Genomic DNA, 60,948 nt, shown 5'->3' with positions numbered 1-60,948 from the left:
ACTTTTTGGTTTTGTGCTACTGTAGGGTTCATGGCACTGCTTACTCTCCCCAGCCTCCTACTTCTGGCCCACTGGACTAGCAGGACAGGCTCAGGCAACGGCACTGCATCAGCAAACCTGGCTTGACATACCTATACAGAGAGAGCGCTAGGCAGGGAGGGTGCTAAACTTCTCTCCAAATAGAATTCATCTTCTGCCTGCATCTGCTTTGGAACCATAGAGCATTTCTGAGCTGGAGAAAAAGCCAAACACCTCATGTAGAAGCACCTTTCCCTTGGATTTTTATTATCATCATCATCATTTTTAAGAATATATTTTGTACCGAAACACTGTCAGCGTTCTTTGTACAATGGAAAATGATACAGTCATCATGTATCACGTAAAAGAGTAAAAACAGAGCAAGACAGGAACATTTCATATCAAGATTCAATCTGGAGTACAAATAGAATCTGATGTACAACTTAAAATCCATACACCAGACAAAAAGATCATCTGGAAAATAACAGGTTCTCTTTTAATTTGGAAAAAGGAGGAAAAGTCAGGGAATGTTAAGGCTAAAAATTCCATTTTTAACTTGTATTTTATAGGTGGCAGCCTGATTCTTAACTCGTCTGCAGCAGCAGCAAGACCCCCGTGGATTTCCAAAGAGATTTGCACTTGCATGAAATAAGAATCAGGCTTCTATGCTTGGAGGACTCTGATTGACCTCAGTAGGTTTTGGACTACAGCCACAGCTGGAATTTCAGCTTGCAGTTTAAGGCTTCTTAACTGCAGGCCAACTTAGCGCAAAATGAGGCTTTGCAACTGGCATTCTACCCCTAACTTTGGATATTTCAGTTCTGGTTGCTTTAAACCACAGCTTTATTGCAGATTTAACATAGTTCTGTTTGTGAAACTTTTTTTTTTTTTAAATACTGTACTACAAAGGATGTTCTTGTATTCTGTGTCTTACAAAGTCCCTATATTACATGTTTTCAAAATTGCCTAAATGTATGTTTATATCATGATTATAACTACTCAGAAAGACTTGCTACAGTCTATTGTGAGCAGCCAAGGAAAAAAGTGTATTTAGTCCTAAAGAAGTCAAGAAAAGTGGCTGTGTTCATTTATAGTGTAGCGCAATGACTGTGTTTATACAGCTATACTTACTATTTAAAAAGCTACTTGGAAAGTTATTATTCATGTGCAGTAGCTGATTTTCAAGCATTAATAACTTGGCTGTCTAGACAAGTTTTAATTGTCATATCAAAGGCTGAATATGTTCTCAAGTGCAAAAAATCTCCCATCTCCCCTGGAAGGAGGCTGGTTCTCTTTCTGAACGAAGAGACTGCCAAATTTAACTTTTTCTCAGGTTATAAAAGCACAGTTAAACCTACAAATTTGCTGTTTAAGTTTTCAAAACGGATCGACTTTAACTCAAACCTATCCCGCGCAGCAAAGTTAGTAAGCCCTGAAAAACAGTTTCTAGTGACTATGCAAAGAGTTCCCCCACCCACTACCATGCCCACATTTTCCCAGGGCCTAGAGGGCTCCATTCAAATGTAACTAAATTTTTGATAGGAAACATGATTTTTCAAGAATGTGTAAAGTTTACCCAAAGAACCTAAGACATTTTGTACATTCAGAATGTTTACACTTTGCTGTTCTTTAACCATCAGTAAGATTGTTCGTTTTTACTAATAATACATACAATGAGTATAAATAAATAAACTACAGATATGCTTTAAAAATTGTATTAACAATACACTGTGCAAAAACTTGTAACGATCTACATTCTATGCAAATACCCTGACTAAAATATACAGGCTGTGTCCTCACACCATCATTCAGTTTTTGCACAGTCCCTGGGCTGTATCAGTGGCTGGGAGCAATCAGCAAAATTCCGTTGCAAGCCATGGGAGTACTGCTGATTTACCCCAGCAGAAGAGCTGGCCCCCAGGCACGTGCAAAAAATCCCATAGAAATCAGTGGGGATTGTGCTTGACTAAGGACTAGACAGTTTGATTGTACCCCGTTAAAGTGAGTGGGAGTTTTGCCATTGATTTCCATGGAACCAGGCTCAGGCCCTGGGTAAGGACGTCAGCACGTGGCCCTATGTTGTGCTACACTACTCCACTTCAGTGCAGAAACAATATTTGCAAAAGAAAAACTTTTTTTTTTGTTGTTGTTGTCACTGGTGTTCAGTTTTAGTGCTGTATTTCAGAAACTGCCTTTCGGTGGGATTTGAAACAAGACTGCAAGTCTTTCTGAATCCATTCCAATTTGATTATCCAGCACAGGTGGGCTATTTTGATCCAAGAAAAATGGCTCAATGTCTATTAACCAGCAGTGTTCTTCATTAGGGTAAACAACAGCCCTGTTCATCGGCACAGGAGTGAAGAACTGCATGCGGAAAAGGAACGAGGCAGCCTTCCTACCATAGCTGTGTCCAGAGCCGGCTGTCACTTCTCCAAACAGACGATGGCACCTGAGCCGGTTTGGAATTTGCAGTCCTAACAAGCTCAGCCAAGTTTTGTAAGCTGAAGATCTCCATTTATCTTTATTGTGTCAATCGCTGACAGTGTTTCAATACGGTGGTAAAAATCAAAGAGCTGATGTCCATCCACAAATATTCTAAAACGGGGGTGCTCGCAAAGTATCTCAACCTGTAAAAAATAAAATGATGAAGCTTGTTGTTCACATTGTAACTGGGAGGTTATTTCACAGAATACAGAGAGCACAGCACCCCACTAGCATTGAAGTAGTGTCGGTGTGGTTACACATTTTGCTACTTGGGTGCCCTGTAACAGCCAGGGCTGAGCCCAGTTTGCCCCCATGACACCAGTTATGCGGTGATGGATCCGCTCTTACTTCGCAGGGATGTTAATCCAATCTCCCCCGCTGTGGTGGGAAAGACTCTGGAACCCAAGTCCCACTGGCATCAAGGAGGTTTTGCCTCTTGGAATAATGCCAGAAATAGACTCAAACTGGTCATTACAGGGGGGAAGAAATTCTGTCTCCAACCCAAATCTTGCATTCCTTGCTACAGAATTTTTTTTGCTGCAGAATGAGGGGGCAGTTCCCTCTTCATTGCCTTCCACGCTTCCGTTAATTTACTGGAAGGGATTGAACAAGAGAGGAGGGATAGGTTTGCCCTCCCCTCCCACACATACTCACAGAGCTGCTGCAAAATTAAAAAGCCTTTGCTACTGTGGCTGCAGACAGCCCAGGACTCCTCGTTGGACTAGACTCCATACCGGGGCTGCAGCGAGGGAAATGTGGTGCAGGATGGCTTGAATTCAGCTAGACAGTTCGCGCGAGGCACAAACAGGATCAGGGAGGGACACAGCTCATCCCTCCCCCTTACAGCCCTGCAGAAATGCTCTGGAAAAGTAACAAAGCCTGGAGCTGAACAAGCTTGGGCAGGTTGGGAGATTCCTGATGTTAGGGCTGGCTCAAGAGAGTGCCCTGTAGTTAAGCTTCACCTCACCGGAGCTGCCCCGGCAGGAAGCAGGGAAGTGAGGGCACAGAACGTGCGCTTCTCCACAGGCCCTCAGAGACCTCCAGGTCCAGACAGGCTAAGAAGAAAATCTGCAGGGAAGCCACATGTAAATCCTGGGTCATTTCAAGAGGCTGGTAGTCTGGAGGGAAGTGCTGCTTCTAGGCACTTGACTCGGCTGCTATTACAACGTATAAAAATGGGAACGGGGCCAGTGACAAACTGACTGAGCCAAAACCTGACTGACCTGGGGACTAGGAGAAGTGGCAGCAGCCAGTCCAGGAGAGCTGAAGCTCCTGGGGACCTGGCAGTGCACCACGTAACAGGGAAGCGCCCGTGCTGCCACGTAGCTCCTGTGTCACTGCGGCAGGTGCATCCAGCCTTAGGCCTTGTTATGTAAAAGATATGGTTAGCCTCAACACTGCTTACAATCCATTTTTTTCAGATCACCCTGGGCCACGCCAAAACGATAATTGGACTGGATCACAAGTAATTGGCAAAAACAGTTAATAACCGGATCTATTCACTGAGACCATCAAAGGTACAAAGTCAACTGGGAGCCTAAATTCCATTTGTGTGTTTGGGGAAAAAAAAAAAAAAAAAAGAACAACTCCCTTTCTACAGTACCTCATGCCAAACTTGTAATATTGGTGTCCTTTAACGTCAGCTGTCATTAGTGGGACATCCACAAAACATGCTCTGGGTAATTTGTCTGGCTTGTCTGAGGGCCCAGGCACCACCCACTGCAGCAGGTAGTAAAACCCTCTCGGGCAGAGCAGGACCAAGCCTCCAAGCCCTTTCAAGTGCATTTCCCACATGCACCAAAGGGTGTTGCCAGTTCCGATGGGAGAGTTTGCAGAAGCAAGTAGAGCGCAACCAATTCACAACAAACCCAATCATGAACACCCTCTCTCAAAGCCCAAGCAGCTGGGGAGAGGGTGAGCTTTTGGGGCTGGGGGAGATTATCTTGGGGGCAAGGAGGACTAAGAGAGTTTGGCAGCTGGTCAGAGCACTGGTGCTTAGCAGAGCGGCCAGCAAGGTTTCAGAAGGGGGGCAGGGAGGAGCAGGAGGAGGGTTTTTCTGGGTCAGCCGCATGGAGAAGGCATGCAGCCTTTTTTCCCCTCAACGTTGTGAAGCCGCCAGGAGAGATGCAGCCCTCTGCAGCTGCATACTTTGTTAGTCCTGATTTGCAAAGACATCTTCACATAACCATGAACACTACAGATGGGCATCTGCTTCTAGGTCAACCCAGTCCATCCGTTGCACTACAGCATTTCCACGTACACCACTTTTGAGTGACTGGACAGGGGATTTAATCCCAGGGTTCAGAGAAGAATACCCCTATTGCTTAGCTGTTTAATCTGCTAACATGAAGGGCTACGGTCAACCTCAGCATAACATCCCTGGAGACAAAGGATGAACAAGATCCTTATTAGCTGCACTAAATTGCGAACAGTGTGTCCATTAAAAAACCCATCAAAACACATGGCAGTCCCACAGAGTATTTACATTCTCCAGTAATAACTTGTAATGCACTAATAACATAGAGGTCCTTTTTAATTTATAGCTATAAAACTAAGCTCAGGAAATGCACTTCATCACACACTATTACAACCTCCGATTTGTCATAGCACCCTGGTGAGGTGTTCACAGCCCCATCTGAACTGCCTGCAGTTGCATGCTGCAGCGGCATCTCCACACAACTTCTGATCCATACAAACAATCCAGCAACCGGTGTCTCAAGCAGAGAAGCGCGGGCTACACTGTGATTTCCCGAGAGGCAAGTCGGGTCCTGCTGTGAACTCTGATCATATTATACTTTATCAGATACGGCGCATGCTGCTGTCATCCTGGTACTCACCCTAAAAGGCTGGTCTGGTATAAATGGAAAGTAAGGAATAGATGATTGCTCTTCCCCCCATTCTCCGGCTACACAAGAGTTTCTGACAAACTGTCTGTCTGTAAACACGGCTTTCAGTTCAATAGCTACATCCGCAGGAGGATCTTCCGACTCCCCGCAAGTCAGACTGATGCCAAAGCTGCAACACAAACAGAACGGCTCTCGTTCAGCAAGAAAATAAGCCCCAAATGCCACCAGTCTCATTTCTTGGCTTATTAAAACCACTGATGGTATAGCGGCACGGGGGGGGAATGACAGCTCATTCAGGGAATGCTCCGAAAGCTCAGCAGGGACAAGAACATGGTTACAGCATATATATATATATTTATATGTGTGTGTGTGTATGTGCGTTGTGCGTGTATGTGTATATATATGCTCTATAGGCTCTTTTACTCCCAAGTGAAATGTTGGGAAACAGGATCCCTTAAAGAAATGCCCCCTCTATGGGTCAAAGGAGAAATCAGCACGCTATATTTAAAAAGATAAAAATAATCCCTCTCCAGAAAGGAGGGATCCGTGTGTACGTGTGTGTGTGTGTGTGTGTGTGCGTGTGCGTGTGGCCTCCCCCCCTCGCCCCCTCCCCGGGCCCAGCGCCCTCGGGGCGGGCAGCCCTGCCCGGCTGTTACCTCTCGGGGTTGAGGTCCACTATGCCCATAACTAAGATCTTCTTTCCCGGCCTCATTCCTCCTTTGATGTGCCCACAGAAGGGGACGATCTGGAAAGGACAGGGGGGAGGGTGGCGAGGGTCAACTCGGCATCAGCAGCGGCCGCCGTAGTGCAGCCGGGGGGGGCGGGGGGGGGGGGGGGGGAATGATGCGGGGAAAGGGTTTTGAAATAATCCAACCCCACCACCCCCCGCCCACTAAACCCCAAATAAAGGTGATTTACCAGGCGAGGGAAGTACACATCTGCTTGCACCGGGGATCCCAGAGAGTTGTTTAAATGCCCGTCCTCTATTTTCTGCAGGTAAAAAGAAGCGCTGAGGCGGGGGGGGGGGGGGGGCAGGCGGAGCCCCTCCCGCTTCCGCAGGTGCCCACCGTGGGGGGGGGGGGGGAGCCCTGCCCGCCCGCCGCCCCCCCAGCTCCATCCCGGTACCCCGTCCCGGAGCCCCGGGGAAGGGGCCAAGCCGCACTCACCAGCGCGTCCCGCTCGGCCACGGTCCCCGCCATCTTGTGGAAGCGGCGGCGGCCTCGGGGGACGGGGCGGAGGGGGCCCGGCGGGGGCGGGGGAGAGGGAGGGAGGGAGGGATGGAGCGGGGGCGGGGGGGGCCGTGCGGCAGCCGCGGTGGCAGAGGGGCAGCGGTGGAGCCGCAGTGGGAGCGAAGCCGGTGCAGAAGTAGGAAGGCGAGGAGGAGGAGGAGGAGGGAAAAGGGGGAGGAGGAGGAGGAGGAGGAGGAGGAGGAGGTGGCCGGCTGTGGCTCGCCCGGCGGGGAGCCCAGCCCCTGACCCGGGGGGGGGGGAGCTGGGCAGGGCGGGGGCTGCCGCCGCTTCCTCCCCTCCGCTGCCTGCCCCGCGGCGGGGACCGGCTGGAGCGGGGAGACCCCCCCCGGGCTGGCCGCGCTCCGGCCGCGGCAGCGCTGAGGGGTGTTTGGGGGGGGGGCGGTGGTGGGCCCGGGGTGAGGCCCTGGCATGGCCCGGCGCCCCCTCCCCTGGGGCCTGCGGGGTGCTTGGAGAGGAGCCACAACAGCCCCTTGCTCCTTATCTCGGGGAGCGCCTTTATTGCTGCTGAGCTTGGACACCCCCGGCGAGGAGGCCGAGCTGGGCATCTTGTGTAACTCCCCTTCTCCAGAGGTGGAGAGGTGGCTCACCACCCCCCCCACCACCACCACCCCAAAAAAATGAGCTGTCACCCTGTTCCCCTCAGTGCCGGGACCCTCGGCGGGTCGGGTCCCCAGGCGTCTGCTCTGGGACACACACCCCCCCACACACATATCTCCCGCCCCAGGGTGGCCGCTGAGCACGCCGCTGGGTGAACCGCGGCCTCTCGGCCAAGTCAGGCAGCAGGTCCTTTGAAATCCTCCCCGCCAACCTCCTTAATGAGGCACGGTAATTGCATAGGTCGCTGGGCTGTTGGTGGCTCGTTACGGAGCGGGAGCTCCCGTGGTTAGGCAACGTGGCCGGTGTCCGTGGGTGTCCCGCGCTGCCGAGCGCGTGGCGAAGCTCCGACCCGGGCCGCCACCAGCCCTGCTCGCGGCGGCCGTGCAATGCCAGGGGTCCCTCGCCTTCACCACAGCACGAGTGACTTGCCCTGGCAAGCACGCTGTAACCATCCTGTTGACAACTTTAGAGTCCGGGGGGGGGGGGTGTGGGGGGACGCACCGAGGAAGGCTTTCTTCTCACTTCCTCACCGCTGGGATCTGGTGGCGTGAAACATCTCTTTTGCGCCGTGACACAGCGACTGCGCTTGGCCTGCTTTCTGCATGGGTTGCTTGGCTTTTCGTGCCCTTTATCTGCGCATTGGGCTGGTGAATGTTGTTGTCCTTCCTCCTCTGAGGCGCTGTGAGGATTAATTACTCATGTTGAGTAAAGTGGAATGGAAGAAGCTAAGTCACTGCAATATTTAGGGTTTCAGTATGATGGTGCGTGTCCATTGGGAAACACTTGCAATCAGTAGGTGATGCTGTTTGAGAAATCAAGAGCTACCAAGAGTATGTCTAGATTGTGCAAGTGTTTAGACGCTTGGTTACTTTTTCAGTAGTGCCCACTAATTTGGGGATATTTTCCTCTCTGGATGCCCAGCTGGAGATGGCTCATAGAAGCTTATGTCTGTGCATACAGGTCTGCTGGAAGTCACGTACTGAAGACATGGCTTCTTTAGTTGTACCAGCACAGCTGGACACAAAGGCAGCGGGCATCCCTGTGGCCCAGGTCTCACCATGGGAAAACCACTAGACTGTTTTCTTCATGCCAAAACACTGGGTGTCAGTCATCACCACGTGGAAAAGCACCTTCCTCAGATACTGCCGGGAGACTGAACTCATAAACAGTGCAATAACATGAAACCATCACACATTAGAAACAGTTGGCTTTTGAGTGGTGAGTTCAGTGCGTTCACAAGTTCACCACAAAATGGAACTGGAGTTAGCTTGATGGTTTTGTCAGCTCCTGTGTGCTGCTCACCTCACCAATGCTGATGCCAGCTGCATCGTGCCTTTTTTTTTTTTTTTTTTCTCTTGGCCTACGAGAAGAGGAATCACCCTAAGCTTTTTATTTAGTGGTACAGTGTTACATGATGCCCAGAGAGCTCTTTTTGGAACACCTTGTCTTTTCCTCTGCTGTACAGGGAGCCACGTTATTGGATAAGATTAAATTTATTGGACATAAAATCAGGCCAGCCAGTTGTTTGTGCCAAAGCATGAATTCTTGTGAGGAGAGAGGTCATCATTATGTCTTTGTTTTGTAGCTGGTTTTAATTGAACTTTTTCATTTCAAATAGCAAGACTTGGCCATTCGGCTAGCTGCTTTGCCTTGTGTTTGTCTTTTTTGGCATGTTTGCCAAAAACTAGCACAAATGTGACATTTGTTTTGTTGGCCATGGAAAGATTGACTGGAACAACATGCAGTATGAAGTGATGATGGGGGAAGGGATTCCCGTGTTTTTAGGCACTGGTGGTGTGTGCCTTTCTGTTTCTGTGCTATGTTCTCCTCTCGCCCTGAACAGTGCAGGAGGATAGTGAAAATCCTGTCTGCACCACAAACAAGGTGAGGCAGCCAGAGCAGGAGCTTTGCCTCTGTGTGCTGCTGTCCTGCCTGTGTGATGGCTGCTCCCGTGGTTTCTCCGAGGGAGGTGTTCCCCAGCAGAAGAGGACTACTTACCTCTGCACTGCCCATCAGTCTGTGGAGCAGGATTGCATTTCTGGGCAGCACTGTGCCTTCCACCCATGGACGAGCTTCCTCGAGACCCAGCTTCCCAGCAGGTTCCCCTCTGCAAAGGGCTGCAGGGTGAGTGCTGCCATCTAAGCTCCAGCACTTGTTCTTCTGAAAAAGGGAGAGGTCTGAGCCAAATCTGTTCCCTCACCCATGCAGTCCTTGTTAAATCACCTGCACAAAATGGGCCCCGTTCAGTTTTCGCACCGTCCTTCTTGACAGGGAAGCTCTTGAGGTTTCATGCTTCGGGGCCTGAGCTTGCAGACCTTGTGGTAGTGGCTGGAGCAACATGATAAATATTTGTGCTCCACTGAAGTAATGCTGAGGTACAAGTTACTGAACTTGACTGGTTGACCAAGTACAAAAAATGTTGTGGATAGATATTGACCTCCGTTCCTGCGTTTGTACAGCCCTCTGCTCAGTGGGAGCCTAGGACTCTGGAAATACTGAGAATTGTATAAAGATTAAAAGGAAGTGGCACGGTGTGAACACCATTTGGGAACAGTTAATGATGTGCCCAGCCCAGCCACCAAAGCCATTGCTGAGAACTGGCAAACCCAGAACTTCATCTTAATCCCAGCACCCTGTATCTTGCAGCCACTCCCTTTGATGATTTAAAAAGGTGTATCTAATTCTTAGCCGGCCTTCACCGGAAAGGAATGCAGCGTGATCACAATTTTGGTGTGGTATAATTACCCTGCCTTTCTTGCCCCATTACCACTGACATTGCTCTCCTCACGCCTCGGTTTATGGGCTGACTTGTACAACCTCTCTGGTTTGTTTTGCTTTTTTAATGACATTGGGGAGAAGATGGGAGGTGTTTGCTGGTTTCATGGAAGCTTCCTTTGGTTTCTGGGTGGCAAGGCACTGAAGTCCTGTTTTTTGTAAGACTCAGAAAAAGCTGAGTAATACAGTAAAGGAGAAAGTCTGGGAATAAGTTTGGTTCGGTGGTTGGAGCCAAGTGTATAATAGTTCAGAGGAATTCCTCTTCAGAATTACGGCAGTAAAACTGCAGTGCTGATAAACAATTATTTGGGTTGGGTGGGTTTTTTTGACCTTTGTAGCTTTGCCACTGCAAATGCTCAGGCAGAGGTCTGGAAAACCAAACCCAACCTTACATAAATTTGCCCAGGGCAGGTGCCTGAAGCAGGGCTTGGGAGAGGACAGAGCTGATGGTGTGTCGCAAGGGGCTGGAGAGCAGAGTGGGAGATGTTGTACTTGCCCTCTTGCTGCGGGGCTTCAAAGTGTCCTGAGGATAAATTCCCCTGGCACTGCGTACCGAGTCTAAAGTGTGGGGTGCCATGTACCCGTGGAAATGTTCGTACGCCCGCCCTCCCATGCTCTCCTGTGGGAAAGACAAATGGCAGTTATCGGTACGGACAGAGCGGGGACAGTGTTCAGCACGCCTGTGTGCTTTCAGGGGCTAGTTCTGTCACATCTTCGTGGACAGAGCGGGGAAGCCAGGGCCAGGAGCAGCACCCCAAGTCTTGACATTTATTTCACGTGGCTTCCTTGTTGCCCTCTGATTTATTCTGGTCTGAGCCTTGCCCTTAGGGGTTTGAGCTCTGGCTGTGCGTGAATCCAGTGGAGAAGTCAGTTTTCTGGGGCTCTCGGTAACAGAGGTTGTGCAAACTGGTGTTTAAGGAGATGGTCCTGGTGAGCGAGCCAGTTGGTCACACGCAGAACTGCTGCCTGTCTGGGGCAGAGCACGTGCGTATCGGAAATATTTATCTTGCAGATTGTTTACTGGAGTCTGCACCAGGAACCAAGGGCATGTACATAAAGTCATGTCAGATAAGGCATTACTTGCTGGTTGAAGGCTGTTCACGTACAGGATCTTCCAGCTCTTTCAGTCCTTTCTACAGAGAATCGATGTCCACATGTATCACAGGCTGGTATTTCCTGCTGTGTCTTACTTGGGACTTCTTTGGTATTATCATATCTCAACAATTTCATCGTGAATCTCATAAAGTTGGTTCTCTTGTCTTTCTGTTTCAGTTTTGAGGTCTTTGACATTTCATGAATACCTGGCTTTTTATTCAAGCTTTTTTTTTTTTTTTTATAAAAAAAAAGATGGTTTCTAGCGATTTGAGAATTTGGCTACTTTTCTAACAACTAAATCTAGCAGAAAATTAAAAGGAACATTATATACATAGATTTTAAAATCTTGTGATTCTCAGTTCAACCTCATGGCTTTAAAGATGGAGATTCATGACTGTGATGCAGCATGCCTACATTGCATCCACCAGAAGATGTGGAAGAAGACTGCTAAAGGGCTTTTACCCATAAGTGTCAGCAAGTAAAAAGGTCTTCCTTCTATGTACATTTTAAATTATTAGTGACTGCTGTTTATCCTCCTGCTCCCGGTCCTCTAACATGAGGTGGCCTTCCCATTTTGGAAAGAGCAAAGATGCACTTGTAATCCTCATAGCAGTGGCCGAGGAAGACCTGCAGATATAGGGAGGGGCTGACTGAGAATGCCCCAGCCGTGGGCACAGGGAGTATATGGAAAGCCACAAACAGCCCCGAACAAGGCAGCGAGATGTAGGGACCTCCTTGCTAAGCAAGTGGAAATACCACATTGCTGCTGCTGGAAATCCCGGCCACCGCATCCACACTGAAGTGCTGAAAGAGATGCGAAAACCATAGGTGTTGAAAACGTAAGGCCCAGGACAAGGAAGTGAAAATGGTTGCGATGCCCAGTTGTGCCCCATTGCAACACGAAATGATCATGTGGTCACATTTTACAAGAAATTATTTTGCTCCCACTTAAAACTCCAACGAATTTCAGCAGGCTAATGGCTGTGCGTCAGGCTGGTCTCGGTTGTGCCAGTCCAGCTGGGGCATGACGGTCCGAGCAGGAGCAGCCTTCAGCCCGGCCGGGCCCCGGAGAGCCGGGGGAAAGGCTGGAGCAAAGCAGAGGGAGCCTGAGCGCGAGCGGATGGAGCGGGCTCGGGTGGAAGAGGAGGAGCGTGAGGAAGGCTTGAGCAAAGCGGAGCCGCCCAAGTCCCCGCTGGGGAGCACCTGGAGTGCTGGGGGAGCCGGCGGATGGTCTTGCGAGGCCGCTGCGAGAGGGAGATGCGCCCGAGGACTGGAAGGAAGCAAAACCCCCCCCTGGGCTGAGGAGCAGGGCGTGCACTGGCGGGAGAAGTGGCCGAGCGGCCGGGCCCAGGGGCTGGCGTCCGCCAAGGGCCACCGAGCCGAGCTGGAGGCCCGGGAGCAGCGGGGAGGGCCGAGGCAAGGGGCAGTGGCGGCAGGCGGAATTTTAAATCCAGCCAGAACCCCAATACCATGCTGCTAGTCAGCCACTCTCCCTGCCCAGTCAATGGTGGAGAGAGTTGGAGGGGTAAAGATAAGGAGAGTCATAGGTTATGACAAAAACAATTTAAGAATTGAAAAAAAAAAAAGTAATAGTAGTAGTATCAGTAGTATTACTACTACCACTTTTTCTTTTACTAATAATAGAAAATGCAAACAGGAAATGCACTATATGATTGATCATCACCATCCTACCGATACTCAGGCCTTTCCTGTCTATCAATCCCAGAGAAGCCAAGATCCCGAAACTACAGTCCTGAAAGCAACAGCCCTCACTTCTCTGCCGACCCTCCTCTATATTCTAAGCATGTCGTTAGATGATATGGACTATTCCACAGGCCAATTTGTGTCCGTTGCTCTGGCCGTGCTCCCTCACAGCTTCTTGTGCACCTGCACAGTAGCAGGACATGGGAAGCTGAAAAGTTCTTGATGTCTTAGCAACAACTGCTAACATCATTGCGTTATCAACATTCTTCTCACACCAGATCCCATACTGAATCCAAGATACAGTGCTATTGCTGCTACTAAGGAGAAAAATTAACTGTCCCAGCTGAAACCAGAAGAGGCTGACAACTGCCCTTCATCCCTCTACAGTGACTTCAGAAGACGCCCAGTTTAGTTGTCACACCTGCCCAGGCAGGGAAGGAGGCCATTCCTGAGAAGAAGAGGAGAGATGGAAACTGCTCTGGGTGGCTGATCAAGCCATGGTTTCACTGACTGTGAACATCAGTCTTGGGTCTTTTTTTCTCACTCAGGACTTGTGGCAGTCTGAAATCCTCTTCCCATCTGGATCGTACGAGGTATCCTCCACTAGTAACACTTTGCTCTGACGAGCATCCTGCTGTGCAATGCAGTAGTTCAAAGCAGAATAATTTATTTTGGAAGATGGCTTAGAAAATGGAAGAGAACAGAAATATTGCAACAGTGAACCGTGGGGTGGACAAATATGTTCAGCCCTATAGTTTCTAGGCATTGCACTTTGCCATCCATTGTTTCAAAATTGCTTTCTCTCCCATAATTATCTTCAAAAGAGAAGCCTGATCCAAAGTGTTGTTGGTTTGTTGTTTTTTTTTCAGGGTGGCTCATTGATTTCCATTTTTAATAAGAAAGGTGAATAAACAAAAGGAAAAAAACACGACAATGTATTACCTAGCATTTGAAATAGAGAGAATGCGTGTATGTGCCACAGCACACTTCATCTGTGGACATCAAAGTGTCTCACAGAGGTCATAATCCTCATTTCAAAGACGAGGAAACAAAGGTGCTGAGAGGGGAAGTGGCTTAGCAAGTCTGTGGCAAAGTGGGGCAAGAGCCTCCTGAGCCTGTGCTGCAGGTAGAGATGAGGGAGCAGAGGAGAACAAGACGGTCCTCACCTGGTTTCCTCCCATTTTGTACCTAAAGAGTAGTTTGGGGGTTGTCTGATGTTGGCCTTTGATGGTGCAATCATGGAGTGCCACTGTGGCCTTTCCCTCACTAAGGGCACTGCTGGAGTCTGGCTCCTCAGTTTTGTTGTCTGTTTTCCCAAAAGTTTTGGGTGCTTGAGAATTTTGGAGCCTTTCTGTCAGGTGTGATCACTGTGAGCCAGTGGAGTCACAAAGAACACGTTCTTGTGTGCACACATGCATACATGCACACACAGACATGTCTGTCTTGGCATTGGACTACAGGGGGTGACTTATCCTATGGAACTATGCAATCAGTCAATATTTTAATGTTGCAGATCTGTGGTTTTGAACTTTTTTCTCTGTAATAGAGTTCTAAAAGTGGATAAAGGGTGGTACAGCAAGGATGTTTATGATGATTCAGTAGCCACTATTGTTTAAACTTATGGGAAAATGCTTCCCAAGAGGAGACGCAAAATTGGACTTCCAGCTCTGTAGCTGCATATTCTTTGAGGCCTGAGAGACTTGCTACCAAGTGAGACTCATTTAGGTTATTCATTTGATGAATAACTTGAGTGAGAAGAGTTTTTTATGCCTGCAGCCATGCCGCCTGGAGTCATGGTCCTGTCATATCTCATTACCCAGAGAGAGGGAGGTTGAATGGGAATCTTGGTGTGAAATTCTGAAGTAGTGATTTTCAAGCTTTCTTAATTTGTGAACTCTGAAAATACTTTGTGAGGTTGTTCAGCCTCCTTGATGGTAAATCGAAACCTACTGATAAAAGGTTGGTTTTCTTAGCTTTAATGAACCCATTAAAGGTGGGACAAGGATGCCACATGTCTGTTGGCCAACAGCTGAAAACAACTGGTCTAAGAACACCCCTAGTATTTCAGGAGTGCTTCTCATGGCTCAGGAGAGAGCATCTTTCCCTTTGAGCACTAGAAGGCAGCCGCTCCATGAGTCTACAAAGTTTCATGGCATGATGTGGCCATGAGTTATTTGAAGATCTTGATGTGGCCATGAGTTATTTGAAAATTCATGAAGTGTTTTGCCTCTGAAAGGTGGACACAATTTGGGGGATTCCTCCTCTCTACTCATGTTGTTGGAAGCAGCAAAATCAATGGGATCCAGGACCCAAGATCCTGGCTCTCTGTAGGAGAGCTCTGGTTGTGCATGCGTGAAGACGTCTGTCTGGGCTTGCCCCTGATGCCTGTATGTGTCCAGGGTGCTGTTGGATGTGCTGTCCTCAGGAGGTCAGCTCTTGGCTCAGGGAACAGGCTGTCCACCCTCGTCACAATCTGCACTACACAACTGGTAGCTACTATTCATGATAACCACTTCAAAGTGCCTGGCAGTGTAACCTGATTAACAGTGCATCCTTGTCTGCTTTCTGCTTCTTCAAATGAGAATTACCAAAGGTGGTTAGCAGGAGTAAGTTGTCTAGCTTGACGTTCACCCTCTTTGACCTTCAACTCTTTTTTTTTCTTGATGAAGTTCATGTTACCCATCAATTAAAAAGACACAGCGTTGTGTTCTTAGCCCACAGGAGGGTTGTGAGAGTTTTAATAATAAACTCTTCTAGATCATCAAGTGAAATGTGCTATATAAATGCAGATTAATGTTACTAGAAAGCCTGCAGGTTCTTTGCCTTGAGTGACTCTTCTGTGGTGTCTGCCAGCAGACCCGAATACATTTACTGCTCAGATTACTAATCTCAGATGTAATACATCAACTGAACAGACTTTTGTTCCTTATGTTTTAAATATTATAATGCATTGTATCATGCAACCTATGATAATATTGCTTAGCATCTCTGTTATTAGACCATCTCTTCATACTTTTGTTACAGGTCCCAGAGGCACTGTTTATGGGCGGACCTCAAAGACCCAGTAGTTCTTTAGTTTTCCAGATAGGAAAACTGAGGCCCATTTTCCGAGCAAAATCTCTGAGGCAGCGGTGTAGAAACTGGGTCTCCTACCTCTCACATACTTCCTCTCCAAGGACTGAGAAACTGGCTTTCAAAAACACTGAAGACTGTAAATTACAGGACCTAAATATGGAGTTTGCAAGTGAAAGTAAGTTTGCTAAACAGAGTTTTTTCTCCCTCTGCATGCTGTGAGTGACACTTCCACTGGGACCTGCAGTGGGTGGGATCCCTGTGTGTCTGGTTACTCTCAGTGTGATGATTTTTCTGGAGGGAAAATCCCTCCCCCTTTAGTAATGGCTCCTATTCTACTGGTTGGATATTGAACATTTTACATCCCCAGGTGCTTCACTAATATTCTTCTCTTAATACTGAGCCTTTTCACTGGTTACCAATACATTCCTCAGACTAGCAAGGCTTTACAGGCTGTTGTTCAGAGTTATTTGGAGAATACACACAAATGGTGGTGGAGAAGGAAAACCTGAAGATCCTTCTTCACACCTTACTAGGAGAATATGCTTATTACTGGTCTAGGTGGTCATGGTCCTCCACCTTTTCTGTTTCATGAACCTAGCATTCCTTGCTGCCCAGTGGTCTGATGTCACGACAAGCCAAGAAATATTTCCCTCCATTCCTCCAAAGTGGGTGCTTTGAAGGGAGGTGCTGACTTGACCTCTGTCAGACTGAAGATGGCAATTCCATATCTGCCTTGCCTTTGATGAGTGTCCTGGTCCCCTTGGTTGATGCGCTGAACCTTGGCATGGCAATGTGAGAGGTAAAGCAAGGAACAATCCTCTTTTGTGCCCATGTACCGGTGAGATTCAAAATCCACCTCAAAGAGGCAGCGGACCCATTTCCTTAGCTTTCTTTATGGGCCATCTTAGGTGTTAATTGCAATTACCCAGCAATTATGGCACCTCATATTGGAGATGTAGGTGAGTAGCTAGGGTTCAGACATTTCACTGCTGGAACCAGGCACCTGGAAGGAAGGTGTGGGAGTTGCTGACACCACACCTAAACCCTTTGCTGCTCTGGGGACAGAGTGCTCAAGGTGAGCAATTGTCATTGATGGAGGAGGTGCCTTGTTTGTCCACTGAACGAATAAAACAGATTTTCCAGCTGTTCCCTCCTCCAAGTCTCTCCCAGCTCCTTCCAAATTTCCCACATCGCTCCCTTTTCCTAATCTCCCCATCTTTTCTCTGTGGCTTCCTCCTGCAGTTTCAGCTCCAGCGAGCAAGTCCCAGGGTGGTATGGTCTTCCCAGCTGAAGAGGGTTTTCCAAGGGCAACCTGAACGTCCCGAATGGTTGCCTGTACAACCCTCTTCCCAAAATCATCTGTGTCAAAAAGTGATGTTTTTGCCTTGCGTTACACTGATCATATTTAATTGTTAGTTAAATATCGAGGTCACCAACCACTCCTAATCCTAAGGAAGCACCATGCCTTTTAAATGAGCAGTGCTGGAGGGAAAGGGCATTTACCGACCAAACCATCTGCGGAAGAGTTGATCTTTCCATTCGTCCTTCAAAGCCAAGGTTGACATATTTTCCCAGAACCCGTGACGTGAATAGCAAGTTAGTGTCCTGCTAGGCTGTCTGGTCCTGAGATGCCCATGTTTCCTGCCACTTGTTTCAGTAACTGCAATGATTTCAGCATCCTTATGAAAAACAATTCAGGCAATCCATCAGGTCTTTCCAAAAGCAGAAACACAGCATGATGAGACACACCAAAACCCATTTTGAAAGTAATGGACTAGTTAAATGGACAGAACCTGCGGACACTCTGGGTCAATATATAATAGCAGCAGTGCTGTACAAAGTTTTTATTCCATCAGAGCAGCTTTTTTATCACATTGATTCATGCCAGAGAATAGCTGGGCAGCTTTTTTATATGTATATCCACTTCCTAACCTGGCAGGCTTTACAGCACAAAAGTGTCAGCAAGATATTGGTGCTTGTTTCCTCAACATGTTCCAACAGGGATATGTAGCCAGTCCTCTTTGCTGAGGGTACAGCTTCTTTAGAAATGCTTTTTGTGGAAGAGCTTTACTTGAGGAAAGAGTTATTTTCAATGACAGTTTTATGCTGTTCAAATGTTAAAGTCTTTGCATAGCAGAGGTACATGTGGTTATTCTAGCATAAAAATGCATGTTTGCATGGTTCTGGGAGTCAGTATAAATTATGCTAGCAAGAACATGTATTTTGTTTATATGTTGGGAAAGCCAGTACTGTAATTGAATATAACTCAAAACAAAATAAGCCTGGCACTGTTTTTCATTCACAGGCCACCCAATTCAAATATATACTCACCATCACCATATCGACAAGGGCAACTGTGAGGGGTCTGTTGAGCCGGTGCCAGACTCACCTCACCACCTTTCAGCTGTCCAACTCCAGCACCAAAAACTTGATACTGGAGACTCTCTGTATAAAGGATTTTAGGATGGGATGAACCGTGGTCTAGAATAATCTGTTTCTATCCTCTGGGTTGTAAAGGAGCACAGATCTGCCACTTACAGTGTAAATATTGAGTATCGGCTAGCTAAATCCCGTGTTTGACCCCTGAGATCCTCAGTAGATCTCCAGACTGCCAGTCTCACCTCCCACTAGCCTGGGCACTGTGCCCACTGCGGGTATATGGCACCAGTCCCTGCTCAGCCTGTTGTAATTAAAATCAGCTTTATTATCTGATAGGTACCAACAGAATATAACCCGCGACACAGAAGGCTCCTGCCCTGAGGACGTTTCCCTGTAAACAGATGGCAAGCAGAAAATATGCCAGAAAAGCTCTGCATTGGAAGGCTTGTGATTCCTTTCCCCTTCAGACGTAGCATCACTGCTTGGCTGATGAGGGCTCCCGTTACAGAAGAGGTCTTCAAGGCTAAGGCAGCGTGGAAAGCCTGCAAGGGAAACCAGTGGAGGGAAAAAGACCCAACCAATTAGTATTCACCAGTGGGGATTTTATTTCAGCCCATCCCTCTCCCTCTGTGCTTAGCACTGTACGTATACACCACGTAGGAGAGCAGCTCTGCCCAGGGAGACATAGCACCCACACAAGCAGGTGAAAGGGTGGGGGACAGCACTTACTCAGCTCAATTTTACTGACTTTAAACAGATTTTGCCAGCTGACATTATGACTTGTACAAGGTTGGTGGGGATGTCAGCGGCTGAGGTGGTAATTAAACCCCTGGCATTCCAGCCAGAGGCATGGTCATGTCCTGCTTCGTCTGAAGCAGTGTTGGTCTGACACAGCAGAAGTCCTACGTAACCAGGCCAGATTTTTCATTTTCGGAGCAAAAGTTTCAGAAGAACTACATGTGAAGGATTTTTCACTATTTATAAGCTGGAGAAAGAGCATACTTCTGTCCCCTTCTGTCTCACACTTTGTTAGGTGGTAGGCACATCAGGGAACTAGGGCTTGTCTTCCAGCTAACTACACAATGCTTTTATTTGCATTCCCTCTTTGTTTTGTGTTGGGATAGCAGAGGTTTGCACTGGCATGCGAGACATTTTCTTATTGCTCGTCTACAACCACAGTCGCATTTCAGAAGCATTTTGGCACATTGCCCTGCTGGCAGCTAACGATTGCAGTAGCAGCTTCTCAGGCTGAAATATTTTTCTTGCAACGCATTACCCCGTCTCTATTATTACACAAGCTTTTCCTTTCTCCCTCATCTGTTCTGGCCTTATCAGAAGATGTGAACTCTTTTCAAAGAATCTTTAATCTTTATCAACATTTGGAGTGGAAGGGAAAAACTTAAGGGGAAAGACTTAGTGTGTTTCTTGGCTTATTATTCTGGCTGACACAATCTCTTGCAGATGCAGTATTATGATATCAATAGTGCAGCAATGTGCTTACAATAGCATGGTGCATGCAAACCATGATTGTTTGTAGTGGGAAGAGTCACACTGACATGCCTACCAGCCCCTGATGTGTTCATTGCCTATCCTATGAGCGTGCTTTTCTTGTAGACACACTCACCCTGTGGTTTCCTGAAAAAGAAAGGCTTAAAGCTGATAGGCCTTTTCTATTATCACCCGAATAACACTGAAGACCGTGGGGTAATTAAGATCGAATGCTTTAATTCATTGGTTCCCTTTTCAGGTAAAACCATTCATTCAATCAGAGTAAGGACAATAGATGACTACCTGTGAGTTCATCAGCTGTAAATCTAGGGTGTAAAGTTAAATAAACACATCATAAAACTTCTGCCCGGTTTCTTCCCACCTATTCTTTAGACTGTTCATCTATTTTGGAAAGCTTATTAGCTCAAGACCTTAAAATCATGGACTACACACGAGGAGCAAGTATGATATGCACACAGAGAGGACTGAGGTCTTAGTATGAAGCAGGGGTGGGAAAGGCAAGATGTTGGCATCCTTGGTGAGAAATGAAGCATGGTAGAGAGCAGTAAGAGGGGTGGGGGGGAATATGTGTTTTGGGAATCACTGCCCAAGTTCAAAGCACTTATGCAGATACTCGCCTGTAATTATGTATTTAAACCCAGACCCAAAGCAGTAAAATACCTGCACAAACGGAAAACTCGTGTCACCTAAACCTGTGGCTCTGTTCACTGCTGAATCAAAGCCTGCACAGGGAGGTGAGTTGTGGCAAGAGGATTTCTGGTCAATAGGCTTACACTGACTGAGGCCAGCAGGTCAGAGCTGGAGTATTTTGTCAAAACTCTGCTACACATGTCAAAGTCTGTAGCAGCAGTGTCCAATTAACATCTTTAATCTTATTATCTCAAGCCTTTTATCTTCAAATTTTCTTGTCTGTTTGTTTGTTTTCTTCACATTTGTTTACATATACCAAACTGAAAGTTTTTCTGGAAATGCTGGTATGGCTTTTAACTGTAAGAATGATTCACTGAGACTAATTAATTCAAAGATCTTGGCATCTCTTTTCCTTGTAATCTGTTGGTGGATATTCTGTGATTTTCTTGGAAGGTTTTTCCCTCTGAATGTGCATGTTTACACTCACACCTACACACATTTGCAAATGCAGACACCTCCCTCTTCTTCTTTTGGAGCTTTTAAGTTCTGGAGCAGCACATCTGAGCTGTATGACTAACCCTTTTTGCTTCGTATCTATCTCCTTTATTTGTGTCCAAAAGCATGACAGTGCTTTTGAGCTTTGTGGGATCCATCGTACAGGTTTTTGTTCATATCATAACCCACCCCCTCGCCTTAAGCTCCCAGCCCAGAGCAGGCACATGCAGACTGCACTTTACAAAAGGTCCGTGCTCTGTGCTAACTCCTTCAGTTGTTCAGGCTCCATCTGGGAGACTGCTGGCTGGCCTAGGTCAAACTGGGCATTTTTCTAAGGAATTAAACAGCACAGATCTGCTCTCAGGGCCCAGGATTGTCCCCCAAAGTTGTTTAGTTTATTAAACATTGTTGTTGATCTAGAGGTTATAGCTTGTTCACACTAATATCTATTACCAACAAAGGCAGTAAGTTCTATCTCAGACTTTGCAAGCCCTTGGGAGTATTACTTACGTAGAAAATTAAGCCTGGACCTTGTAGTCTGTAAAACAAGCTCACACAGAGCATAAGGGGTAAGATTTCCCCACTGGCCTTGTACATGAGGCCTCTCATGAAACTTGGAGTGGCTCATCACTGTAAACATCAGTAATAATTGAACTATTTGCTTTGTAGAGCTTTCAGTTTCACTTAAAATATAGGCACCTAAACAGAAATCAGGGTGCTAAACACCTTTGAAGAGCAATATCTTATTTTTTTCCCTTGTTCTGAAAAAGGTCATATATGCAATGCCAGAATCCCTGAGGCTTAGTACTTTGCACTGTTATTTCAGAAGTTAAAAGCTATTATGGTGCTTTTAATCACCAGCACAGCGTGACAAAATATCTAGTTGTTTTGCAGTGGTGGTCACATCATTGCAATACTGACAGCTCCCTTAGGACCTGTGCAAAGTAACTAACAGGCTGTAGGTGAGCTGGGTTTAGTTAAATGAATGGAATGTAAGGAGCCCGCAGCAGAAGATGGAGTCACTCTGTAATTATGCTCTTTGGTTTTCTGCCTTGTCTATGAGTGTCACTGGAACAGGGAAACTTTTATAAATTCAGGGAGGGCCGAGATTATTATAACTAACTATAACAACACTTAGCTCTTTGAGGGCTTTTAACCAAATGTCTCCAAGCCCTTGCTCTTCACAAAGAGAGATAAATGTAATTATCACAGTTCTAAAGTGAGGAATGCTGAGGCTTAATTAACTGCTCATGGATATACAGCAAATTAGTAGCAGAGATGGGAATAGAAACCAGTTTTCCTGACTCCCATTTGTGCCCCAGTCAATGGATCCTGGTGCCATCTCTATCAGGTAGCAACCACAGTGGGATTAACAAGACAAAAAGTCCCAATGGGGCAAAGCTGAGGGTGGCCTGAAATGTAGCCAGACAGCCTCACGGACAGCTGAAATGGCTCTGGGATACACCTGTCGCCTATGGTCTGGCATTTAGTGAACCCGGACCAGCACTGGGAACCTGCAAGTTGTCTGTCTGAGAGACCATTTTGTTCCTCATGGTTTTGTCCTTGCAATAATCCTGAAGTTTGCTTGTGGGAAAGGGCTCCTGCTGTGGCATCGCCCACCCAGCTGCTCCCTGCCTCTCCGCCACTGCAGCTGTGCTAACCTGGGACTCCTGGCTTTGTCCCAGTTGGGAAAGTTAGCGGTCTAGGATGAAGCCACAGCAGTATACACTCTACGCCACCCACCTAGGTTTCTTGCTTTCCAACCTGTGTCGTTTTTGTTCTGACCTGCCCCTCAGCATCCACACAGGCTCAGCCAGGACCCGTGGCCACTGAGACCGTCGTTGGGCAATTCCTTGTTCCCAAAAGCTGAGCCACGTGCCGGGGAGAAGAGACTGTAGTAAGAAGTGCAGAGATGAGATAAACCAGTCACTGATTCCTCAAAGGTGCCATTTAGCCATTGTTCTCCCAAAAGGCTGATGAGGGAGAAGGATAGCCTTAAAATGGTCTGGTCTGAATAAACAGTACCAAAGCAGAGGAGGGGATCTCTCTTTCACCCTTCTCACTGACTCTGGGCCAGGTATATTAAAACTTTCTGTTTCCTCTGTGCCTATGTAGCCTGGGCGCAGAGCTATGTTGAGCTGTGTCCTCCTTATGCACCACTAGCTATCATAACAGCTCTGGAAGTCAAGGTGCTCAAGGCGTTTCCACAGGCTCTCTGGAGGTCTCCCCATCCATCTGACTTAATTTTTTTTTTTTTTTTTTTTTTTTTTCCTACAGTTGTGACAGAAGTTGTCTCAGAAGATGAGGAGAATTCATTTCTACACAAGCCACATCCCTTTCCTGTTTTGGGTCAAAATATAACCTTGAGCTTTTGCAATATATCAGACTCCTCTCCCTGAGGCTCCCTGAGCACAGTGGTGTGTGTCTGCAGCCTAACTCCAGGAAGCAAATCAAGTTAAAATACCCATAATGAGATTTTTTTCTAGCATTTACTGATGACTTACTACATTGCAGTAGTGAGGAAGGTATTTCTACTCCAGGCTGAAATAACATGCTTTAGCACAGCCAGCAGCTATCTTGCTGCTCATACCCTGAGCAATACCTGATTTTCCTGAGAGTGGAAGTAGGTACAACAAGGGGTGACTCTGATGGCAGAGAGAAACCTGTAAATAGGAATCGTAGTTTTTGCTTCCAGCCACAAGCAGAAGACCTATTTAGCATTTGCTCAACTTACTACAGAACAATGTAGTTGTCATTTTCATCTCACTAAAGCTTAAGGGAGAGCAAGGATGGGGCTCCAGCCAGGCACTGTATTGCAGGCGGAGCACAGCCCCTGCCCCAAAGGCTTCTGCAGGAGAAACATGGGATGGGGCAAAGTGGTTAGCAGGAGCACAATGGTACAAGGGCAGAAAATATGCAAATGCTGCTGTGCAGAGAATCACAAAATGTTAGAAAAGAAGGGAATTGGCTGTCTGTAGCAAGTTAGAAAAGAAGTCAGAGGAGGGCTGAAGCTGAGACTCAGGTTAGAGAGGAAGTTCTCTGATGCCACGTCTGTTCTAGTAAATTAATCAAACCCAGGGCCTTCCTCTGGTGCTGAAGTCAACTGGCAGAGAAGAGCTTGTGTCCATACCATTAAACTCTCTCAGCTGTCAAAAGATGATGGCTGACTGCCTGTGATCTCCTGGGAACTCTCCCTGGCTTTTGCTAATTCCCAAGCCATGCCCAGAAACCTTCTGGATGAGCGTTAATTTGCACAAGCCCGAAACCTGCCTGGGACGGTCCCGACAGCTGAATTTCCGTGCCCAGGTCCAGTCTATGCTCACACAGCCAAAGTCTTTGCTTGGTCTTTGCCGTGGCTTCCCTTGCCTGGATCCCATTCACTCCTTCCCGTGGGCAGCTGCCAGCCCCTCCAAGCCACAGGCGTGGGAAGAGGCACCAAGGGGATGCCTGTGTCGAGAGGCATGGGGTGGGTGCATACACGCGCGGAGCTGAGCGGGGTTTCCCTGTGCAGCTCTGGCAAGGGAGGGCTTCTGGCATTAAGGGAGGGTGGACTTGGCCACGCCAAGCATTGGGTGCAGGCTGGTCGTTGCAGCAGACAGATGGAGAGCAATCATAGGAGCCCTGGAAGCCGTGCTGGCTGGTCCTGGTGATGTTGACAGCAAGGTAAAGTAGCCCTTTCCTGAAGCAACAGTCACTCCCCTCTGCCCATCCCACCAGCCACGGCCGTAAGCCAGGCTTTCATGGGTTCTCCATCCCAGTCCCTTCTTCTGCTCCTGGCCAGATCTCAAAGGCAGCAATGATCCCTTCCGCCTCTACGGCCGACAAGCCGTGAGCTGTGCCTGGTTGGGCCACCGTCACATGTTCTCCAGGACAGAAATGCATTTGGTGGACATTTCTGTTCCTGGTTTAAATGTACCTTTGAAAACTCGCTGTGTTCACTAGGTTAAGTTCAAGTGGTCACTGACATTTTTAGACGCTACATACATATACATGCATGTACATGTATGTATCTCCTATTTAAGTCTCCATATATTCATGTCTTTCAGCTCAGGATGCACTTAAAGATACCCACGTGCTGTTTTTTGCCTCGGCTGCTTAAAGAGAGAAGTGGAGACTCTGGTCCCTTGTTCTGGTGGTAGCCTGATCTGTCGCCTGGCCACCTTCTTCAGAGGAGAAACCTCCAAAAAAGCGGCTTCAGGAACAATGTCCAGTAATGGCGCTTATTTGAGAAAAATAGCCTGGAGACTGCAGGAAGGCAGGACCTGTCATCAGAGGGTGCTGTAAGTGGAGATGCTGCCGCAGCCACCCTGCACCCCTTTCCACTGTGCAGATGTCGACAGCTGTAAGAGGAGCCCGGGGTGTAACACAGGTTTCACTGGCATCTCTGAATCCAGAAGCTATTCTTGGACACCACCTACTGGCATTTTCCCTATTAACTCTTCTCAAGATGAGCAGTTGTGCAGGGTGTCGGTGACTCCCCAAGCCTGGAAGCAAAGAGACAAACTTGGCCTTCCCCAACCTTTTCCATGAATGTCCTGCTGTTTTTTCTGAGAGAGGGGAGCTGCCCCGGGGACCTTGTGAAAAGCTCTGTTATGGAAGGGAGGCATTTTTTATGACCAGGAAAGGGGGATATCGTGCCAAAAGAAGTGCTGTGAATGGAGGCAGGTGAAAGAAGTAAGAAAAAAAAAAAAAAAAAAAGTAAAAAATTCTGAAGGCACTAGTGAGGAATAAACTGGAGGTCTTCACTACCACAGCTCTGAGGGAGGGCACATCAAGCGACTGTTTAGATAGCCTTTCAAGACACAGAACGTTTAAATCCACAATTTTTCTTTTTTCATCAAGGTTTACGTAGCACTGAGGAAAAAAAAAATCTTTTTTGTTTTTGGCTGCAGCATTTTAAATCAGAAGAGGAGGTACAGCCCCTGACTGCTCTGCCTTTCAGCACCAATACCAAAAACCATGACCTAACAGTCATGACGGCCAGACAAAAAAAAAAAAAAAAAAAAAAAAGAACAAGAGACTGTAGTGGTCAGTCGTCCTTGTTTGCACAGCAGGCAAGGGCTGTGCTGGACCTCTGCATGGTTCTGTGGCATGCAATGGGAAGGAGCCTCGCAGCTGCAACGGCTCCTCATGGATGGAGAAAGCAATCCTGCTTCTCCTCCAGTTTCCCGGCTGCGACCAGCTGCAGCTGTGGGGTTTCAGCAAAAAAACCCAACACGCTCCCAGTGCACCCATAGGTCTTAATTGCTCTGAGCAGCCTCAGCTGGGGCCTCCACCCATCCCTCTGCCCAGCAGCTCTATTTAAGCTCCGCCTTGGGCTGCATTACATGTGGCTTGGTTTTGGGGTTTGCTGCCTGGGTGGAGCCTTTGGGGAGGTGGTGTAGCTTGTCTCCAGCCCCCTCCACTGACTGCAACCCCTAGGTAAACCCTGGGCTCAGTGTACCTTTTTGCTGTGTCTGGGGCTGCTGGTGGAAGCTGCTACTAGCACCCGGCTCCGCTCAGCAGCGGTGGGTGAGGGTGCTGCCTGTGCTGGGGTCTCCTTCTCCCTCTTTGTGAGACAGTGCTGCTCCTTGGTGTAGGTAAATGCTATTGCTGTTCTTCTACTTCTTGTCACTTGGGTAACTATCTCCTCCAGGGTTTTTTCAATAGAAGTTCTTGCTATGTGTATATATATTTTTTTTTTCCTGCTTGTATTTGTCTCAAGCCACCTGATCTAGTATTTTCCTCTGGGGAACAGGTCTAGATTTAAAAATCATAAATGGATTTATCTTCTTGTAAGAAGATGGAGAAGCCTATCATGCCACCATCTGCCCAAGGCCTCTTGAGACACTGTGTTGCCTACCAGAGGGCTCCTGAGCCTGTTTACCTCCTGTTAGATTTCTGCCCACAAGCTGACTTTTGTTTTCAGTTAGGTGAAGACTCAAGCCCGCTGTTTGTTTGTTTTTTACGTCTATATTTCTCTTTTGTTCTCAGGATGGTTTCACAGGTGTTGTTTTCTTTAAGTGCTGTGGATGAGGTGGTTTCTCTGAAATGTCTCTGCAAACTGTGTTGACTGATGATGAAATCTTGCTGCCTGTGACTGACATGAAAGAGTAGTTTTGAGTAACAAGCTCTAGCTTTGTCCTAGGCACAAAGATCCCCCAGACAGTCTATCTGGGAGGCCTTAGCTTAGCACTCACCCTTCTGGTGTGGTCTGAGCTCTTTCCCAAACTCTTTGAGACCAGTGGCTTCTTGTGCATAAGTCTGACTCTCACTGATGGTTGGGAGGGCAGAAATGTAGCAGAGTTCTTCTGATGCTGTGCATCTGGGGGGGGGCAAGTAAACCATCAGTGCCTGCAGAGATCCTGCTGGCATCACTGCTGACGGTCAGGATGGTGTAGGCAGGAGTCTACTGGGACTTGGAGGGGTTTTGTTTGTTTTTAAATAAGAATTTCCTTTTCTGTTGGATGTAGAAGTTGATGTATAAAAGAAGTATCTGGCAGGTGGAGCAGCCTTTGGAAGTGGAGCTTTTTCAGTACAGTGTAGATGGGCTGTGAACCCATAGCATAATGGATTTTAATACTAAGAGTTTTATAAAGTGATCATGATGCCTCTTCCTCCAACAAAACTGAAGTGATCTTCCTTCAAACACTCCCACTTTCTGTTGTACGGCATATTGCAAAAGAAGGTTTTTACTGCTGTGCCATATCACCCAGGGCTCTCCTTTCAGATGAATCCAGCCAAGTGAGAGATGTGTTCCTGGAAAACACTCTCATGTCTTGAGAGCAAGTCTCTGGCTCAAAAGCTTTCCCTAATTAAGCAAGTGCTCATTTTATGGTGAGTAAAATCAGAGGAGACTTATAGCCTACAATGATATAATGTGATCCAGCTATGACAGATAGTCCTTTCATCATAATGAATGATGGATCTAGTTGTTATTACTTTGTTTTATTACTGCAACAGGTAGGGTTGAACTATACTTGCCACAAAGGATGAATGAATTTGGAAGGAAAACACTGGAGCTGTTGTGGTTCAAACCCACTTAAGGAAAACTGTCCTGTATGTCGCGTATGGGCTATTTTACACTGCACAGAAAAACCCTAGGTGCTGGGGTTTGTCCTATTCAGTGTGCATTTCCTAATTTTAAAGGTGGAATTCATGTGTTCTGTTTCTCACATTGTTGGTGAGGTTTCTGAGAAAGTATCTGTGGTCAGAGCAAGTCTTTTAATAATACTAACCCCGATTCTCCTCAATTCCCGGTTGCTTACAGGTAGTTATTCAAAGTGGATCTTTTCTGCTGGTGTTTCATACATAGGTGCTTTGCAGGGCTGTGTGGTAGATGGGCAGGTTATGTGCAAAACAGATTATTTATAGGCTACTAATAACCTTTCTGTGCCTTAAAACAAAAATACACTCGGTGAGAATGATGCTGTGTAGATCTAGAGGACCTGACTCCGTCATTTCCACAGATTTCAAAACAAAGTAAGTTGATGTGCCTCAACTTGTGTGATATAGCCTGAGCTTCTAATGCTGATGAAAGAGGTGTGGGGCTTGACCAGCCAGCCACCTGTATGTGCATATATTATATATGGCCCACATTACGTGACAGTGAGGTGCCTTAGACTGTGCGACTACCAGAGTCCCGTGCTGATGGCACTTTCAGATGTTTGGAAGCTGTAATGCAGAAAAAGATGTTGTTGTATTATTATCTGGAGAGCTGACAGTTCAGCTTGCTCTCTTGCCTGAGAAGCCAGCTTGCAGTGATGACACTGCTAAGGCTTTGGGGATTTTGACTGTAGACAAGCCTCAACAGAATAACCAGATCAAAACTGCTAACACCATAAGTTTCACTAAAGATTAATTAGTAGGGAGAAAGGGCAGCCACTGCTTTGAAGATTGAGTTGCAAAAAGTAACATCATGATAACCCTGAAGGGAGTTGGAACTAAGACAACGTAGGTTTTTGGTGTTCAGCGGAGAATATGGTAAGAAGTGGATGTTGCAGACTTGATGTTACCTCTTCAAGGTACCCAGGGATGGGACTCCCGTTGTCTTTTTCTGACACTGGGAGCTCAGTCCTCATCAATCTGCTGCTACTGGTTTTCAAGAGGTGGCTGATTTTTGCTGCTGACCCTTCTTGATATCTGTTCTTTAGACGTGTTCTGATGTTACCTGAGGAAGGAAATCCAGTCCCTCCAAAGAACAAGCCTCCTCTAAGGCTTCTCCAGTCCAAGACAGATTACCCCGAATCACCAGATACACTGGGAGTACGTCCTCATCCACATCTGTAGGAGTGGGCAGGACTCCAGTGGTGTATGGCAGGGCCTGGGAACCTTTGTAGGTTGAAAACAGCTTCTCTGAGAAGCTGCACTTCACCTTCTTGAGATGTAAAGCCCTTGTCTTCATCTAGCTTTCCATGGACATACTTGGTCTCCAGCTTGAATGAGAGAAACAGTCTACTGCATGACCCTGGAGAGGCTGCAAAGTGCTCTGTGAGGATCTAGATACATGGGTGTGCATATGCATGTCTACAATAATAAATACACTTACTGTAGGCAAAAATGACAACACTGTTTGCAGTTATTGCTTCCTTATGCTTTCTGCTAGAGCTCCATTTTTTTCACTTCTGACTTAAGCAAAATTTCTTCTTTGGTTGCGGTTTTCCCTTGCTGCTGCCATTTTCCATTGTTTCTCGTTTGCCTCAGGCTTAGCTTGTTTCTGAGAAGTTCTAGTACAAAAGGTCTTGCTGTTTTTGACTAAGTTGAGGAGGAAACATGTTTTGTCTTAAGCTTTTGACTGAAATAACGGTTTGATTATTTTAACACTTCCATGTTCTGAAAGGAAGCCTGGAAATTTGGCTGGAACAAAGGGTGTGCTTTTTATTTTGACTTTGAAAAGTAGCCAAATAATTCTGAGTTATAGGTCTGAAAACGTTTATTCACATCTTTGTGGGAGACAGTAGAGGCTGGCAGAAACAGCCTTTAGAAAATTATATTTTCCCTAAGAGGAAGGGGAAAGGGCAACTGTGAATAATGAGAATTGAGATAGGTGAGTGGATGCAGAAGCAAGGATGAGGGATGTGGGAAAGAGGGTGAATTAAGCTTGTATGGCAACATAAACACAAGAGAATCAGAGGGACTGCTGTCTAAAATTTGCCACAATACGCAGAAATTTTCAACCTCTGCATTTCGGTATGGCCAGCCAAAAACTGTAATTTGCTGCCAAGGTTGTTCCCTGCCCTGGTCCACAGAAAGCTGACAGCTTTCGACTTGTATTAGCTGTGTCAGGATCTTGTGTGGTTCAGACCTGCCTGATAAGGATGTTTTTAACAGAAATACTGATTTTGGTGTAAATGGAAATGCATGGCTGAAGATACCAGAAAAACAGCAGGTAAAGGGTTGAAGGAGTGGCATGTATTAATTGCTGCAGAGCCACCCCATGTGTTTCATGCTAATAACCAGAGGACAAAGAAAAACCGAAGCCTTAGAGGATAAGGTAACCAGATGATCAACAGTACTGAAGCTGTGAAATACCTAGATAAGCATAAGAAAATTCTAATTTTTTGCCTGAAACTCCTGAGGGGTAAGGCACAAGACTGTAGTATCCACTGCTAAAGGGTGTAAAAGATGCATCCAAAAATAGAGGAGCTCAGGAGGTGCAGTGAGACTGTGAAGGTGTTATCCCATGTGCTTCCCACTGCACATGGGTGATCCTGGCCAGACAGATGCATACAGCTCTAGGTATGTGAGTAATTTGATGGGAAAGCGAGTAGAATCAACTTACTGAAATCTTACTAATAAAAATCACCTTCCCTGTCTGTAAGGTCTTGCATTGAGTTTTGTTCCACTAATTTCTCACAGTGATGGAACTAAATGTTCCAGTTCTGTTAATGATTCATGTAGGAGGTGATATATATCCATGTGATGGCATTTTACATATACTTCAGTTGCTTTTAAGAAAATACCTAGATAATTAGATTGCAAAATTGCTATGTTAAAGGAGTGTTCATGCTAAGGTCAGGCACTCAAATGCTGTGAGTTGAAGTTGTCTGTTTAAGCTTCATGCTGCCCTCTTGTAGGAAAGCTACTGCAACCAAAATGTTTGTTGTATTTCTCATTTTTTAAACGATCAGTTTGAGATGCGTCTTTCAAATGGTCAATGTCTATTGAACACTGTCAATTATAGATGACACCACTGCATTTAAGCATATAAAGTACCACAAAAAAATGCCATAAAGAAAACCAGGACACCCAAGTTTCAAAGCAGGCTTTCTGCATGAGAGTTTCTTGCTGACCTGGATGTTGCAGCTATAAAATGAAGGCAGCTCTCTGCTCTCACAGAAGTCAAACTTGTGCTCTGACTGCAGTCAAGGTGCCTCTTCTCCCTTCCTATCTGTCTCTGTTCCTGGCCATGCCAACTCTGCAAAATAGCCATCTACCCTCTGAGGGCTTATAGACATCTGCTGTGCTGCTGTCAGTGCAAGGGGCTTGTTTCCTGGGTGCTTTTTGCTCTTCCTCGTGGAGTTGTGGGGGGAACAAAAATGTAAGTGCTTGTGAAGCATTTAGGGGTGATAGTGGTGAGGGCAGAGAAAAGCTACCCAGGAGGCTAATATGTCTGTATTCATAAAATCAGTAAGGGTGCGGAAGCGAGGCTGGCCAAACAAAATACTGAATGGGTGCTGTTGGTTGTGTGTCACTCCTTCAGTGGCGGAGGAGGGCATGGGGGACTCCTGTGAGCAGCAGTAGTGCCATGTGATTGAATAAAATGAAATCTACGAACTGGAGACATCCAGACATAGAAATGTGTCCTTGCTCATCCCTGCTTAACTCTTCTGGTTTTGTCATCTCTTCACAGTCATCCTGTTTGAAGGGGTGAGTTGCTGGTTTCTTGTACCTGTATTCTGCCTGCCAGCTCCAGAAAGTGCTGCCTGCTGCTGTACCCCTGGTCTGTTGCTGCGGATGCTGCTGTAGGCTCTTGAGCTGCCCTTGAAGACAGTTACCAATGCATAACCAGTGAGTGAGAACATCTGGGGAGAATATTTTCTGTTGTTTGTCTCACTAAGTTTAGCTTAAAGACAGAAGTGCGTTGTCTTTTTTTATTCTCATCTTTCTCTCACAGGAGTGGGGCAGGCGTTAGTTTGAGTTACTTAAATGCTTATTACAATTTTCTTGGAGTTCAGTGAAAATATCTGGAGATCAGTCAGTGAATTTTAGCGTGGCAGCTGCCTTAAAGTCTGGTTGAAAATAAGTAGGTAGTGGATTCCTTTTACTATTCTGCTCCCTCAAACCTAGGGAGATTTTCCTGCTGCGAAAGGGTGGATGTATTCTTCAACAATAAAAAGCAGATGATTTTCCTTCTTAAAATACCCAAAGGGGATTGCTAACACAGATCCTCTTCGCTGTGTGCCTATCCTAGTGTGCCTGGTCAAATCCCATTCCGTCTAGCAGTATGGAAAGGCTAATCCCTGGCACTGAAGGCATCCAGATTAACCCACTGCAGGATTAGGATGCTTGATCAGTTGTTAGAAGATTAGTATATTCGGTTGTCAGCATTTGCTGAACGTGGCCTGAGAATGATTTGCAGTGCGGTCACTGAGTATTGGGTGCCAGTTTGCCCTGCACATTAGGAGAGGCTGAAGTTAAAGCAAGTGGCTGTAAAGATCAAAGTGGAGTTCTCAGTGGGCAGAATGCATTTTGGATTTATACTCGTCATTGCTGACAGGGACAAAAGTCTTTGGCAGCCTAGTCTGGAGCTGCTGAGCTCCTGCCTTGCTGGGGAGGTGTTCAGGGTAGCTGCGATAGCTGCCTGGCAGTTCAGTGGGGGTCAGGGCAAGGAGAGTTTCTGACTTGACCCAGGGATCCCTGTTGATGTCTGTGTCTGGGACAAGGAGTTGTATCAGTCAGTTCACATCTGCATTTGGGACTCTGACAGAGCTGCTTTTCAGGTCAGCTCTTCCCTGCCTGTGTGCATCCTTTGGTAGTGAGAGCTTTTTCTTTTCATAGACTATTTTAAGTTGCCTGGCTGGAAGTGAATATATCCACTACCCTGACGCTAGTTTTGTTCAACTATTTGTGCTGGTTTCCAAATAAACACCTGTGTCCTAGCTGAAATTAGTGTCTTGGTGAGGAAAAGTGGATTCTTCTGGTGCTTTGTTGCCTGGAGTTTCCTGCTAATGATGGTGTGTCATTGAGTGAGCTGCCCACAGATGAACTGGTCTCAGTTCCTGGCCATTGCAAGATGAGTTTATTTTGAGGGCAGGGCCTCCACAGGTGGTACCTTTAGGTAGAAATCAGTTGGCTTCCACTTTCTGTGCTGGGACTGAGAGTGTCTGTAGTCATAATTTCTTATTTCAACTACTAGCAAGAGGATTCATGTTATTTTTAAAAAAAGCTTCTTTTTGTCAGCAGGGCACTAATTCCAGTGCAAAGTCTGCTCGTGCTAGCTCAGCACCTTGTGAATGCTTACACTGCTTTCTGGTGCACAGGGGAGTGACAGGAGAGCTGTAGTCCCATTGTAACCTGTCCTACCATTCTGTGTGAACTGGTGTCAGAGGTGCCCTGATGCTGGTGGAACACACCACGGTGCCACAGGGAGTGTGCATGGGGAGGGATGGGCATGGTATAACTCATCTCCTTCTTGAAAAGCAACTTATTGTTTTCTCTGGGAAGTTATAAATGAGGGCTCTAAAGATAAACCCTTTTTAAAAGATTTTTGGTAATATAGGAAGAGAGTATGTATATTCTTCTGCTTATCAGTGGAAGACTATGATGGTAAAATAACTGAGCTGGAAACTGGTTTCCTCTGTCATGACTCAGGTGAACATGAACTTACACTTAATTCAGAGTAGCTTGTCTTAACGTACTGAGCACTGACTGTGTGGAATTGGTTCCAGTGACTTCATTGAGTGTTGTTGCAGAGTATCCTGATTTCAGGATGCATCCTTTTGTGAATGTGGATTGTATCATACTTCTCTTTGCCTATGCATACAAACACCAACAGCCAGTTCTTGGCTGAAATGTATTTAACTGCATTTGTCACTCATCTAACAATATACTTTTTCTTCCTCAACAGGCCAGCGAAGACATTCATCTGAAACTCACGTGGAAGACACAAGTCTAAAAGTTCTTTCAGTGAAAATACACTAGAAAGGTAAGGCCCCTCCATAAATGCTCATTTTGAGTTTGACACTGTGTACCAAGTGTACTGAGCATTCCCACTTTTGGCAGTGCTGTGCAGCCTAGTGAAGCAAAACCTGTTCAGTTTTAACACATTTATAAGCACAGAGAACGTTCCTCTGTCCTTTTCAAACGTACTTTAGGGGATTTCTGTAGACCTGCATGATAAAATAATTTCGAATATTTTATCCAAGACCTGTGTTTCAGTTTATTCTGAAAAATCTTTTGAAACCCAGAATGTGGGCCTAAAGCTTCTGCCTGTCTTACTGCAGCAAGAAGACGAGGCCACTGCTATGGTGGCATTGCGTCCAGTTGTCTCACTGCAACAAGACAGATGCATTATGAAATAACCAGTGAGAACATGGGACAGCAAAGTGTGTGTTGGTTCTCCCACCTGGCCAATGTTTCCTGCATGCAGAACTTGCTCTGAATTTAGATCAGCATGGGCCTAGCTGATAAGCTGTACCTAACAGGCATGTGCAAGATATGTTGTCTGTATTAAGAATTTCATACCTCTCATTTGTTGGATGGAAATGTAATGTTGAACATGCTGACGTTGTTTGGACTATCTGATGAGTAAATATGTGTACATACACACTACATATATATATAGTAGGCCATAAATAAGACACAGTCCAGTGCAGAAAAAGGGCTTTGTATATTTTAATATACTAGAGAGGGCTGTATGATGTGTGTGGTGGTTCTACTTGTATTTCAACCCATACTTGCTGTAATAGTGCTTATAAGCTTGTAATGCGAAGGCAGTTTCTTGGGCATGAGGAAAGTCACTGCGTACACATCTGGGGGATACACAAAGTGAAAAAAGGAGAGAAAGATGCTAATGCCACCATCCTGTAAGGTCAGGCATTTGTTTTCTTCAAGGAACTGGTTGTGTGTGAGTAGTTGTTCGTGATCAGTGTTTAGAGCATAATGTATTGTCTAGCTGGTATGAAATACTACTTGAGCCACTGGTTTCCTTGTCAGGATAACTTCAAAGGGTGGACCTCAGAGCTACACAGATAAAGCAGGCAGTGGCAATGCCAGCTGGATGCCCTGCCCTTCCCCACAGCTTGTAAATCCATGTTCATGTAGGCTTTGTACCAGGGAAGCACCATCAGGATTCATTCCCAGCCCCGTGATGTTGCTTCTAATGAGTGGGGATAGGTGCTGGTTTATTCATTGCTTTATATTTGACATGAGGGAGTCCCCAGCAAGACTGCCTGCTTGGTAGGCACTGTAGTTGCACAAGATAAATAACATTTTGATGTTGAAGTATATTTTTAATTGGATATAATTGTTTAAATTTTAGGGTAAACAAGTGAAAACATAAAATGAGAGGTGTAGCTATGGTAAAACTGCAGTCCTCTAGCAGGCAGAGATGCAGGTGGAGACTGACCAGCTAGTGTGTCTTGCTCTGCTCCTGTGGGACTGGCTTGCAGTGAAGGGCAGGAGCCTTTTCTATATCTGAACAAAAATTTACTTGTGCAATATGCTTGAAACCAATCTCTAAACTTGGAAAAGTCCCTTTAGCACTTCAGGTTTGGGGTTATCTTTCTCACCTGTCTGTTCTCATTCTGACATCAGGAATGTTCTCTCTGGGTTTTCTGGAGTCCTTTAGATACAGGGATTACTTAAAGCCCAACTTTGAGGCCAGGTTCAGGGATTTGCAGCAGAGTATGCATTGTGCTGCAAGGAATAGATGTGAAATATAAAACACAGGATTACTATATGTGTGCCTGCTGTGCAAGAGAAGTTACTCATATCTATACAACATTAACACTATAAAATGTCCCCTGAATGCCAAGTTCTGAGGAGCTCAGCTTTCAGCTCCTTCTGGGAAGGGGTAGGAAGATCTGTAGCTGCTCACAGGATCCAGACCTTGCTGTGTTACATCTCCAGCTTCCCCAAATGCCAAATCCAGGCTGCTTCTGCAGCTACCCCTGCAAGCTCCCCCGTACAGGAGCGCTGCCCTAGCTGTGATTTGGGGATCAAGATTTTGCACTGGAGTGCGTGGTTTCCCTCCTTGTGGCAGAGAGCCTGAGAGCATGTACTCATGAGCCTTGGTCTGCCAGCAAGTTGTGAGTGTGTGTTGCTCAGGCTGTTATAAAAGGCCCTTGTTAAGTAATCGCATTTGTCTTGCATAAGTGCTTGTTTTTGTGAGGCTTCAGCCAGTTGAAGGCTGCAGCTCATGGACAGAAAGCATGCTTAACTACCATGATTGTTTTAAATAATGCATGGTAATTAATCTGCTAAAAGTTGTATAAAAATTTCTTTAGGTAAGATTGAGTGGCGGAGACTCCCCAGCACTGGTGGCAGCTGAACTACAGCTCTGAGACACTGCCAAAAAGCCTCTGTGGATCCTTGTGAGTAATATTTCTGATTCTTCTAAGAGGTGTTTGACTGATAACTGCAGGCAGGGAAATACTGTGGATGTTTATTGCTTGCAATAAATTAGAGGAAGGAGGTGATAGACAGTAGTGAAACTATTGACTCTTTTTTTTAAAATAAGTCTTTCCTCCTAGACTTCCGTAAGCAAGTATGGGTTTCTCTGAAGCTGTGTAATCAAGCCTCTTCTAAATATACTATTCAAAAAGAAACGTGGTGCTGATTTCAATTACAGAACTGTTAAGAAAACAGATTTGGCCTGACAGTGAGATTAAAGGACCATCTAGTCCCATGTACTGGTTTGGAGAGGCCAAAAGTCAATGGAAAGAATATAAAGTCAAGGAAAGAATATAAGAATAGAAATGTATAGTGATATTTCCTCTCCTACATTTTCCTGGCTCTTAGAAATCTGCAGGTCAGATTTTTCCTGAGTTAGAAATTATATTTTTAATGGTACAAGTGGATTTTTCTTTTCAGAATTTGCTAATTCTATATACCTGTTGAAGACAATATGTTGTTTTGGGATTTGACTGACATAAACCTAATTGAGATTTGACATCTTGAGTTAAATGAGATCCTTCCATATAGGGTCTTAATTAAAAAAAAAAAATAGATGTTTTCCTGTTTAGATGGAACTGAAAAGGGAAAAGCTCTTATGGATTTACAGTAAAGATAATTTCCCCTCCCACTTCCTTGTGATGTGTGTTTGGATGCAGCTCAGTCCATGAACAAAGCCTGGAACTATAAAATCACCCACTGAATTGGGAACTGGAATTTATTAGTTCAACACTGAGCAGCTTGGAGCAACTTGGTTGTTATTCCTGTCAACCCTGGAAAGCATTGAAGTGCTATTGTGTAGAGAAGGCAGCTAAAGTGCTGAGCTGTGAGCAGAAATAAAGCTGTTGCCTATAGTGTAGATGCATGTATGCTTACTCTTACAGGTGGCACAACACTTTTCCTTGATAAAACAAATTCTGGGCTAATGGAGGTCACTTGGGAGAGCTCAAGTCACTGTTTGCAAACATTGAAAAAAAAAATGTAGCGTGTGGGTTTTAGTCTATAAAGTATTTGAGACTTGCTAAAGCATTTAAATTTTACTCGCAGCCAGTAGATAAGGAGGCAATATCACCATGAGAAGTTATTCTGTAAGTAGTTGTAGGATTAGAGAGCTAAATGTAAAAATATATATTGAATTAAAAAGCACTTGGCTGCAAAGCCAGATGTCTTCTGATTTTTCTTCCTAAAGTGGGCAAAACTGATAGGCCTGTATGCTTCAGTAAGACTGCAGTAGTGATGTAGGATAAGCTGGAATCACTCTTTACATTTGCTTGCTAATTAATTATACCTTAAAAGCTTTGCAATACGTCCATTGGCGAACCTGAACTGTTTTGCACTATGCCAGTAAAGCAGAGGTGGTGGCAGAGCTGAAGACTCTGGGCCCTACGTGGCTTTTTATTGCAATTCTGCAACCTAGCAAGGCCTTTTTGCTTCTCTGCGTCAGGGCTGTCCAGAACCCAGGCAGCCTTCCCAGGTGCCTGTAGTGTTTGTTCTCCATCCCAAACTTGTACAGAGGTCTTTACCCATTACAGTGCTAGGGGCTGGCAGAGGTTGGTAATGGACAATCTCAGACACTGAGATGGGTTTTTCTCTAGGTCATTGGATTACTTCACGGACATAGAGTTTACAGTCTTAAAAACCAGTGAGAGACTATTAAAGACACTACTACTAGAAATTCTTGAGCTATTGGAAGAGTATTCTGGGGAAGTATCAATTTCTTGTCATTATTTTGGGTTATTTTCTGGGCTGCTGACAATGCTGTCAAGAGGATGCTGGTTTTGAAGATGATCCTAGTCCATGCAAGGCCTTTTCAGTTCTTATGACAACACCATAAAAACCGTCAGCAGTTAACTGGGGAATTTACAATGTTATTTCTAAAACACTCTGGGACATGGAACAAAATCATGCATATGTTAGGATAGCAAATCAATCTCTCTTAATTTGTTGCAAGGTAAAATGGATGCTATACACAAGCTGAAGATTTTGGTGATGTTTCTATCTCTGGCTACTTTCATGGTCATGGTGATACTGAATGCTGGAAATGCCACTGGGATATTCAAAGGTAATGCAAGCAAATTGTCTTTTTTCAGAGGTGGATTTCATGCATTATATCATTTAATTATGTAAGGTGCCTTAGATAGGATAGATCTGTTACCTCATTGCTTTTCCAAATATACCTTGATCTGTGAAAGATGGGAGTGGCTGGTGTATATACCAGGTGTTACAGCCAGGTGCTTGAGCCCTATCCAGTCCCTTGAAATTCAAGTAAATGGTCTTGTCCTTTGTGAACCTGGGCAGGTGAAAGGCAGTCTTTGCCCTTGTATCCCTGGTGGAAACTGCTCAGGCTGCTGCTGTGGGTATATAGAGGGTTCTTGGTTTGAATATGATCCAGCTGACTGTCAGAAATGGGCACTGTGCCTCTGGCTTTCACATGCAACTGGCTTTTCTGGCCCTGTATGAGGGAGGGTGCTCAGGGCACCTTTCCCATAGGGACCATGATCCCATGATGGGTGTCCAATGGCAAGCCAAATGCAACACATGGCTTGTTTTCATCAAGGGCATCCTCTCATCTCCCTCAGATCCACTGAGGTGTGGACTAAGCCTTGAGGAAGATTGCAGGTTGAGGGAAATTAGCAGTCTTTCCCCATCCTTAGTATGTAGTAACGCTTTTGCCCGCAAAAACATTTACCACTGCAGGTCTGTTCAGAACAACCCCTGGAAACATCTCAGCAAAGTACAGCACTGACTTCACACCAGCTGGCTGGACTTTCCTCATCTGGAACGCCATCTATGCCTGGCAGCTTGCTTGGCTTCTCTACGCCTTGTCAGGGATCTGTCGAAGGTATTTTTCACTGCTTCCAGTATAAATGACGAACAGTGGCTCTTCCCTTCTGTAGCTCAGTCTCTTACACCCTCTTATGGGGTTTCTAGTCAGAGTAAGCCCACTGCCATTCCTCTTGACATGCTGAAGCTCTCCTGCTGGACCATATTTTGAGTTCAGCATCCCAATCTGGGAAACAGTTTGGAGGTGTATATAAACTGCTCTAACATGTGGACAGGTTACAAAGCATGTAAACTGTTCTGTGAGGCCTGGTTTCCACTGATTCATGTGATCAGAGTTACCCAGTAGCTGCACTTACCCACTGGTAGATGCTGAGAATCCCCAGGGGCAAAGTTAATGAACTATGGAGCTAATGCTTTGAGTTTATTTACTGTCAGATTAGAGAATAGACATTGGTAAGCCTTTTGGGTTGTTGAACTGGACTTAAAGTGCTTCCTGGGGTTGAGAGATCAATAACTGCCTTGTGAAGTACTGTGCAATATCTGTAATAATATGTGATGTTTTCTGTGGGATAGACCTATGTTGCAGCTCTTCTGTCAAGGGGAACCATGGGCTGCTTAATTTGTGTCTTGTGCATCTGCTGTTTTTGTATGACTTATAAGAAGTTGCTCAGCTGATCCTGGCCAAAACTGGAGGTTGAGGGAGGAACAAAGTGTGTGCTTGTACAGACTTGATCACTCTTGTACACATGTATGTGCACACACAAAATATATATGCACATATGCACTCACACTTCGATCCCGTAAGCCTTTTTCCCCAGGAACTGGGCTAAAATCCCAGGACTACCATTGCTGCCACCACCAGTGGCACAAGCTTTGCAGCATCTGTGGAGCAGTCCTTAGCACCTGCTAAATCTGAGGTGGTGCAGTGGTGGTACAGAGACTGGCAAGAAGTTCTGTACCATGGGACAGTGTCTTGATGGGCAAAGCCACAGGGACTGTATTGTGTCAGAGAAGGATGCAGAGGAGAAATAGTCTGATTTAAGCCTGAAATATTTAACTCCAATGTAGACTCCCTGTTAGTATGAGGAAGATGAAACCAGGAAAGTCTGGTCAATGCAGGCATTGTTTTCCTTTTTCCATACCCACTTTTTCCTGGCAGGAATGAACTTGGATGTGTCTGCATAAAGCCAGACTTGCTGCCAATACCTTTTTATGTGGCGTGGATTCTGAATAATGGTCTCAATGTTGGATGGCTGTTTCTGTGGGATCGAGAGTAAGTGGCCTTTTGTTACAAGTGCTTTCTAAACCTCTTGTTGGGGATTGCCCCAATATTTCATTTTGCCCTTTCCGCTATATGTGAAGACTTAATCACACCTGTAAAACAGTGGCAGGCCTTGGCAAAAGGTAGCCTTCATTAAAATCTGGGGATTTTTGCATAGTGTTTTCATCTTGCCCATCAGGTAGATTGGTTATTGAAGTCTAAGATCTCCTCAAAACTGCTGGTCTTCATATCTTTTCCTTCGCGGGTAAGAGGAGCCATGCTTCTCTTCATAAATACAGTTAAGCTCCTTGCCTTGGATTGTTTTCATAATCATGGTCACATGAAGGGCTTATAATAGCACCACTGTCAAGAGGTGAAGAAATCAGTTGCAGTTGGGAAAATAACGTCATGATTAAAACAGCAGTATGCCAAAATGAGGGCTACATGTAGTGATTACCTTTATTAAAGGCTGATTAACTTAAACTCAGTAGGGGCCAAACACTAAAGCTATGAATTAAGGCATTGTGACACCACTGAAAAACGTATTGTATACTCTGTGTGTGCATGTTCTCTGCCCTAGATACCTCCTCCCAGCCCTGGCGTTCCTGGCAGCCCTCGCTTTTACCGCATGTGTCTCCCTCTTCATTTCACACCGAGCCCTGGACATCCATTCCGCGTGGTTTGTGAAGGGTCACAGAGCTGACCTCTGGCTCATCCGCATCCTAGTAGGTGGCATTTGGGCAGCACTGTTGTTGGTAAAAGCTAAAAAAAAAAAAAGCCACAAAAAAACCAAAACAAAAACAAACAAAAAAAAAAACCAACCCAAACAAACAAAACAACAAACCTCTCTATGCAGTGCTGAATGTATCAAGAATGGTAGGTAAGGGAAGATTCCTGCCCAGACTTTAACTTGTGCCTGCTGCAGGTACACACAGGCTTAATTGCATCTGTTTCCTATCAGACATCAGAGGAACGGTTCAGATCAGGGTATATCCCTTGTACCTCTCCAGCTGCCACAAAATGAAATTTTCAGTGAAGCATGAAAACTCAAACTGGGACTTGTGTGTGGGGTTGGAAGAATACTTCTTGCAGAGGGCAAATCCATTGCTAAGGATGGTTTCTTTTGCTGTAACTGATGGTGATGTCCCAGACTACGAAGAATTATATATTTCTTGTATGGGGAAGCATACACCGCTCAAGGTTTCAAATGTAGCTGCCTTTGAGTCTTGCTAAATTCTGGAAGAAAATTACTTTTCTGCTGTTCTTGAGAAGAGTGGGTGTTTGGCAAACTACACAAAATAAGAAACACTCATATTCAATCAATCCTTGGTTCCCTCCCTAGTTCAAACCTGCTACCCTGACCCCTTTTTCCCCAATCCAGGACACCTCCCACTGCAAGTTCCTCCCACAGCTGCTGTGTGCACTTTAACTGCCTTTTGGTTCCTTTGCTTGATGTTGGTGCTACCCAGTGAGAAAGTGGGTCAGCTGAAAAAGTTCAAGGTGAAAAAGCTGGGAGAGTTTTCAGTGGAGGGGGAGTCTGCAAAGCTGGGAGGCTCCGCGCAGAAAAGTTCCTACCAACTCTGATGGAAATGTATCTATGTCTCTTGGCACAAGCTGGGAGCAGGCTCTGTTCTTTATGGCCTTGCATTGTGTTTCCTGAGGCACCAGTATAACGCAGGGAAATGGGAATAGCTGCATTCCCCATCCTTACTCAGGAGTGACTCCAGCCCTTTATTGCCTGCTACAGGCTCCATGTGGCAAAGATATTTGCTGGGAGGTTGTTGAGATTCAAAAAAAAAACCTGTTCTCTGCCAGATACAGCAGTGTGGAACAAGTAGGCTGTGCAGCCAAACAGCCTGTCCGCTTTGGGGTGTGGATGGGAACCCCGCCTGGGGTTGCTGGTATGGGGAATTGTGCAACTGCCCCTGGGCTGTGGATCTCTGGGATATTCTAGGGACTCCAATGTTTCAACTCTTCATGTTGAGGAATTTTCCCTGCGTCTAGGTCCAGATGGCTGGTTTAACTGACCTGTGGGTCACAAGACAAATTACCTTTTTGTTTTTTAATCACTGCTTGTTATCTTGCTGTGCTACGTGGCAGATCCAGAACGGGCTGGCACTGTATGCAACCTGGACCATCATTGCCACTCTGCTGAACTTTGCAGTTGTGTTGATCTACAAGTGGAATGTGTCCAATGAGACAGCGACGACTGCTTCTCTAAGTATCCTTGCTTTTGACCTAGCAATATGGTAAGAAACCTCATGGGTTCCCACCCAAGCCTGAAAGACCCCTTCTACCTCTCACAAGTGGGTTGGACGATCTGTCCAATTCATTCGTAGTCTGTCCCTGTAACAACACTGAGCACAAAGGGCTGTGTTACAATTCGTGGCAGATGAGCAGGGAGCCTGGGCAGAGCTTTTCTTCACTGACCCTCAGCAGCGCCAAGAAGTGTATGCTGTGGGCCAGGAACAGGTTGCTGCGACTTGCATGAGCCCAGCCTGACCTAGACTTGCAGGTAAAGGCTTTCTGGAAAACACAAGGAATGTGTTTTTTTTTTTTTTCCATAAAATTACCTTAGATAAATTTCAGAAGATTAATTAAAAATTTAGGAAATTGACAACTTTGGGCTCTGGTCCAAGCTTGCCTGCAAAACATTCTTTGCCCGTTTCCTTTCTTAAACTTTCTATGAAAAACAACATAGAGAAAATGCTTATTTTGGTCATTCTTTTTCTTCACAGGTTTTATCTAGAAAATTTCATTCTTGACAAGTATGTCCGCTATAACCTTACAATCTACCCAGTGGTGGTTATAGCTCTGACTGGCAGCACATGCAAGAACTTCTCATTTTCATCCCCAACAACAAACGGCATTTTTATAGGTGAATCTTTTGGACTGTTTCCAACTCTTGTTAAAGAAGGCCAGTAAACAATTCCACATCTGTGTATTAGAGGCAGAAAGACAGACTTGCCTTGAAGTATTCTTCATAAAAAGCAGAACTAGGTATTTATTAGAAGGTATTCACTTTGCAAAGTAAAGAGAAGAGCAGAAATCATCGCACATGAGCCTTGGGGCTGGATTCAAACCTTGTGTTGTCTCAAGTTCACTTCCTAGTGCAATATATTTGTCCTAGAACTCTCCATCATTCGCTTTGGTCCTCTGTTGGTAACCACATCTGATACAGGGTGGGCCAAAGGAAGAGCAGGGCTGGGATGAAGGCTGTGGACTTCCATTTGCCCTATATAACTTAGGATATAGGAGCAGTGTGTGCTTCTCATACACAGAGTTCAGGCTAGCCGTAACAAGTTTTCCTGGGATTATTTGGTTGCTGCAGGCCACTGTAACAGAGTTGAGTGTAGTCATCCATTGTAAAAGGGCTTAAGCTGTCTGAATACTGTACAATCACAGTCTGACAAAAGCTACGCCACTGAGTAGCTTTATGCTGGCATGAAAGGGACTGAGCTGTGTGAACTCTGAATCCTGCTGTAGCAGTTGGAGATGCCTATTCCCACCACAGGGTCAGCAGAAGAGAGCATGTTCCCACCCTTCAGCCTTCCCACTGACCTGTACCAGTGGCTAAAGCTAACTTCTGGACTGGCACCACCATCACAGCCACTCCAGTAGGTGATTCCTTTTGCTGTAATGGCAGCTGGACCCTCATAATGCCTAAAAGCACACAGCAGGATTTAGCAGAGCTTGTCTGCCAAAGGCATGAGGGCACTGGAGGCTCACCTCCTGATGGTTATGGCCACCAGGAATGTGAATATTTGTGTGGTCTCTGGCAGACAACTGTGTTCCTGTAGTAGGTGCATTTCCTCCAGCAGAACTTCGTTCTTAGTGGTTCAGCTTGTTTGGCTGGTAGGGCAAGAACGTGCTTTTCCCAAACTAGTGTGTGTATATATATATATATATAGCTATCTTTATATAGCTCAACTATTCCTGGAGTGTTTTGTTAATGTAATACACTTTTATTCCTGTGTCCATAAAGCCTGCCCTTTTAGACATGCCTTGACCTGGAAGCATTGGGCAAGTTTGACTGGATAGCAGTGAAACTCTTACCTCTGAAATACGACTCTGATGATGGGGGATAATGGCTCTTGTATGGGGGGGTGGTGGTGGTGTTTCTCTTCCTCTTTTCCTAAATGGTGTCCCTATACTGGGAGCTGGGGTATGACAAGAGGCACTGACTTTCATGCATTAACGTGCTTCTGTTTCTCTTCTAGTTGTTTTGCTGGCAACTACTTGCTTGATCTTTGCTGTTCGCCTGGGACTGGTCACATGGAGACACTGGAAGAGACCACTGGAGGCATCCGAAACCCCAGACCCATCAGGCACAGTGCACTGAGACCTCCAGCATGTTGCAGGAGATACTTTAAAGGGAGAGAAGAGAATTGGGCATCTGCTGGTCTTTCCTTCAATATCAATTGCCTTGTGCTCTTCTCTAGTTATTTCTTTCCATTCCAAATGTGGATGGCTTGTGTCTGCAAACCTGTCCTGCTCCCGTTTTCCCTCAGATCAGCTACTGACAGCCCCACCTTGAATCTGTACCCTCCTTCATTTAGTTTGACTCTGGATCAGTGCAGGAAGAGGTCTTTCAGCTGAGCAACCCTCTGCACCACCGACTGAGCTGTTGGCTCTCTGCTCCTGTCAGTGCAATGAGGGCTAACAGGCCCTTGGCAGGCTTACAGACAGTTGCTCATATTTTCCTTAGTTCATTTTTCTTAGAGCTGTACTTTCAGTGAACTATCCGTGTGAGTCAAGGTGAGCAGGGGGAGGTCTGGCAATTCCTTTGGCCATGTGGTGCTGGGTACCTGCAGGCCCTGGTGCTGTGAGCAGACCTCCAGGCAGCAACTGCTCCTTTTCCTGCTTCTCTTCACCATTGATGGGAACAGATAGCACAACTTGAGAGATCTACCCTTGCAGCTTCAGCTCTGTTTGCTATCCAAGGTGGGGAGGGCTGGTGACCGAATACTTCAGACACAATTGCAAGCCTTCAAGCTATTTTGGCTTGTAGCTCTAAAACCAGAAGATTGATTCAGTTTTTCAGCAGGCGCATCGCTGTGTCTCTGCCCTGTTTTTTCCTGACTTTCTCAGTTAAGTCAGTCACTGTCAGCACCTCTCTGGACCTGCAGGAATAGCAGAGGTGTGCTGTTCCTGCTCTGCCTGTAAGACAGGGGCGATCAGGGTCAGGAGGGAAGGGTGGGTTGCCCACCGTGCAGAGCGAGCAGAGCACAGCATGTGCTGGCTGGATCCTGCTCAAGCAGGGCTTGTAGCATCTCTGTCAGGAGCTATATGTACACTTGAGACGATACCTGATCTGGGGTAAAGCTTGCTGCTTCAAAGGAGATCTGCTCAAGAAAAAAAAAATTATTTGAACCTGTAGAATGAGTTCATCCTCAGTCAGTGCTTTTTCATGTGGCTTTACCGTTTCTGAGTTGGTATTAGGAAGCCTAGAAGTGGATTGACCGAATTGTTGGACCACTGCCTCTATTTCCTGTGCCTGCTCAAGTTGATGGTGCCTCACTGGGGTCTGGAAAGTGTTTCTACATGGCAGGTGCTTTTAGATGCCGAATATCTTAAATTACTATTACAAAGGTAAATTCTTTTAAAATAACCTGTCCTGTTGTTGACCTTTAACAAAGTACAAACCCAGTGTAACGAGATTCCTCTTGTAATTCTGCTGTGTTGGTTTTATTTTCCAATAAAATCAACTAATTCCACCATTTTTCCACTAACCCTGAAACTTACTTAAAGCAACTGTGTCCTGGGTCCTGCACTGCCCCTGGTCCCTTGCTGAGGCCTGGGCTGCTCCTGGCTGTAGCTGCTTCCACAGATAATGCCTTCATCAACCTTGTAGGCAAAGACTTGGGTGATAGAGATTCCTATGTATGTTTTAAACTCCTCTGCCCAGCACTCTGTTCATGAAACTTCTATTTCTTACTTTCTAAGAGTCGAGCTCGTAAATTCCCAGCAGTCTCTCCAGAGGCTGCTGCCTTTAATAGAGGGGTATTAAATCCACTGCTGTGTGGATTAAGGGGTCCAGGCAAGGTGAGTATTTGGTGTGAGGCTGTGCAGAAATTAATGCATGGGGAGTTATGGAAGGTTTTGCATCCTCCCAAGCAAGAGCTTTGCAAACAGCTCCTGGACCAGGGCAGCTATGCTGTCTTTCCACAGGACATTGAAGAAAGCCTTCAGGGGCTTTCTTGCTGTCTGTACCCCATGTCTATACTGGCCAAATGACTAGAAACTATTCCACAGGATACAATTAATGTATTAGCTGGGGAGAGTTAACAGTGCTTCTGTAGAGGGAAGTAATGTCTCAGAAACCTCTCTAAGTTCACTGAAGCACTTAAAAACACGTGGGTAAGGGTGAACTGTTTTATATTGCTGCTGGCTTCTAAAGAAGCTCAAGAGCTATGGCATAACAGGCAATGTCCTTCCATAGGTGGTTAAAGAGGGGAAATAGAGGGGGTCTCCAGGAAGGGAGGTTGCTGGTAGCATGTGTTATTAGACCTGGGCTGGATAATGTAGTCAATAAAACCAAGGGGTAGTTTGATGATGGACAGTAATTTAGGATGCTGAAGGAGAAGGTTGACTGGGGAATTGCAAAAAGCTCTTGTGAAACTGAAAGTGGATAGTGTAAAGGATGATTGAAGGTCATTGTAGGTATGTACCAAAGAATGCATAAGGGGAAAAACCAGGCTGCCCTTCGCCTTTCAGGTGATGTGCTTTGGGCTGGCCTCTGCCACTCTGATGCAAGATCTTGGAGCTATGGTAGCCATTCTCACCCAAATATTTCCACATCTGACAGCAGTAGAGGTAAACCATCTATCGGGGACGGTTAGGAAAGGAGTAAAATTGAGAGCACCTTTGTGCCTCTCTAAAGCTACTGTGCACCCACGGGTTGAGCGCTTTGTACAGTTCTGGTCCTTGCACTTCCAGGAGATTATTAAGAATTTGGGAAAGGTTTGGAGAAAAGCAATGGCATCGGGGAATGAGATGTCTCCCTGCCTCCTCGTGCACCCCAGAGCTGAGGAGCAGCTTGGGCAAAGAGGTGTGTGAGCTCCTTTCCTGTGGTCCTCTTGCTGTGCGTGGCGCAGGGCTGAGTGCTGCTCTTCACCTCACTCTCACCACCCAGCAATGAGCTGCGAGGACGGCCTCAAAGGCCTCTCTCTGAGTGGTGATGAAGTGCTGCAGCAGCATCCAAGTTCATCTTTTGCAGAGTTCATCTTCTGCAGACCTCCCTGCAACAAAGTCCCTGGCAACTGCTCTGAAATGGATTAGGCTGAGCTTGCCTCAACCCCTCCGTTTGGCCACCCACAAATAAACTCCTGATCCCCAAAACCTGCTCCAAGCACTACTTGCCCAGAGCTGGGGCAGGCAGAGCTCCAGCCAGCTTTTGGAAAAGTGGCTTTCCTTTCATCTACAGCAGGAACAGGAGCCTAAAAATAGCCCGCCTGCCCCTTTTTCTTTTAGCTGGGGTGGGGGGAAACAGATGAAAGATAAGTGTGAACTTTCCCCTTCCAGCCTTGGGGCTAAAGAGATCCTCAAGGCTATTTTTGAAGTTTTTGTTTTGTTTTTTTCTTTTTCTGAAATGCCTTATTTTAATTTGTTTTTAAAAACCACTGATAAGCGTTTTTGCTCAGAAGAGATTTTTAATTTCAGCAAAGCTGCGTTTCGTGAACCTGGAAACCTGCCAGCTTTTTAGCAAAAATAATCGGTCCAGCCTTTGTTTCCATGAGTGATTATAGGATTTGGGTGAATTTTACCGGATTTAAAATTTCTTGGAAAGCTGGTGGCCTTAAGAATCCGAAGCCAAAAAATTAGTTTTGCTTCTGGAAAGGTGATTCAGGGCCCTGGCAAATGCTTGTGTGTCTCAGCCCAGCCCGGGATGCGACCCATTCCCTGGGCTACCTCGCCTCCTCATGGGGCTGGAAGATGGATGGGGCTGGCAAAGTCAGGATCCCCAGACATGAAGGTGTACCTTGATTTCTGATACCAAAAGCTGGGTTTACGCTTGTCATCCTCTGAAGGGATTTAGTCCGTGGCTAAATGGGGAGCTAGAGAAAAGCAGGGTGATCTGTAAACCACCATTGGGTGGACAAGCCCAGCACTGAGTCCAGGGATGCTGGGGGATGCCTCCTTCCCCCAGCTGGGGCCAGCTCCTGCCCAGGCTCCTCACACTCTGTGCCTGGCAGCCTTCATCCAAGGACCACCTCATCAGTTTAGCACTATTTTCTCTGGAGGGCTGTATGCTGCTGAAGCTGCAAGACAGTTGTTTTCAGTAAAAGCTCCTGGGAAAATCTGATGTGGAAGAATGTTGTGTGGAAGAAGTTGTGGGTCAGGGGAAATATGCATTTGAATGGAGAGAGCAAATGTGAATGTGTTAATTCAAAAGGAATCTTTTTTTTTTTTTTTTTTTTTTTTTTTCAAATGGGGTTATAAGCCCCTGGATCAGGCTCTCTTTAAAGCCCATGCAGCTTCCAGGGAAAAATATGTCTCATTTCTTCAGTTAGGGCTCAGCTGGCTCCTCCTCAGCCACCGTGAGAGCAGAGGAGATGCTGGGATAGGGACAGGCTTCCCTGTGACATCTTCCACCACCAGCAGCATACTCTGGGTGATGCTCCCGGAGCCCGTTCTGCCCACAGCTCCAGGGCACTGCACTCCCTTCGTGATGCTCTTGGCTACAGAGCTCAGGCAGAGTGCAGGGAGGAGCCTCTCCTGCTGGGCTTCCAAAAAACCAGAGCACCCAGGGAGAGTAGACATGGTGTTATAACCTAATTTGTTCTTGGCTTGATGCTACTCGCAGTACTAATTACTTTATATTAAAGCATCTCTGAAAATGAATGATAAATAAATAAAATTGAGCCTGCTGGAGGGAAGAGATGTTACATGGTGATGTAAAGCACCAAAGCAGAAAGCAGGACTGCCTTTCATCTGTAATTCGGAGCAATTTTGCAAACCCATTGCTCAGCTGCAACCAGGGGCAATGAGCGGAGAGAGAAACAGGCAGCAGTGCTGAGATGTGGGCGCAAGTGGCACTGGCCCACGCTGGCTGCCACCGCCAGCAGCAGGGAAACATGGATGAGACTCTTGCTGCTGTCTGGTCATGTCTCAAGGCATCTCGTCGGAGGAGCGTTGGCCTCGGAGAGGAAACAGAGTAGGCTGGCTCAAAACGTGGTGCCCCGAATACTCGTCCTCTGGAGGTGGAGCAAATCCAACCCTCGCTGGCTTCGCCTCCGTTTCCTTATCTGTAAAACAGAGATGAACAGGACGAGCCTCTCCGTGGCAGACTGTGAAGATCTCCAGATAAAAGCATCGAATACATATGACGATGATTAAAGGCATCGGCACCCTTTGCTATGCACACAGTCTAAACATGCTCAGGCCATCCCCAGCTCTTTGAAAACTGTTAGATGTTTTCAAGCTAAATATTTATTTTATCTGCGTAGAGCTGGGACAGCCCCATGTCAGGAGATTAGCTCAGATCCTTCTGTCAAAGACATCTCAGCAAAGAGTTAGAGGCTCGGGCGGGACTCATGCATGGGCTGAATATATGGGAAAAAATGCTGGAGCAGCCCAAGAGCCTGACCCTGCTCCCGACAGAGGCAGGATGCCAGCCGGAGCACGCATTGGCCGTGTGATAGCGCGATGGGCATTCCTCGCTGCAAACTTGGACCCAAACCCCTTGAATAGCCACACAAAGACGCTGTGTTTTCCCTCTCCTCCTTGGGAAGAAAGGGTCTTGGAGACCTTTGCCCAGGCAGGTGATAAAATGTGATGTTTAACCAACCAAGAAGGGAGGTTGCCCGCTCAGGGTGGGACCAGTTATGGTTAGGGAGTGCTGGAAGCGATGGTGATGTTAGCTGGTAACTTGTTTTGTCTTGATGTTGTTCTATTAAAAACTTAAGCTTAAAAAAAAAATAAATAAAAGGGCACTACTGGAAAGTATTTAGCTTAGGTCACCCATGGCATGAATTATTTTCACCCAAAAGAGAAAAAAAAATGTGTGCTTTCCCTGGCGACAATGCATATTTTGCCACATATTTTGCAGGAAGAGAATGAAGGAATAATTTGCTATGAGATTGCTGCAGGGAGAGGAGCAGAGGGATCGAGTAGAGATGTCTTAGAGCTGTGCCAGACCGACACGGGAGCCAGAGCCTAGACTTCTTTGCCCTGATGCTTTACCTTAAACCCATTAAAAGTAACACGGAGAAAACATCTGCATGCTGTTGTTGCTTTGGGCCATGGTCCCTGCCAAAAATTCATCCTCCTGGGAGACCCACTGCATGTTCCCTAATTCAGGGGGCACCTTGTCCCCTGAGAATGTGGTTCTGCCCTGTCCTACTACCCTTGGCATGAGAAGGTTCCCACCAGCCACAACAATGGACTTGGCATGAAAGTCCCGTTGGAAAAAAGCTCATCCTGGACACCTTTAAAGAAGACTAGAAATCATAAGGAGATACCCACTGCCTGCCTGATAAAAACAGTGGGGGCAAAGTCACGGTCTGTTTCCAGCATGTCTTTTTATCCTTGTGAACTGGGAGTGCTGGAAAAGAGCAGTGTGATGGGGTTTGCATGTATCTCCCGGCAGGGTCAGGAGATGGTCACCGCCATGGTCACCACATAGCCATCAGCTGGGTCTACGGGAGTCAGAGCGATGGGCTTGGGGGGTCCCGGTGCTCTGCAAGGTCTCTGGAGCCGAACTGCAGGATTGTTCCCGTTCACGGGAGGGTTGCGTGGCTTTGCACAGGGAGCTCGGGAATCGTGCAGTCTCAGAAGCGTGATGAGCGCTGTAGAGTCGGTCCCTGCTTTTGTGGGCGTGAGATGGGAGCACACCTTGTGCGCGAGCACCTCGTCGCCTTCACTGAGCTGGCAAAACGAGAAGAGCGGGGAAACGCACGGAGAGCACACGCCGAGCCAAGTGCGGGCGAGCGGTGGTGGTTGTTGAGGCGCCACGACTGCTGCTGTCGGAGGCATCGGCCGCAGCACCAACCGTGCCCTCTTCCCTGCCTGCACCATCCCCACCCCCAGGCAGCCCCTTCCCACACCACACTGTCACATCAGGCGGCAAAATGCTCTTTACGAGAGGGGAATTTTGACTTAATAGAATTTATCGTCCACTGATACAAACTTCTAATCGTTGGTTTGGTAATGAGAAAAAGAAAACGAGCAATTACGTGCTCAGGTAAACCGTCATGCACGAGCGGCTCAGACACCCATGCATGGACTAACTGGGTGTTCACGCGTGACTTAAGTGGGTGCTCATGAATGAGTAAAGAGGGTGCTCGGGCGTGCCTGGGTTGAGCACTGATGCATGAACTCTTCAAGCACCCATGCGTGAATTAATAGCTTGCTCATGCTCGAGTTGTTTGGGTGCTCAGGCATGAAGTAATTGGGTGTTCATGCGTGAATTAATTAAGCAATCATGCATAAATTAATTGGGCACTCGTGCATTAATTAATTGTGTGCTCATGCATTAACCGGGCTCTTGTGCATAAATTAACTGGACAGTCATGCACGGGTTAAATAGGTGCTCATGCATGAACTATGTGAGCATTCATGCATAAATGAATTGAGCCCTCGTGCAAGGACTAATTGTCAGCTCACAGGTGAGTGCAACAAACTCCACAGTTCATGCCTGATACGCCACTGACCCGCAGTGGCCAGACTGGCTGAGGGCTATGCCCGTCCCTCACCCACCGAGCAGGTAGAGATGTTGCACGGGGTGTTATTGTCCGATCGCTCCTTGATAGCTGGGACAGGCCCTGCACACCAGTGATGCTGTGGACATTTCTACCCCCACACATGAAGCCACTGTTTGGGTGCTTCTGATGTCTCCTTGGATGGACACCACCCAATCTGCTTTGTGATACAGTATTTCTGTATCTCCTCGTGCTGTTGCTCCATCAGGCACACCAGCTTTCTGACCTGGAGCACTGGACTCACCTAACCAAAAGCTGATGGGCAATGACGGGCATATTGTCCCTGTATGTAACACAAGCCAGAAGAATTCACCCTTCTCAAAACAGGAGGAAGAAAAGCTGCTGGTGTGGTTTATGAGGATGGGTGGAAAACCAGGAAAAACACTGTTGTGGTTCCTCAGACGAGAACGTCTTGTTCAGCCAAATGCAAAGGCAGTCCTTGAGGACACTCCTGCAGAGACAAGGAGACGGAGTGATGGCAATAATGTTGGTGCCTGGCTGGGAAAATGGGAAGGAAGCATTTGATGATTATCACAGTGTTACCACAAAACGTATGCAGGCAGCGTAGCGATCTACAGCATCTGATCCTTCTCCCTCTTCTTCCAGCACCTGCACCACATGGAAGAGTGGGAGGAAGAGGGTGGCTGAGAGCGCTGAGCAGTGCGATGCTCCTGCCCATGTCCTGGGCTGCAGCCAGGGAGGATCCCTGCTGCCCTTGGCGAAATCTGGCCTCATAGCTGCCACCAGCCCAAGGTGTCCCTGATGCTGGAGCTAGCTCCAGCCCGCAGTGACAGTGGGGACACTGATGCCAGGCAGCAGCTACTGCCTGACGCTACAGCAAAACCAAATCCTGCACTGCCAGACATGGCTGCTTATGGGTTTCTCTGCTCTCTGCAGCAAGATTTTGAGCGCAATAGTGGTTGCATGTTATCAGCTTGTATAGGGAGGAGCTGAAGCAAAGCAAACAGCCATCCCCAAAATCCCCGTGATACAGTGATACAGCAGTTCGTGTTGCTGAGCTGTCCTGGTGATCCAGCTCAGATGTTTGTGCCCATGTACCTGCGTGGGACGCCAGCCCTGGTCATCACCCCGTTTTCTGCCTGCAAACCTGTCCCTGGGGCTCCCCCTGAGGATATAATCCAGGCAGAGATGTTGCTGCATCACAAATGTGCAGGTCTTAAGCAAGCCTGAGCCTTGGGGTGCATGCCCCAAGCATCACCCCACGGAGCCTGCATTAAAATCCTGCCAGGTTTTAATGTGCTCATTGCACATCGAGGGTGACTTGCACATAGACATCCACTCATGGGTGCAGAGAGCTTGCTGCAGTCAGGTGATTTGACTTGGCACGATGGTGCAGTGAGATGGGGTTTATTTCAATATTAATAAACCCTTATACGTTTCATGTCTGTTAAATGGGAGGCAGCGAGCAGCACGAGGTGTCCTGGCGCTGGCTCACACTTGTGCTACATGAAACTCAAGTGCTGGTGAGGTGAATTTTAGTCCCACCTAATACCTCTAGCATTAAGTGCTTGCCTCCGACCCACCTTGGGGAACGCAGATGTGTTGGTGGGATGGGCAAGCAGCAGTGCTGCAACACCTTCGCCGCCAAACTGATGGGATTATCCGATGCCCAAGGGCAGGAGAACAACTCCCAGCAAGCTTTGGACCTGGGCTGGCATAAAGGGAGTCTACACCAGGGAAGACCTAGAATATCTCTAGGGAGAGACTGACTTGTGGAGTTTCCCCGTGACGTTGCCTTTGATGTGTAAAGCAGAGAAGCCCATGGGGGAAAAGGAGCTTCTACTTCTTGCCCTCTTCCACTGATGCTGTCTAGATGCAGAAGTGGATGAGCTTCTTGGAAGATGCACGACTTGGCATAAAGGGTTTAGATAGCTTCCTCACTGGCCCCAGCAGCCTCCTGAAGGCTGTTTCCTCATTACTCATCTCCTTACACCCCTCTGTAAGCCTCTTGATCTTCAAACATCTCTCAAAAGACAAATATACTCAGTGTTGGGCGAGAGTGGAACAGCTGCCAGCAGGCTGTCTTCCATGGCATTGGGACAGAGATGGTCAGGGAAATTACTCCAGTTCAGCTGGTGAAAAAAGTATTTCTTTGGTTTTATTCTTTTCCCTCTTCTGATAGAAAGGCAGCTCTCTTCCTCAACTGTGATGGGATCTCCCATCTTTCAACATCGGTTGATCACAAGTCAGAGCAATGCTGGGTGTTCAGCTTCTGGAACTGCACTTGCTGCTGCTGGTTACTGCGAGCGGCATCTCCAGCAGACGTTATCAATGCTCCTCAGATTGGCTCTGCACCAGATCCCAGGATCTGCTCTGGGCTGAACCTGGTGACTGGACAAGGCTAGATGAGATCACAGCCCATAATCCTGACTGTGGTTCTCAAGCCTTCTTTGCTTCTCCTCTGTGTACCCAGGAAATTATTTTTCAGGAAGCCTGGACAGTGCCAAGGTTTGAAGGGAGTGCACGAAGAGACCTGGTCAGCCCAGGAAAAATTAGGGACCTGTTGCGTCAGAAGAAAGACCTGCCTGCAACCTTGCAGAAACAACCTCATTCCCCCATGGCAGCAATGACTGCTTAAGATCAGTTTTGAGATGCTTTTAAGTCTGGGCCCAATTATTTTGTTACACTGAAATCATTCTAATGGAAGTTGGGAGAATAGCAGTGCCCAAAACCCAATGTCTGAGCAGAGGAGTGACTTTTGACTCTTGCAAAGCCAATCTGCTTGCTCAGTCTTTCCCAGCCAGGGTGTGTAGAGCAATAAAGATCCTCTTGAAAGCTCTTGACAGCTTGTCAGAGGAGTTGTCTTACCCTGTGTATGCTGAAAGTATCCCTGGCACAGACTACACGCAGCCTCTCTGGGGGTTTGTCCTGAAAAAACTGATTTTCAGGGAAGACTTGCTATTGGGCAATGTTTTCTATCTTTCCCATGGGAGCTTGAAGAGGCTTCAAAAAGGGCAACAAATGGGAAAACGCTGACCTGTGATTTGGAGCTTTCAAGATGAGGAACCCCCCCCCCCCCCTTGACAAAAGAAACACAGGAAACGGCAACCAAGTGAGAAAACTTGTCATTTAAACCTTTTTGCCACCCAAAGCAGCCCCATTTCCACGGCTGGGGAGCTCTGTTGCACAGTGAGAAAGCCTCTCCATTTCCACGCTGTACATAAACACGTGTCATATTTCCTATTGAAGGGTGATAAACACACTCTAAGTGTGTTTATCTGTTGGCTGACAAGCTCTGCTTAAGAGCTTAGTTTGCTAAGCTGGAAAGTGGTATCCTCCCCCCCCCTGCACCAATTGGCTCGCTGGGCCGATTCCAGGAGGGTGCTGGAGAGTTTCTGGTGCTTCAGAGGGACAGAGCCTGTCGTTGAACCCAATTAGTGCCGCAGCTCCGCGCTCTCCAGCTGAGGCAGCAGAAGTCACGTTTGTATTTGGTACGAGAACCTACCCCAGCCCATGATTTCGGCCGTGGGAGGGGGGGGCTGGCTGGGGCTGCCGCTTGGGTTTTGAAGGGGGAAAGGAGGGAGGCCCAAGCACCGCGGTCCTCTGCTCTCACACCGTTGGAAGTAGCTGCCCACAAACCGTGCGCCCGCAGTTGTGGTTGGAGAGGGGTAAAGTGTCCTCCTTCAGCTAAATCCTGGTTAGGGCAAGCTTGGACACCCTGTGCCAGGATGTGATTCTTCAGTGGAGGGCAAATCCGTGCAAACCATGAACTTCTAGGCAGGGGGCAAATGGCCTTGCCCTTTGCTGTGTCTGCTCGACCTCCTGTTCCTCTAGGCCTTTCCCACTGCGTTTCGACACAGCTTGAGAGATTAATGCTTCTCCAAACCCCACTGCCACCGCGCGGGGTTCTCCATCTCTGCAGAAAACATCCCCTGAAGAGCCCTTTCTCCTCCCACCGAAGGCTAGAGCTGAAAACGCAGCACGGGGGAGTCTGGCTGTGAAGGGGCTTTCAAGGGAGGGTGTAGAGCACCATCTAGTGAAAGTTGGCGAGAAAACTATGAGCTGAAAACCCTGAGGAGCTGCTGCGCTTGGGGACAGCAGGCTGGTGCGAGCTGCGTCCCGCTGGTCTTCTCCCAGTGTTTGCACGGGGGGAAACTGGTCCCAGTAGCAGAGCAGGTGGAAACCAGAAAGGAGTGCAACTTCTCCTGGCTCTTCTTTTCCTAGCTTTCTCCTGTCCCTCCCAGAGCGAACAGGGCAGCTGGGACCCATCTGCAGGTGAGCACCTCAAAGTTTTGCTCAGCTTTCAGACAGGCACCGTCACCTCCGGCTCCACCTTAGCTGAGCACAGTCCTTTGTGAAAGGGCCTGGGGAGAATTTAATGTGTTCTACTGCTTCATGTGTTTGGACATCGAATTGTAGGGGTGGTTTTGTTCTATGAAACCTTATAAGCACCCAAGCACTCTTTCCCAGAGCAATTTTTCGATGCATGACCTCTCTCTATCTGCGACTCTGATCCAAGCAGCTGGAGAGCTGCGATCCCCCCTCAAAGGCTGTGAGATGCAGCTGACTTGCCTACCTGCCACCTATAGTCACTCTAATTAAACCTCAAGGATGAGTTAACATGTCTCTTGGGGTTTTTTTTTGTATTTTTTAGTTGGGTTTTTTGTTTTGTTTGGTTTGGGGTTTTTTTGTTGTTGTGTTTTTTTGTTGTTTTTTTTTTTTTTTTTGTTGTTGTTGTTGTTGTTTGTTTGTTTTTTTAATGGACATATTTGAAGTGTCTCACCACTTTGGGCAGTCTGTGCTGTAATGAAGTTATTGGCCATGAAACTTAAGCTTTATGATCGCCCTTTACGACAAAATATCTGAGAGGGTTGTCAAGCAGGTTTATTAGAAAGTGAAAACGCCTTTTGATGCAAGAGCGGCCCTAGATGTCTGGCGACAAGTCAGTAACGGTAAATTGCTGTCTCCACTCCCAGCTGGGAGCAGACTGGCCGGTGACAAGCTGCACTGTAGGTTGCTGCCTGGGTCATCCTCCAAGCCTACTCCTTCACACCAGCACGACATCGCTCTGGTGATAACTTTATCCTGGTGTCTGAAACCAGGAGCTTGACGGTGGGATCTGTCTCCTGGTGTTAGGCTCTGCTCTGAGCCTCGCTGCCCATTGAAGCCTTCCTCCCCCCGAGGTGCAGGCCAGCTGCCTTTAGAGACAACTCCTGACCGTAGCTGAGCTTCTCTGACCTCAGAACGTGGCGCTTGGACCTAAATCATTCCAACCCCTCGACGGGATCTCCAAGAGCGGATTCAGTTCTGCCCGCACCAACGGAGCTCTCTCCCCAAATCCTGCTTGGCTTAAGCAATCAACATCAACAACCTTTTTACAAGCTCAAGTGACACTTGGCCCCCAGATACTTCATCTCAAAGGCTCTGCTGTCCCTGGCTGACCAGAAGCACCACAGCACCAGTGCTGTCAGTGCCACAGCCTTTGTGAAGGACAGACCTGCAGCTCCCACCTCCTGCAGCCCCAAGGGCCTTTGGCAAATGCTGGCAAATGCCAAGACTGGAGGCAGAGCTGGGGACACGCTGGATCTCTGCCTCTGTCATCCTCCTGGGCAGAGCTGAAGATGCTCACGTTGGATCAGAGCAATTTGGGAATGCTCTTAACACCACCCTACCCAAAGCAGGACCTCAGGGAAAGGAAGGACTGTGCCCTGCGGTCCCATCCCCTCCCCAGGGCCATGCCGTGGCCATTTGGTGTCTGTGCAAAACCCTCTAGAGGGAGCCCCGATCCCAGACATCACCGATCAAGGCCCCACAAGACCCCAAAGCTGCCATGTGGGTGTCCAGATGTAGGTTTTGTGGGGTTCTTTGGGGATTTTTTTTTTTTTTTTTTTTTTTTTTTTAAGGCTCCACACTGCCTTAATGATTTCACCAGCCACAGCTACAGGCTCGCTTGCCTGCTCTGAACATTTCTGCATGCTCCCATCTCTGCAAGTGCCTCCTCACCCACCTCCAGCATCCCCCTCCTTTAGACCTTGCTGACGGTGGCGTGAAGACTTCTGCAGGGTGGATGCTGCCTTGGCACAGGGAAACCTCCTCCCGCAATGGCCTCCAAGGGCACTGTGCTTGCAGGGGGCTGGTCCTGCGCTGCCCTGGTCCCAAAATCCAGCCAAGGTGGTTGCAGCATCTTCAGCAATTGGCTGGCTGCTGCTGGGCATGCAAAGCTCCCCAGATCCCACCAGGCCAAGGGGAGCCATGTGCATTCAAGGTCTCTGCTCACCAGGCTGTTTCTCTAGATTGCAAATCAATGGGTCTCCCAAAACCTAACCTCTGTGTGTGGGGAGGTGAAGATTTCCTCTGAAATTTACCTCTAACGGGCACGGAAGCTCATTGAGCCCTGCAGACCTGAGCACAGCCACAAGCAGACCTCTGGAGAGGTCCACCAGTTCCGTCCCCTGCATGACATCCCCTCTTGCCATCCTTGGAGTTCAGTGGCACTGAAAGAGTCTGAAAAATGTCCTTTTTCTTTGCTCACCGGCCACTTAGCTGAGTCTCCATACCCAAAGCTTTGCTCTGCTCCATGTCCTTCCCCTCCTAGGCCCAGCAGCAAACTGCATGGGCTCCTCCACTCTGCTTAAAGGTAGGCTTTTCCCCCTTGAGCCTTGTTCTAACTTTAATGAATTGCAATCTGTTTTGTGGTGTTATCACCTCAGGGAGAACATAGGCATGAAGTAAATCCCATTAAGGCCAAATTGCGTTTTCTAAGTGTTTATGCTTTTTCCATTTCTCCTCCCTATCTCCAAAGCATCCAGTATCCTCTCTGGAAGGAGGCATGTTCCTGTGCAAGCTCTGACCTGAAGAGAACCTGAGCTAAACATCCTCCTCGTAAGCATAAGCCCTCCTCGGGGCTCCCCCCTAGGGGATTTCCCTATGGGACCCCACAACCAGAGGACAGGCAACGGAGGCTGCAAAGCCCACCCTGTGCTTTCTTTGATGTGATCCTTCCTCGCTGCTTGTTTGCTTGCAATAGCCAAGAGATTCGGCTTTAAAAGCTGGATGCAGTGATATATTTTGGGGAAGGAGGATGGACAAGGAGCACTCTGCTAAATAACAGTACTGGGTGCCGTGCAACGAGCTCACTGCCGTTCAGCTTGCTTGGATTTCTTCCCACCAGTGAGCGTGGGGTAGAACACAACACACATGCACTGTGGAGCAAAAGCACTCGTCGTGGCTGTGTGCTTCTGCAACCAAGGACACTGCTGAAGCCAGTACGTCTTTAATCGTGGGGATCCTTGAAGCTGGTGTTTTGGGGTGCCCACGCCTGTGGTCACAGTTCCCATAACTGCTTGTATTGGCAGCTCTGGCCTAAAATGTATTTGTCCACTTTGTGCTGCTCCCAGAAAGACGGAGGACCTCTGCTTGGTGGAGATGTCAGTCCTCACTCTGCACTCGAATCCTAATGAAAGAGGTTACATGTGGCCATGACATGCACAGGGTGGAGGTGGCAGAAGATGATACAGCATCAATCAACATGGAAAACTCTCCAGCACGCAGGAGGTGTGACCCCCCCCCCCCATCTCATGCCAAAGTGGGGTTCAGAGCATTTGGAGGCAGCAGCCATCCTGATGGGTATTTATAGCTCTTTGCACGGCAGGGCCCTGGTCCATAGCTGGCCATGAGGAAGCCCTGCAGTGCTTCTGTGTGAGGAGCACGGCTCGCTTTCCTTACAGAAAGAGGCCCTGCAGATCCCAGTGCAGTGGCTGCGTTCCCAGCCCATGCTGACAACCAGCCCAGGGCAAGCAGGAATGAGCTGCCCACAGCCAGTTGCTGGGAAATGGCAAGGACCGGCCTTTTGTCCCTGCCTGGCAGGCAGAGCACGGTGCATGACAAAGGATGCTCTGAACCCGCCGTGTTTCCAACCACTGCCCACCCTTTGAAGCGCGCGGTCCAGCGACGGGTCGCTCTGGGCCGCGCTAGACGCTACGCAGGAGCAGGTGTGGAGCAGGTCCCATCCGGGTGTTCAGCCAAGAGCAATTGTGAGGAGCTTCAGGCACAAGTCTCTAAGCTTTCCTCTATTTCGGATGGTTGGGACAAGGCTTACAAAGGTTTCTTTAGCTTTCCCTGCTGCTTCTTGCACCGGTTTCACCTTTTACCAGTGGGGGTGCAAACAGGACGAAGCTGGATCCAGTGGTATCCCAAGCGAAAAAACCATTGTGTGTGCATACGTATAATAAAAGCACAGGCACGGACAACTTCTTCCATTACTCTTAGCTTGTGTACTGTGGTCTGATTGCACATCATACAGCAAAAGTCACTCGAGCTCTGGAAGGCAGCTGTGTGCCCATCCTGCTGCAAGCCATCCCCAGGCAGTGTCCCATCTCTTCTGACCCCCCTCCATCCTCCTCCTGCCACTTTGGGCTTCAGGGTCATCCATCCCCAGCAGACACTCCAGCATCCCCAGGCCACACATCTAAGCAGCAACTGGGTGAACTGGGCACAGCAAGAGGTGCTGTTCAGTGCCTCTGGTGTAGCTGTCCTTACCAGCCAGCCTCTGCCCATGGTAGCTTCCAGTGAGGCTTGTAATGACTTTCTTCCCCATCCTCGTGTCTCCTTCATCCTCCTCAGCTTCTTACAACATCAGAGCCCTGAAGTCTCCACTCCTTTCTCAAATCTGATTTAGCCATCAGTGAAAGATTTATGTCGTGATAGGAGGCTCATTGCTGCCTGCAGGAATAAGACCCACGGATGTTAACCATATCGAAATTAAGGCCCTGCTGGATTGCCTCCTCCAG

The 60,948-nt window shown here is 47.1% G+C and overlaps 2 protein-coding genes across 7 annotated transcripts; one reads left to right on the top strand and one right to left on the bottom strand.

The window, feature by feature from the left end:
• Positions 1-258: 258 nt before the first annotated feature.
• On the bottom strand, positions 259-6,789 carry LGALSL (galectin like). The gene is made up of 5 exons (XM_042796021.1): positions 6,515-6,789; positions 6,267-6,338; positions 6,005-6,093; positions 5,340-5,517; positions 259-2,645 (listed from the first exon to the last, which is right to left on the bottom strand). Exons 1-5 carry the CDS (start codon positions 6,545-6,547, stop codon positions 2,502-2,504), a joined length of 516 nt encoding a protein of 171 aa, XP_042651955.1. The 5' UTR covers positions 6,548-6,789; the 3' UTR covers positions 259-2,501.
• Positions 6,790-26,256: 19,467 nt separating this feature from the next.
• On the top strand, positions 26,257-46,228 carry LOC116965016. Of its 6 annotated transcripts, none has more exons than XM_033006587.2 (11): positions 26,304-26,432; positions 31,689-31,846; positions 33,906-33,983; positions 36,286-36,372; positions 38,403-38,513; positions 39,149-39,293; positions 40,395-40,508; positions 41,077-41,221; positions 42,597-42,745; positions 43,235-43,374; positions 44,717-46,228. In XM_033006587.2, exons 5-11 carry the CDS (start codon positions 38,408-38,410, stop codon positions 44,836-44,838), a joined length of 921 nt encoding a protein of 306 aa, XP_032862478.1. In that variant the 5' UTR covers positions 26,304-26,432; positions 31,689-31,846; positions 33,906-33,983; positions 36,286-36,372; positions 38,403-38,407; the 3' UTR covers positions 44,839-46,228. The 6 variants fall into 6 exon arrangements, with proteins under 6 accessions (XP_032862482.1, XP_032862478.1, XP_032862477.1 ...); XM_033006586.2 differs by having other exon boundaries at positions 26,304-26,436; XM_033006588.2 differs by having other exon boundaries at positions 26,345-26,364.
• The last annotated feature ends 14,720 nt before the right edge of the window (positions 46,229-60,948 follow it).

This window comes from Tyto alba, unplaced genomic scaffold (assembly GCF_018691265.1).
Source record: "Tyto alba isolate M040663 unplaced genomic scaffold, T.alba_DEE_v4.0 Super-Scaffold_22, whole genome shotgun sequence".
Taxonomy (NCBI): domain Eukaryota; kingdom Metazoa; phylum Chordata; class Aves; order Strigiformes; family Tytonidae; genus Tyto; species Tyto alba.
This window is presented reverse-complemented; position numbering and strand designations above follow the sequence as displayed.

Excerpts from the sequence above, each read along its gene's own strand:
- LGALSL (XM_042796021.1), bottom strand. The coding sequence starts at position 6,547 with ATGGCGGGGACCGTGGCCGAGCGGGACGCGCTG. Across the intron at positions 6,094-6,266 it reads ATGTGTACTTCCCTCGCCTG|ATCGTCCCCTTCTGTGGGCA; the intron begins GTAAATCACCTT and ends TGTCCTTTCCAG. Across the intron at positions 2,646-5,339 it reads TACCAGACCAGCCTTTTAGG|GTTGAGATACTTTGCGAGCA; the intron begins GTGAGTACCAGG and ends TATTTTTTACAG.
- LOC116965016 (XM_033006591.2), top strand. The coding sequence starts at position 38,408 with ATGGATGCTATACACAAGCTGAAGATTTTGGTGATGTTTCTATCTCTG. Across the intron at positions 39,294-40,394 it reads TTGTCAGGGATCTGTCGAAG|GAATGAACTTGGATGTGTCT; the intron begins GTATTTTTCACT and ends TTTTCCTGGCAG. Across the intron at positions 43,375-44,716 it reads AACAAACGGCATTTTTATAG|TTGTTTTGCTGGCAACTACT; the intron begins GTGAATCTTTTG and ends TTTCTCTTCTAG.